We start from the raw sequence: 60948 nt of genomic DNA, 5'->3' as shown, positions 1-60948 counted from the left end.
CATACTTTCACCTAGAAACTCCATTCAAACTTTAAAATGTTCTCAGATTATTGGGCTATTCCTGTATGATTCAGCTTTTTCAGACCTTCTACCATTTTAATCTTATCTCTCTTTAAGTTTTCAGTTGCAAAATTGTGATTTTTCAGAGAATACATGCGTTGCTATGGTTGCTATGCAATTAACTCAGAGTGTGCGCTGGTCTGTTCTGAATTTTCTCTTCATGTCTGAACAACTTCTTGCTACTCGCTCAATTTCCACTCAACCCCCACAAATTATACATCAAAACGTAGGTATTTTTGTTGGCTTTCAGACAATGTTACTATCCTTATTGTGAGATTTACCGTTTTTTCGCAATTTGCCTCGAAGTGACACATGGTCTGGTTACTCCCCATTCAAAGTCTATGGGGAGGTTTTGAAATTCAGAGCTGAAATTCTGTAACGGGAGGCATTTTCAAATCGCCATATCTCCTTAACAAAGCAAAGTTAGGACATGAGGCTTGTGCCAATATATCTTCAGACACTCCTGACACTCACAGTGGAAGCAGTTTTTACAATTATCTTACCGTTGAGCAATGAATTACGTTTGTTTAAGGGGTGGAAATCTGTCCTCCTCTCAGTTTTCACACTCTGAAAATGAAGCCGTTTCTTCTCTCGTCATATCTCCGCGACGGAGGTACAAAGAGCTATGAAAATCGCAGACAAAGTACACCAAAGTCCGCTGATTCACCCAGTACAAGAATTATGCTGCTAGTTTTTGAGTTACACGACGTTTTGTAACTCCAAAAAACGGCGCTTTTCGCCGCTCACCGCGATCTATTTTCTGACTGCCCAAGTCTCTGTCTTTCAGTCGCCCGCCCCCTTTCCAGGTGGCGCAATCAGTAATGACACGGCTCTGCAGTTCAAAGGTCGTGGGTTCAATCCCACCTTGTTCAACATTCTTTTATTTCACTACAAATTTATACACTATCACAGACCTGTAATTTATTTTGCTAATTTATTACAATTCTGCAAAGTTATATGATTTTAGCAGCTTTTCTAATATGGACCTCAGATTCTTGTTAACGCTTCATGGCAGAATTACATACAAGTACACAGCCTGATGAAGCAGACAGACGCAGTACCTCTGGTTGGTGAATTTGAGCAGAACCAGGTTGTTCTTTCATTTCATTTCTTTATTTATTTCACACATGGTTCAACAGTGTTTCTTTTTCTACATACAGAACCTTCTGCCTCTTTTCAGCAGAAATTCTGCTCATTCACCTCTTTTCATCGCAACGTTCTGCTTCTTTCCCTCTTTTGTGCAGAAATTCTGCTGAGTCACCTCTTTTCTGCAAAATTTTCAGCCTTTTCACATCTTATCAGCACAATTCTCAGCAGCTTCTGCTGATTTCAGCAGAATTGTCAATCTGTCCTCCTCTCAGTTTTCAAACTCCGAAAATGAAGCCGTTTCTTCTCTCGTCATATCTCCGCGACGGAGGTACAAAGAGCTATGGAAATCGCAGTCAAAATACACCAAAGTCCGCTGATTCACCCAGTACAAGAATTATGCTGCTAGCCCTCCTAGTTTTTGAGTTACACGACGTTTTGTAACTCCAAAAAACGGCGCTTTTCACCGCTCACCGCGATCTATTTCAGATTGCTGATCTCTTTGTTTTTCAGCCGCCCGCCCCCTTGCCAGGTGGCGCAATCAGTAATGACTCGGCTCTGCAGCTCAAAGGTCGTGGGTTCAATCCCACCTTGGTCAACATTTTTTTTTTCACTACAAATTTATACACTATCACAGACCTGTAATTTATATTGCTAATTTTTTTCACTACAAATGAGTAGTGCAAAAACATACTATGTCTGCAACATCACAGTATATCTGTTATGTTATAGTATTACTACTAAATCACAGTACTTCTGCCAATTCAAGGAGGCTGACTGTTACTAAGTGCATCAGTGTACATAGGTCATCTGTTGTGTTGGAGTGCCCTCTTGTGGCACCTTTTGGGTAGTGCCTTAGTAAACGTGAACACTGCAAATAAGTGGTATCAGACTGGTTTGTAGTGGAGGAATTTGTTGCCAGTTTCTTTCATCTTTAATCCGTATTCATGTTGTAATGTAGTAGTACCACAATATGGCAGAAACACTATGTTTTGGCACAAATACTTTGATTTGGTATACTTTAGCTTCTTCACCCCTTTTCAGCAAAATTTTCATTTTTTCACCCCTTTTCAGCACAAATTCCAGCTTTTTTGGCTGTTTTCAGAAAAAAAAAAAACTCTTTTCAGCAGAAACTCTGCTGATTCATCTCTTTTCAGCGTAAGTTTCTGCTTCTTTGCCTCTTTTCTGCAGAAATTCTGCTGATTCACCTCTTTTCTGCAAAATTTTCAGCCTTTTCAAAAGGTTGAAAATTATTACCAAAAATATTATTACCAAACAGTATTATTACCAAATCATAGTATTTGTACCCAAACATATCTGTTCAACTTATTTAACTCTTCTCAACAGTCCAACACCTGTTCTTCACCCCGTTTCAGCAGAATTGAGTTTTTTCACCCCTTTTCAGCACAAATCCCAGCTTTTTCAGGTGTTTTCAACAGAAATCTCTTTTATTTCTGATTGCTGATGTCTTTGTTTTTCAGCCGCCCGCCCTCTTCGCAGGTGGCGCAATCAGTAATGACACGGCTCTGCAGCTCAAAGGGCGTGGGTTCAATCCCACCTTGGTCGACATTTTTTTTTCACTACAAATTTATACACTATCACAGACCTGTAATTTATATTGCTAATTTTTTTCACTACAAACGAGTAGTACAAAAACATACTATGTCTGCAACATCACAGTATATCTGTTATGTTATAGTATTTCTACTAAATCACAGTATTTCTGCCAATTCAAGGAGGCTGACTGTTACTAAGTGCATCAGTGTACATAGGTCATCTCTTGTGTTGGAGTGCCCTCTTGTGGCGCCTTTTGGGTAGTGCCTTAGTAAACGTGAACACTGCAAAGAACTGGTATCAGCCTGGTTTGTAGTGGAGGAATTTGTTGCCAGTTTCTTTCATCTTTAATCCGTATTCATGTTGTAATGTAGTAGTACCACAATATGGCAGAAACACTATGTTTTGGCACAAATACTTTGATTTGGTATACTTTAGCTTCTTCACCCCTTTTCAGCAAAATTTTCATTTTTTCACCCCTTTTCAGCACAAATTCCAGCTTTTTTGGCTGTTTTCAGAAAAAAAAAAACTCTTTTCAGCAGAAACTCTGCTGATTCATCTCTTTTCAGCGTAAGTTTCTGCTTCTTTGCCTCTTTTCTGCAGAAATTCTGCTGATTCACCTCTTTTCTGCAAAATTTTCAGCCTTTTCAAAAGGTTGAAAATTATTACCAAAAATATTATTACCAAACAGTATTATTACCAAATCATAGTATTTGTACCCAAACATATCTGTTCAACTTATTTAACTCTTCTCAACAGTCCAACACCTGTTCTTCACCCCGTTTCAGCAGAATTGAGTTTTTTCACCCCTTTTCAGCACAAATCCCAGCTTTTTCAGGTGTTTTCAACAGAAATCTCTTTTATTTCTGATTGCTGATGTCTTTGTTTTTCAGCCGCCCGCCCTCTTCGCAGGTGGCGCAATCAGTAATGACACGGCTCTGCAGCTCAAAGGGCGTGGGTTCAATCCCACCTTGGTCGACATTTTTTTTTCACTACAAATTTATACACTATCACAGACCTGTAATTTATATTGCTAATTTTTTTCACTACAAACGAGTAGTACAAAAACATACTATGTCTGCAACATCACAGTATATCTGTTATGTTATAGTATTTCTACTAAATCACAGTATTTCTGCCAATTCAAGGAGGCTGACTGTTACTAAGTGCATCAGTGTACATAGGTCATCTCTTGTGTTGGAGTGCCCTCTTGTGGCGCCTTTTGGGTAGTGCCTTAGTAAACGTGAACACTGCAAAGAACTGGTATCAGCCTGGTTTGTAGTGGAGGAATTTGTTGCCAGTTTCTTTCATCTTTAATCCGTATTCATGTTGTAATGTAGTAGTACCACAATATGGCAGAAACACTATGTTTTGGCACAAATACTTTGATTTGGTATACTTTAGCTTCTTCACCCCTTTTCAGAAGTTCTGCTGATTGAACTCTTTTCAGCAGAATTCTGCTCATTCACCTCTTTTCAGCAGAAGTTCTGCTGATTGAACTCTTTTCAGCAGAATTTTCAGAATTTTCACTTCTTTTCAGCCCAAATTCTGCAAAATGTTCAGCCTTTTCACCTCTTATTAGCGCAAATCTCAGCTGTTTTCAGAAAAAAACTCTTTTGAGCAGAAGTTCTGCTGATTCTTCTCTTTTCAGTGCAACTTTCTGCTTCTTTACCTCTTTTCAGCAGAAATTCTGCTGATTCACCTCTTTTCTGCAAAATTTTCAGCCTTTTCACCTCTTACCAGCACAATTCTCAGCAGCTTCTGCTCATTTCAGCAAAATTGTCCGTCTCTCCAACTCTTCTTTGTGAGAATGAGTTTGGGTCCGTGAGATGAGTAGCTGCCTTGACCTCTGGAGGCCCCGGTTCGGATCCTTCTCAGGGTGACATTTTTTTTTCACCACCATACAACTTTATGCAACTTTTCATCTTTTTCAGCTTTTCAGCAGACAGCTTCAGCGTTAAGGCATCCACACAGCATTTTCGCAGGAAATGCAAATTTTTTCTAGTTCTTTATCTTTATTCTTCTAGTTGCTCCGTTCTTTGCCGATTAACTACTCCCTCAGTTTTCAGCCGATTTTCACCGTTCAAACTTTAAAAAATTCTGCTCTTTCTGCTAATGTGTGCTATGACTTTTGGTGCTCATAACTTCTATACTTTTTGAGATATTGAATTTTTTATGCAATATTTTTGCCCATTGAAATGAATGGAACACATTATCAATGTGGTCACTTATTTCTGCTCGCTGGGCTGAGCTGTGTTTTAGCTCAGTGAGATGAGCAGCCGTTCTCAGACTGGGAGGCCCGGGTTCAAATCCCGCTTGTGGCAAAAAAAATTTCAGTTAACAGTTAAACTTTTTTAACTCAATTTCAACTTTTTCACCCCTTTTCAGCAAAATTTTAAGTTTTTTTCACCACTTTTCAGCACAAATCCCAGCTTTTTCAACTATTTTCAGCAAAAACATCTTTTCAGCCGAATTCTGAAAAGAGTTCAGCAGAAATTCTGCTGATTGAACTCTTTTCAGCAGAATTTGCACCTCTTTTCAGCCCAAATTCTGCTTATTCACCTCTTCTGCAAAATTTTCAGCCTTTTCACCTCTTATCAGCACAAATCTCAGCTGTTTTCAGAAAATACACTTTTGAGCAGAAATTCTGCTGATTCATCTCTTTTCAGCGCAACTTTCTGCTTCTTTACCTCTTTTTAGCAGAAATTCTGCTGATTCACCTCTTTTCTGCAAAATTATCAGCCTTTTCTCCTCTTATCAGCACAATTCTCTGCAGCTTCTTCTCATTTCAGCAGAATTGTCCGTCTCTCCACCTCTTCTTTTTGAGAATGACTTTGGGTCAGTGAGATGAGTAGCTGCCTTGAGCTCAGGAGGGCCAGGTTCGAATCCTGCTCAGGGCAATGTTTTCTTTTTTCACCACCATACAACTTTTTGCAACTGTACATCTTTTTCAGCTTTTCAGCAGACAGCTTCAGCGTTAAGGCATCCACACAGCATTTTCGCAGGAAATGCAAATTTTCTAGTTATTCTTCAAGTTGCTTCCGTACGTTTTTTGCCGCTTAACTACTCCCTCAGTTTTCAGCCGATTTTCTCAGTTCAAACTTTAAAAAACTTCTGCTCTTTCTGCTAATGTTTGCAATCACTTTTGGTGCTCATAACTTCTATACTTTTTGAGATATTGAATTTTTTTTTGCAATATTTTTTGCCCATTTTTGCACATTATCAGTGGGGTCACTAGTTTTCCTTGCCCGGTTGAGCCGTGTTTTAGCTCAGTGAGATGAGCAGCCGTTCTCAGACTGGGAGGCCCGGGTTCAAATCCCGCTTATGGCAACATTTCTTTCAGTTAACAGTTCTACTTTTTTAACTCTTTTCAACACAAATTTTAGCTTTTCCACCCCTTTTCAGCAAAATATTCATTTTTTTCTGCTGTTTTCAGAAAAAAAAGTCTTTTCAGCAGAAATTCTGCTCATTCACCTCTTTTCAGCGCAATGTTCTGCTTCTTTCCATCTTTTCTGCAGAAATTCTGCTCATTCAACTCTTTTCAGCAGAATATTCAAAATTTTCACCTCTTTTCAGCAGAAATTCTGCTTATTCACCTCTTCTGCAAAATTCTCAGCCTTTTTACCTCTTATCAGCACAAATCTCAGCTTTTTTCAGAAAAAAACTCTTTTGAGCAGAAATTCTGCTGATTCATCTCTTTTCAGCGCAAGTTTTTGCTTCTTTACCTCTTTTCAGCAGAAATTCTGCTGATTCACCTCTTTTCTGCAAAATTTTCAGCCTTTTCACCTCTTATCAGCACAATTCTCAGCAGCTTCTGCTCATTTCAGCAAAATTGTCAGTCTCTCCACCTGTTATTTGGAAGAATGAGTTTGGCTCAGTGAGATGAGTGGCTGCCTTGAGACCAGGAGGGCCAGGTTCGAATCCTGATCAGGGTGACATTTTTTTTTCACCACCATACAACTTTTTGCAACTTTTCATCTTTTTCAGCTTTTCAGCAGACAGCTTCAGCGTTAAGGCATCCACACAGCATTTTCGCAGGAAATGCAAATTTTTCTAGTTGTGTGGATGCTTTATGCATCCACACTATTGAGTTCCTGTTTCTCTTTATTCTTTATTATTATTATACTTTATTATTATTCTAGTTGCCACTTTTGCACTTTTTTTGGCACTTTTCTACTTCCACAATTTTCAGCCGATTTTCACCGTTCAAATTTTAAACTATTCTGCTATTTCTGCTAATGTGCGCTATGACTTTTGGTATTTTTCGCTATTATACTTTTTAAAATATTAAGCTTTTTTCCTTTAATTTGTCCCATTGAAATGAATGGGAAATTTCAAAAATTCTTCTAAAACTTGCTGGTTTTTGAAACTTAACTACTTCCTCATACTTTCACCTAGAAACTCCATTCAAACTATAAAATGTTCACAATTTATTGGGCTATTAATGTATGATTCAGCTTTTTCATATCTATTACCATTTTCATCTTATCCCTCTTTAAGTTTTGAGTTACAAAATTATGATTTTTCAGAAAATACATGCGTTGTTATGGTTGCTATGCACTTGGCTTTCAGTGAGCCACTGTAAGTTTTGCAGTCTTCTCTTCATGTCCGAACAACTTCTTGCTACTCGCTAAATATTCACTCAACCCACACAAATTATACATCAAAACGTAGGTATTTTTGCTGGCTTTCAGAAAATGACACTATCATTGTTGTGGGATTTATAGAATTTTGACAAATCTCGTTAGAGCAACACAAAGTCTCAAAAATCCCAATAGAAAGTCAATGGAGAGTTTGTTCAAAATCACCTCTTGATTTCTGTAATGAGAGACATTTTCGAATCGTCATATCTCCCGAACGAAGCGAAGTTAAGACATGAGGCTTGTGCCAATATATCTTCAGACACTCCTGACGCTCACAATTCAAGAATTTTTTTCTCACTTATTACCATTTGGCCATGAATTGGGTTTGTTTGAGGGTAGGAAATTTGTCCCTCGCTCAGATTTCTTCAGATTTCAAACTCTGGAAATGAGGCACTTTTTTCTCTCGTCATATCTTTTTTTTTGGATTTCCACAGAGATCTGAAAATTTCCATGACTGTTCACCAAAGCCTGCTGTCTCTTACGGTGAAAGAATGATATCAATACTCCAAATAGATTTAGAGTTAGAAAGCGTTGTTTGAGGGTGAGTCAAGGCAGTTTTCTCTTCGCCTCTACTCAGTTATGGTGCATTGCAAGTCAAATATCTTTAATAATTCATATTTTAATGATAAATTGTCAACACTGTAAGATTCCCCCATCTCTTCTGAACAAAACGGTGTAAGAATGATTGTTCTAGCCCCTACGGTTAGGAAATTATAGCCATTTGTTTGAGGGGAATCCTGACTATGAAAAATAGACAGCACAAATCCTGTCTCTGTGCTGCGTGTGTGTAAAAAGAGGTGCACCTGTTTTGGCGGGAAAAAGTACACAGCCTCTCTGATTGGTGGATTCAAATTTAGAAGCTCCCAGGCTGCTTGACTGACCTAGAAACTTGGTTTTCTCTCCCTGTCTGTGTGTGTGTGTGTGTGTGTGTGTGTGTGTGACACAGAGAGAGAGAGAGAGAGAGAGAGACTTTTTATGGGAGCATCTTATTGTATGATTTAAATTCGATATATATTGACTGGTTGACTGAATTTGATCCTGTGTGTCTCTCTGTGCTTGTGTGTTTCCATATGTGTTCATATTTGTGATTGTGTGACTGTTATACTTTTTTTTTTGGCTGATTTGTTTTCATTTAACAATTACATTTGAGGGACCCTTAGCATGTTCAGGATTTTTTCAGCTGTCCATTTTGCTTTTCCAATTTTTGTATTTAACTTATTACTATTGTGCTAAGTCATAGCATTTCTGCTGATTTACAGTATTTGTGCTAAATACAGCATTTCTGCTAAATCATACTATTTCTGCTATTTTATAGGATTTGTACTTAATATAATATTTCTGCTTAATTATAGTATTTCTGCCATTTTATAGTATTTGTGCTAAAACATAGTATTTCTACTAAATGCACTATTTCTGGGTAATCATTGTATTTCTATATATTTCTGCCAGGTCCCCAGGGATTCAGTCCTCTGTAAGGACTGTAATATTCAAACTTACCTATCAGGACCTGGACGGCTTTCCAGCCAGCCAATCATATCTGAGCCCTGGCACATTCAAATTTGCATATTGGGGCCTTCATGGCTTCTAAGACAACCAATCATATCTGAGCCCTGGCACATTCAAATTTGCATATTGGGTCATTCATGGCTTCTAAGCCAACCAATCATCTATATCATATATCTTTAATATTTCATATTTGTATTTTAAATGGTCAACATTTCAAGATTCCCCCATGTCTTCTGAACAAAACGGTCTAAGAATGACTGTTTTAGCCCCTACGGTTAGGAATTTATGGCTGTTTGTTTGAGGGGAGTCCTGACTATGAGAAATAGACTGCAGAAATCCTGTCTCTCTCTGTGCTGCATGTGTAAAAGCCTGCACTTGGTGCACCAGTTTTGGCGGGAAAAAGTACACAGCCTCTCTGATTGGTGGATTCAAATTTAGAAGCTCCCAGGCTGCTTGACTGACCTAGAAACTTGATTTTCTCTCCCTGTGTGTGTGTGTGTGTGTGTGTGACACAGAGAGAGAGAGAGAGAGAGAGAGAGAGAGAGCCTTTCTATGGGAGCATCTTATTGTATGATTTAAATTCAATATATTTAGACTGGTTGACTGAATTTGATCCTGTGTGTGTCCCTCTGTACATGTGTGTTTCCATATGTGTACATATTTGTGATTGTGTGACTGTTATACTTTTTTTTTTTCTGCTGATTTTTTTTCATTTAACAATTACAATTGAGGGACCCTTAGAATGTTCAGGATTTTTTCAGCTGTCCATTTTGCTTTTCCAATTTTTCTATTTAACTTATTACTATTGTGCTAAGTCATAGCATTTCTGCTGATTTACAGTATTTGTGCTAAATACAGCATTTGTGCTAAATCATGCTATTTCTGCTATTTTATAGAATTTGTACTTAATATAATATTTCCGCTTAATTATAGTATTTCTGCCATTTTATAGTATTTGTGCTAAAACATAGTATTTCTACTAAATGCACTATTTCTGGGTAATCATTGTATTTCTATATATTTCTGCCAGGTCCCCAGGGAGTCAGTCCTCTGTAAGGGCTGTAATATTCAAACTTACCTATCAGGACCTGGACGGCTTCCCAGCCAGCCAATCATATCTGAGCCCTGGCACATTCAAATTTGCATATTGGGGCCTTCATGGCTTCCATGCCAGCCAATCATATCTGAGCCCTGGCACATTCAAATTTGCATATTGGGGCATTCATGGCTTCTAAGCCAACCAATCATCTATGTCATATATCTTTAATATTTCATATTTGTATTTTAAATGGTCAACATTTCAAGATTCCCCCATGTCTTCTGAACAAAACGGTCTAAGAATGACTGTTCTAGCCCCTACGGTTAGGAAATTATAGCCATTTGTTTGAGGGGAGTCCTGACTATGAGAAATAGACTGCAGAAATCCTGTCTCTGTGCTGCGTGTGTGTAAAAACAGGTGCACCTGTTTTGGCGGGAAAAGGCACAGAGCCTCTCTGATTGGTGGATTCAAATTGAGAAGCTCCCAGGCTGCTTGAATGACCTACAAACGTGCTGTTCTCTCCCTGTGTGTGTGTGTGTGTGTGTGTGTGTGTGTGTGTGTGTGTGTGTGTATGTGACAAAGAGAGAGAGATAGAGAGGGCGAGAGAGAATTTCTATTGGAGCATCTTATTGTATGATTTTAATTTAATATATTTAGACTTGTTGACTGAATTTGATCCTGTGTGTCTCTCTGTGCTTGTGTGTTTCCATATGTGTACATATTTGTGATTGTGTGACTGTTATACTTTTTTTTGCTGATTCTTTTTTCATTTAACAATTACATTTGAGGGACCCTTAGCATGTTCAGCATTTGTTCAGCTGTCCATTTTGCTTTTCCAATTTTTCTATTTAAGTTATTACTATTGTGCTAAGTCATAGCATTGCTGCTGCTTTTCAGCATTTGTGCTAAATACAGCATTTCTGCTAAATCATACTATTTCTGCTATTTTATAAGACTTGTGCTAAATACTGCATTTCTGCTAAATCATACTATTTCTGCTTTTTTATGAGATTTGTGCTAAATATAGCTTCTCTGCTAAATCATACTATCTCTGCTATTTTATGAGATTTGTGCTAAATACAGCATTTCTGCTAAATCATACTATTTCTTCTATTTTATAAGATTTGTGTTAAATACTGCCTTTCTGCTAAATCATATTATTTCTGCTTTTTTATGAGATTTGTGCTAAATACAGCATTTCTGCTAAATCATACTTTTTCTGCTATTTTATGAGATTTGTGCTAAATACAGCATTTCTGCTAAATCATACTTTTTCTGCTATTTTATGTGATTTGTGCTAAATACAGCATTTCTGCTAAATCATACTATTTCTGCTATTTTATAAGGTTTGTGCTAAATAGAGCATTTCTGCTAAATCATAGTATTTCTACTATATTATATTTTTTCTTTCTAAATATAGCATTTCTGCTATAGAATAGTACTTCTGCTATGTTATAATATTTGTGCTAAACTGGAGTATTTTTGCTAAAACATAGTATTTATTTAAAATTACAATATTCATAGTAAATTACAGTATCTCTGGTAAATCACAGCATTTCTGCTATGTTGTACTGTTTTTCTAAATCATAGTATTTCTGTAATGTTTAAGAATGTTTGGCTAAATATATTCTGTCTGTTATCTTATACTATTTCTCCTAAATTCTTGTATTTTTGAGAAGTTATCGTGTTTCTGACAAGTTACAATGTTTCTGCTAAGTCTTGCTTTGCTGTTGTACTTCTGCCAAGTATTATTTTTCCTCTAAGATATTGCAGTTCTGCTAAGTTACTGCATTTTAGCAAAGTTCCTTTGCTTCTGCAAAGTTTTTACAATTTCTGCAACTTTCCAGCTTTTTCAGCTATTTTTAGCAGACAGCTTCAGCGTTCCAGCATCCACACTGCATTTTCGCAGGAAATGCAAATTTTTCTAGTTATTATTATTCTCCAGTTTCCGCCTGAAATTTTGCAGCGAAACTCGCCCCGCAGTTTTGAGACAAGCTTCATATATGTTACCTCATTTTGTGCGGCTGGATCTGGAATGGTGTGCTATGACTTTTGGTGTTTATGACTTTTATAGTTTTTTAAATATTAATATTTTAGTGAAAATTGTCCCGCGCTTCTCTGCCGAACAGTTTTGACAATAGGGTTATATATGTTAGATCATTTTGTGCGGCTGGAGCTGGACTAGTATGGTATGACTTTTGGTGTTCATGAGTTTTATAGTTTTTTAAATATTAATATTTTAGTGCAAATTTAGAAAGATTCTTCTTTTGGCGCCATAGAAACAGACTTCATTTGTGGTGTGTTGGCTCCATCTTTTGGTCCCACTGAAACAAATTTCAAACTTCATTTGTGGTGTGTTGGCTCTCTCTAGTGGTATGCCGGGAGTGGTACATCCTGTCTACCCTTATTTGGATACCGTAATGACGACAATATCAATGGCGCGCACAGCCTCGCTGCTTTCAGGAACCATTGGAAGTTTTAAGGTTGCGCGAACCATTGAATAGTTACGGTAACCGCAATGCTTGGTGGAAAACTCCATATCCCACAATTCATAGCACACCTCTGCCGAGTTAAACAGTGGCGGACATATCTTCGTTTTAAATGTCTTTTATTAGTGTTTCTAGGTCACAAAATAAATTTTTAAGATATTTTCAGGCGAGAATGTAGGTGTGTAAACTTCAAATATCTGCTCGTTTTATCAAGACATCCCATATTAGCAACATTTCTCTGACGATGTTGCTGCTAGCCGGCTAACTAGCTAGCGGCGCTAGCTAGCTACCCTTCGAGCACCCGGGCTTAGCTTACAGTGAGACTGCTGACGCTCGTTTCATCACCCGATTGCTCGCCAACAGTCTGTGTCTTAGCTGGACTTATTTTTCGTTTATATGGGCCGATGATGCTGGTCGATGTGGAAAAAATAACTGAGTTGTTTGGTCTTGGCTAACGCGGAGCTACAACCGAGGGCAGCTATCCACCGGTGTGTGTCAGAAAGAACATGCGGGGAACGAGACATACGAGGCGGCGAGGCGACCGCCGATCGACCGGTGGTAGCTAACGCGGAGGTCAATCGTGGATCAGGGAAACCTAAGGCAGGAGCGTGAGGTGAACTGAATTTCAGGTAAGAAGTTATGAACTGCACTCTATTTGGGTCAGATATAAACCGAGTTTAGGTGTAGTTTACTTTCGTTGTGCTGACTTTTTACAATCGTACTGCGTGCTAGCTAGCACGACGGGAGTTTCTATATAGCTGTGTGCGCGCTAAGTTACTGACGTTGAACTTTATTTTATTCATAAGGGTTAGTTCGTAGAGTTGCCGTACAAACGGAATCGTCCCGCATTCAGAGAAAATATTACGATTTATTCTGTCGTTACGAAGCCTCCCCTGTCATTCTCTCGCCTGTTGAAACTTCAATCGTGAAACTGATCAATGATAGGCTTTTCTCTCTTGTTTATCGCGCTAAACAACAGCAGCACGTTTAAGCTTGATCAGCTGTTGTTAGAATTCGTTTGATTTTGATTTCTAGTATCAGCTGATGTTTGCTGGAGCCACAGTTGTAAAAACGGCTGGTCCAAACCAGGAGATGTCCTTACTGAATCATCAGAGCTGAACTGGTGATGGAGAAACCCTTTAGGTGACATGAATGAGTTGAAGGGAAGTTATGAACTGTTTCTGAGAGACAAATAAACACCAAGCTCCTTTTTTGTGTAGCTGACAGCTGGTAACTGTGCAGGGGCGGATCTAGCAAAGCTTTTGCCAGGGGGCTAGGTAGGGCATCAACAGAGAAAGGTGGACACAAAGATATACTTTTCTTTCTTACTCTCATATAAAATATTTAGCTTTTATTAAATAGTTATCTGAATCTTACAACCAAAGTTTGTATAATAATACACAAGGTTGGCTGTAGACCATTGTTAATCATTCAGAACACTGTGCAAAAATAACAAAAAACAAAAAGTGAATGCGAAAGTGCATAAATATTTATTTTACGTGTTTGATGTGTGTGGCGGGGTGTGGTCTGCAGTGCCGCTGCAGGGGAGGTGGACCCACCTGAGCGGCATCTGCAATCACGCCTCTCGGGCGTAGTCTGTGCTCTCTCGGCTGTTTTTTGGGTGTGTGTCGGGCTGTGAGTTGAAAAGCTACAGCCGGCTGTGTGGGTAAACCAACCATGTGTGAAAAGTGGTCCATAACGTAATGCTTCAAAGCGTGTTCATGCAAACATTGTCGGGTCTGCCGTGGTACAATGGGACTTCTGCTCATGAACCTGTGTGCACAGCGTCTGCAAATCGGCGCTGTACAAAGTAACTACGGTGGCCCTGAAGTGCAAACCACAAAAACAAATCACAAAACGCAAAAACAAATTGAAAAGCGCAAAAACAAATCTCTTAACGCAAAAACAAATTGAAAAGCGCAAAAACAAATTCACTTAACACAAAAACAAATTCACTTAACGCAAAAACAAATTGAAAAGCGCAAAAACAAATCACAAAATGCACAACAAATTGAAAAGCGCGAAAACAAATTGAAAAGCGCAAAAACAAATTGAAAAGCGCAAAAACAAATCACTTAACGCAAAAACAAATTCACTTAACGCAAAAACAAATTGAAAAGCGCAAAAACAAATCACAAAACGCACAACAAATTGAAAAGCGCAAAAACAAAAACCAAACCGGAAGAGGTAGGTACCAATGCTGCAACAACAGGCATCACTGATTGGATGATGGATCCGGTAGCCTTTTGAACCGGAAGTTGTTCTGTTCGGAAGTTTGGTGACTGCTCTACCAACTTTTTTCCACAACTTGAACAAAACATGTTGGCTGTATCCCAATTCAGGGTCTGCAGCCTTAAAGTACGCAGCCTCAACGATCCTCAAGGGCCGCGTACTCAAAGACCGCTAAGGCCAGAAGTGCGAGGCTTGTGAAATGGGACGGTCTAGCCTCCGTCGCGCTGCCCAGGTTGCCTAGCAACCATAACACCAACCGCTGGAAACGTTTCATAGAGCTTTGACGGAAATGAAGGAGAACATATTTTGTTCGTGTGTTTGTTTCTACACGAGCTTTGTGTGATTTAATAAGTATCTGAGGCTGAGACCACAGGACTGTAAAATATGATTTCTGGCCTTCATATCTGTACTGAACAGTCATTTAAGATTAGCTAGTAAATAACAATTAGCTAATGTTGTTCATGAGACTAAAGTCAGTGTAAATATGATATGGCCAATATTATAGTTATTATATTAATCATAAGTTATTACAGCAGTGAGTTTGAACTCTCAAATCAAATCACTTCTGTTGTCACATCACATGTGCAGGTACACTGGTACAGCACATGTGAGTGAAATTCATGTGAGTGAACTCTGTGTCTAATACTGAGCTTCAGTAAAGATTCAAGTTGCAGTTATTTATATGTCCTATCACCTTAAATCTTCACTCAAAGACACTCAAGTATCTCTGACAGTGTATATATAGATGTATTAAATATAAGAGACAAATATTGTTCTTTTAATATGTTGGCATTACTAAATTTGGCTCAATGCTTACATATATGTGTAAAAAGAAAATGTACGAGCTGTGAAAACTGTTTCTGATAGAAGGAAGAGTAGACTGATATATCAAATATTCCTTTATTGGGTGAGAAAATCAGACCATGTCATAACTGCTTTAAGTCATACAGAATAGATATCAGAGCCTTAAACAGGCTGACTTCTGCTAAATGGGTCAAACTGGGCAGAAAGTATACAAACACATAACATCCTTATAGAATATGATGTAACACTATAGATCAACTTACCTCAGACTATATCATAACAATATGATGCAACAAACACAGCAGTAATCCAAAATACTCAAAGCTTCATAGAACTGAAACAAACATTTATTTTTAGCTCCATTCTGCTGCTGATACATACTTTAGGTTTCTGAATATTAAACTTGTTGCTGCCTTTCATAGTGTGTAACTTGAAGGCCCTGAGTACTTTCTCCCACACTGAAAACCCTGGAATGATCAAATTATCTGAACATTACCTAATAATGATTCAGGACAGATAATTAGTTTTTTTTTAATTTTTCTAGCAGTCCTTCACAAACAGGGAACAGTCTGTCTATTCTCTCCATCTGTCAGCTGCTGCTGGCTCTTCCTCCTCCTCTTCCTCACACACTGCTGAGTTTGTCCTGGTGGATCATCAGGGGTGCAAAGCCTCACAGATAATGTGCAGCAGTGGGTCCCTCAGTCTGTCCTCACTCTGGACACTTGCAGTTGTCACACATGGAAATCAAATGTGTGATAAGCTGCAGGATTCAAACACAAGTGTAACTTATAAATACATTTTCATACTTTTATTCCACAATCAGAGAGAAAGAAACAGAGAGAGAGTGCAGGACAGACAGACAGGTGACAGTCTCAGGTGTACACACTGCTACAAACAGTAGGATTTAGTATTTGTGTTATTAGGAGTGCTAAACAAGAAGAGTTCCCAGATGGTCCAGTGGACACATGTGTGACTCCTGTGATTAAAGCATCTTTCTTTCAGCTTAACGAGTGAACCGTCAGCTCGTTCAAACACACGTTAAAGTCCGTTTGGCTCGACACCACCGAACAGAGGCAGCAATATAACATAGCTAACATTAACAGTGCAGTGAATCCTGCTTGTGTCGTGATATTCAGGACTGCAAACCGAGCAGCATCACTGACTTTCAGCTTGTTGTGTTTGTGGATATATGACTGACTTTAATTATCCATAAAATCATCACATTCTCTGTAAGATTAAGGTCAACTATTGTATTATTATATTTTAAATGCTTTAAAACAAAGTAAACGCTGAAAGTACAAACATCGCTAATGGCAAATAACTTTGTCGACATGTGGCCAACAGTAATGTTTTAATGTTCCTCATTATTAAACATTTGCACATAAAAAAGTGACATCATATTCAGTACTTACGTTTAACAGTTTACTCTTCGGCCGCTATGCTTCTGCCGTCTGCGGCAAAATTATCCACAGTGACTGCCGCACTATGAATTGTGGGATATGTTGCGCCACGAAGTCTACACCGCCACAGCCTTAAAATTCATGGAAATGAAGCCGAATTTGAGGGCCGCGTTTCGAGCAGCCTTTGAATTGGGACAGCCTTCGGCGCGCCGCTGTGACGTAACCGGCCTTAAAATGCAGCCTTTAAGGCTGCAGACCCTGAATTGGGATACAGCCAACATGTTTTGTCCAAGTTGTGGAAAAAAGTTGGTAGAGCAGTCACCAAACTTCCGAACAGAACAACTTCCGGTTCAAAAGGCTACCGGATCCATCATCCAATCAGTGATGCCTGTTGTTGCAGCATTGGTACCTACCTCTTCCGGTTTGGTTTTTGTTTTTGCGCTTTTCAATTTGTTGTGCGTTTTGTGATTTGTTTTTGCGCTTTTCAATTTGTTTTTGCGTTAAGTGAATTTGTTTTTGCGTTAAGTAATTTGTTTTTGCGCTTTTCAATTTGTTTTTGCGTTAAGAGATTTGTTTTTGCGCTTTTCAATTTGTTTTTGCGCTTTTCAATTTGTTTTTGCATTTTGTGATTTGTTTTTGCGCTTTTCAATTTGTTTTTGCGTTAAGTGAATTTGTTTTTGCGTTAAGTGAATTAGTTTTTGCGTTAAGTGAATTTGTTTTTGCGCTTTTCAATTTGTTTTTGCGTTAAGAGATTTGTTTTTGCGCTTTTCAATTTGTTTTTACGCTTTTCAATTTGTTTTTGCGCTTTTCAATTTGTTGTGCGTTTTGTGATTTGTTTTTGTGGTTTGCACTTCAGGGCCACCGTAAGTAACTTCATCTTTACACAAAACTGTAAGCTGTCATCTGTGAAGCGTGAGCGGTGTTTGTTTTTACCATAGTTCATGGTGGAGAATGGCTGCTCTTCTGAGTTTTGCCCTAAGCAGCCGTATGAATGGCAAACTACACTGATTAGCAGCGGAATAGGCACACTTAAAATTTCTTCTGAAATTTTCGCTTTCTAGTTGTTTACTGTTACTTATGCTTATCTAGATTGTTGCTGTGGTTTCAAAACTGTGTTGCTCTCTTTTTGGTTGCTTTCTTTTTTCCCTAGAAGGTGATCAAGCAGATTTTTAGTTTCTTTTCTTTCTGTCCCTCTTCCCCTCTGTTTCTCTTTTTCTCTCCTTTTCTGGAGCTTCTTCCCAACTTCTCTTGTCTACATCTTTCCCTTCCTATCCCCCAGTCCTATCTATTCTGATTGTAATAACTTAAAAGGAAAAATATATTAAATAAATAAATAATAAAGATCAATCAGGTGGACCAGTATGGCAAAGCTGTAATGATCCACTTGGGGAAATAAATCTGTTGGGCATTTTTCTTGGCCTTCACATAATAATTCTGACAGCAGGACAGGCAAAAAAAAGAAAATAACCTGCTCCTGACAGTTTTAGTTTTTATTCCTGCAAATAGAGACTCAGTGCTGTTTAAGGGTTTCAGAGAAAAGTTTAAATATAAAATCAGAATTTAAATATTTGTTTATTCTACATAGAAATCGAACATGAGGTTAGCTAGTACAGTCTAGGTGTCCTGTTTTAGGATCAGATATAAGCTTATAGAATGGTTATAGAACAATAAAGTTGTTTTAAGATTGTTTACTGCCAACAGAAAATAACATCGGGGGAAAAAAGTTGCATCTAAGAAGCTATATATGTTTATGTATTTAGATCTTCAAGAAATTATGACTTTATTTTCTGGAGAATTAATTGGTCAGTAGGGGCTGATTTTATAGCTGTTTATCGCTAATCTGGAACCCAACCTGCTCCAGTGCAGTTTGGGTTCACAAGACAAAATTATAATGCCACTTTACCCTGGTAAGAAGTCAACCACCTTACTAGTAGAGAAAAACCATGGTTAACCCTGAAGTTACCTGGATAAGCCAAAATCCTGCTTTAGGATGGGTTAAGCAGGTATTGTCCACCGCTATTGGAGGAGTCCAGAGTTTCCTGCTCAGCCACATCACATCAGCCATGGTCTCACATAGCAGCTTGTCTGTCTCTTTCTGAACCAGTCAGTCGTGGCAGATGGCCCGACCCCTACCTGAGCCTGGTTCTACCAGAGCTTTCTTTCTTTTAAAAGGGAGTTTGCCTACCAACTGCTGCCAAAGTGCTTGCTCATAGGGGGTCATATGATTGTTGGGGTTTTCTCTGTATGTATTATTTTAGAGTCTACTTCGCGATATTAAGTGCCTTGAGGCGACTGTTGTTGTGATTTGTATAATTAAAATTGAATTGAAACCTGACTGAAACTCTTCAAATAAACCATTTCTCTGCAGATGAGTAGTTAGCTACAACTACTCTTCCAAGAATTCTCCCATTCACACCAAAGGGCAATTTAGAATCACCAATTAACCTAACCCCACTAACTGCATGTCTTTGGACTGTGGGAATTCCTGGACTGAACCCACTAAAACATGAGGAGAACATGCCAGCTCCATGTGGAAAGGACCTGGCCAGGTGGTGGAGTCAAACTCTGAACCTTTTTGTTGCGCTAACCACAGTTGCCTGTGCCAGAAAGCACATTTTCTACTATATGAAAAGTTTGTGTCCCATAAGTACTAACTAGCTTTTAATTACCTCATGTTCTCTGCACTAAGCAAGCTTGAAGAGGCTCAAACTGTTTGAACATTACTTTATGGCTTATGTAATTGCCCATTGCCACGGCAAAGACTGAAGATGGCATTGATATATAGTTGTTGTCCGAAGATTAGATTCACTCATCAGGGCCATGAATGTTTGCCAATAGTTTGCTTTTGTCTTTGAACTGTTCTTTTTCCAGGGAGGAATGATGTAGTATACATATTTAAAGATTTTTTTAAAAAGAAGAAGACGAAGTTGAATCATAATTAATTTATTTTGAATTTTATACAGGCTCAAATACATGCATTCATATAAATCTTTTAATAAGTGGTACTGATAGGCGAAAGCCTATTAACCACTTTATTTATCTCAGAATCAGGAAATTCATTGAAGAGTTAATGTTAGAAAGGAAGTCATTAATCTTGATTAAATTACTAAACCTTAGCTAGATCCAAACAAAACATATTAATATTAAAATGAGCATGAAGATGAGAGTGACATGTGTCAACCAGTGGAAAAGAAAATACAGTTGATCAGGACATTAAAAAAACAATGAGTTTTATTATTATTAAAGTTGCTTATAGTAGTGCAAGTACAAATTCCTTCTAAATTTTCAGAATCATGAATACAAATTTTAAGTGGTGAAACTTTAAAATTGTTCAAAGGTTGCCACAGCTGGCTGTGATTTTTACCCCTCATTTTCTGACTCCCTGTGACTATGTGCTGTTTGGCTGAAGATTAACCTCAACCGACTGCTGTTGACGTAAGAGTTTCTCTCCTTTCGCTACTTTAGCCATTGTCTCTGCTTTGCCTTTCATCTCCATCAGAGACTGAACCCGTTGCTTCCAGCCTTCTTTGCCCTCAGTTTTCTCTCCTTCAATAAGCATGTCGATGTACTCTGGAGTGGACAGAGGGTTTGGCTTCAGTGCTATCTCTTTAAGTCTGTTCAGACACTCTGCAGATTCCTCCATTAGTTTCACCACCTCAGCCTGTGAACTTCTATAATCTGCCTTCAGTTTATCAATCACTTTTTGAACAGTCATCTTCTCTCCTTTGGCTTCCTGATACTTTTCTTTCAGCTCTTTTATTGTTCTTTTTTCTTTAACATCTTTATAGCCCCATTTATACTTCTGATTAAAGTGTAAACTCCAGACACATTTTCCTGGGCACACTTTACAGTTTCCATCTGGTCCTATTGCTACACAGCCACGTTTATCTGCATCATTTGGTATGCCACAGGGGTAGTGACAGGTGACATGACACTGCTGGCAGTTGGTGATGTAGTTTCCAGAGCCAGAAATGTCCTCATGATAAGGCTTTTTGACAGTAACTTCAAATTCAAAGTTCTCATTTCTGCTGATCTCTGCCTCGTATTCTTTAAGTTTATCACTCGTCTCTTTTATCTCCTCAAGCTTGGCTAACCCAAGTTTCACCTGCTCCTGCAGATTCTCAACTGAATTCTCGAGCTGCTTTCTTTCTCTGAGGACTTCTTTTGTCAGTGTCAAGCTTTTGGTTTCTATTTTATTCAGAGTGGTAAAAAACTTTCTCATGCTTTTTGTCCCCATCTCCCAAAACATCTTATCAAAACCACCTTCATCATCATCATCATCATCATCACCCATTCTGTCTCCTTCAGCTGATTTGTTGTTTGCAAAAAGTGCTGAATTATTGAATTTGAAGTGAACCGGTAGTCCGTCTTTTGTTTTAGGACATGGGACTTCTGCAGCATTGATTGCCTCTAGAACTGGAGGTCGCTGACCGTCTGCAAATGTCACCAGAATCCTGATGTTCTCTGCCACATCTTTGCCAAAGATTGAGAGCACTGAATCAAACACATATTTCTGTGTTGCTGTGAGTCGTACTAACGAAGCCTGAGCTACAAAACACACAGCATCAATGTCAGTGACACCATGCTGAGCAGAGAAGAGATTGCGTAGCTGCTCTACGATCTCCCTGTCTCTTTCTATGCCTCTTGTATCTCCAAAGCCTGGAGTGTCCACAATGGTCAGAGAGAACTCAATTTCAAATCCCTCCTGGTGGTTGATTTTGTACACAGTGACTTCAGAGGTCTGACTCTCAGATTGTGATGTTGACTGATCCTCATCAACTAACTTAAAGCGATATGGATCCTCCCATTTAACACCTAAAATGTAATTGATCATCCCATTGATGAGAGTTGACTTCCCAGCACCGGTTGCTCCGAGAACCATTATGGTGCGATTAGGTTTACTGGACTCTTTCCCAAAACTGAAACTTTTACATCCATCTACATTGAAATCATTGTTTTTCAGTTTAATTATATAAATAGGGAGATGCCCTGTCTGTGTTTTTGATTGTTTACTATTTTTTTTAATAGCATCTGAAAGCTTTTTGGGCCCTTCTTCTCGTTTGAACACTTTAAACATTTCCATTATTGTTGTATGTCAGTTATTAAATTCACTACAAAGATGTAAATTTTTCTTTTTCTCAGGAACGAATATAGTGGCTTCGGCGCAGTCAGGTTCTTGTGTTGTTAAGATGTTCTTTCAGCCCCAGATCTGCAGATGAAAAATGTATCCAAAAATTAAAATACACAGAATTCAGCTCTAATTTTAATTAGAAAAGCATCAATTTCAATTCAATTCAATTCAATCTTTATTGGCAGACTTCATGTCCATAAAAACAAGACAGAAACACACACACAACCCCCCCCCCCCAAACACAAGGTATAAACCTTAAATATACATATGCACACACACATATACACACACACATACATATACACACATATATACACACACATATACATGCATATGTGCGAGCATGCACACATACATATATATACACACATACATACATACACACATATACATATGAACATATAAAGCATTAGTAAAAATATAAACCATAATATACATAAAACACAATTACTTAAAAGAAATCAATAAATACACAAACACTTCAACCAGTGCTTTCTCAGACTGGATGAGTAACGGGAACCACTCACTGTCGGATCTGTAAGTGCTAAAATTATGCTGTTACTCGACCATCCAGTCGTTCTCTAAAATTGAACATTAACTTTCTTAAAAGTGCTTTAAAAGTCCAAACACCCACAGCTACAAACATCACTTCACAAGCACTACCCCTTCTAGGTATCCTGCAAAGGATTCTCATCGCATCATTATATGCAACATGCAGCTTCTGCATGCTACTTTGTTTGTAGGATGACCACAAGGGGGCAGTATATAGCGGTGTGCAATATGCTTTAAACAAAGCCACTTTAACTGGAAGTGAACAAAAGCTGAATTTGCGAGCAATAGTATTTGCCTGCACATAGAGCTTACACCGTTGTCTGTATATGTCATCATCAACATTTATTTGCTCAGTGATAAAGTGACCGAGGTATTTCACCTTTTTATGAACTTCAAGAGTTTTTTGGGACAGTTTAAACAAAGGGAAATTTAGCTGTTTATCCTGCTCGGTTCTACATATCAAAACAGCACTTTTAACTGCATTGTACTTTATGTCATATTGCACACCATATTCAGTACAGACATTAAGAAGATCCTGTAACCCAGCACTGCTTGGACTAAAAACAACCAGGTCATCTGCATACATAAGATGATTTATCAATGTTTTACCTAATATACACCCAGTGTTACAGGCTCTCAGCTGTATGGACAAATCATCAACATATAGATTAAATAAAATAGGAGGCAAAATCCCACCTTGTCTAACGCCATTGCTGACACCAAAGGGGGCAGAAATACTACTTCCCCATTTAACCTGCATGCTCTGATGAGCGTACCAGTAAGAGAGAATTCTCACGATGTATTGAGGAACTCCCCGTCTCTTCAGTTTATCAAAAAGTTTTCTGTGGTTCACTCGATCAAAAGCCTTAGAGGCATCAATGAAACACATGAGGACAGATGAATTTTTAGCCCTATACAAACTGACTATTTCCTTGAGTGCATATATGCACATGTCAGTGCCGTGCTTTGGTTTGAAGCCAAACTGATTATCCAGAGAAGAGATGAACACACTAACTCTGTCAAACAAGATTCTTTCTAACACCTTAGATAAAATACTGGCTAGTGCAATCGGCCTGTAATTATCCAAACAGCTCACTTTTGCAGCTTTGTCTTTCATAACTGGTACCAATAAAATACACAGATTTGAGTCTGGTAATATGCCATGAATCATAAACCCAGTGAAACATAGTGCTAGAAGAGGAGCTAGCCTTAAACTAGCATGTTTTAAATGTTCTGCAGTGATGTGATCCAAACCAGAGGATTTATTATCAGACAACCTATGAATGGCTTCATATACTTCATGTGTCCTTACACTTATTGTGTCATTACTCACGTCAAAATTGTCCTCATATGGTTCACTTTTTATACAGTTAAACAACGCACTGTAATGCTGTCTCCATAATGCTGCAATGTTATCTGCCCCAGAAACACCTTCAACAGTTGATGGTAGAGATGATTTACAGTTATTAAGAGCTTTCACCTCTTTCCAAAAATCTGCCATATTATTACACAGCATTTTCCTGGCCAAAGAATCTGCTCTCAGCATTTACTCATTTTTAGTTATAAAGCGAACAGCGTACTTATATCTCGCATTCGCACATTTTTTTCTGTTCAAATTCTGGGCCTTGTTTAGGTCTTCCAGCCATGGCCCAACATTTATAAGCTGTGCGAGCTTCATCATGGTACATGGATACATGTTCTTTCCAGCCAGGTCTGATGTTAGGTGTCTTATGCTTATATTGTTTATCAAGCAGTGTGCCACTTTCATACAGAGCAGTCACTATATCATCATACATGGAGCAGAGTAAATGTTTATGCACAGCATTCTTACAGTTGACATCCTTGCACAAAATAGCTTCTTTGGGCAAAGAAATGTTGTTCAGATGTATATCGGTATTACTATGATAAGCAAAGAAATCATCTTCACTACAGGCTGACCAGTCTAATTTTGCACTGTTAGCAATATTAGCAATATTATTTCCAGTTGTTGCTGGCATTTGTTCCACATTCACAATAAAACCAAAAGGTATATGGTCTGACACAGTTACCTCATACCTAATAGTTATGTTTGCTAAAGCTGCATGTCCATCAGCTGTACAGATACAGTGGTCCAGCCATGATGTACTATGCCAGGCTTCACTTATGTATGTATAGCTATCTGCAGGCAGTAGCACTTTGGTAGACAGGATAAGATTGTTCACTTCACAAAAGTGGGTTAAGTGGTTAGCAAACCGAGAACTGCTGTCTGTGAGATCAGCATTAAAATCACCCAAAACATATATACTGTAAATATCGTTGTCTTGAATAAACGCATTAATAAAAGCCAGCCTACTGAGGTATTCTTGCTCATTTTGACAAGATTCATAGGGAGTATAAATATTAAGAATGATAAAACTACTATTGTTCTGTGTATATTGTATACCAATACACCAGTCTACATCCAGTCTAATGGGCTTTATCACAGAGTCTATTTTTTTGTCCCAGAGCACAGCAACCCCTCCAGGTATTCTGCCTCTGACTATAGCTGTGCTGAGATCAGTTGTTGATTCCCCCACTCCCAAAAAACTTGCATTTAGACAGTTAAGTTTTCCCAGGTCCTGTTTGGACAACCATGTCTCCTGCAAGCATAAAATGTCACATTCTGCAAGCAGACTGTCCACAACAATCCGTCGAGCTTTATCCCCTGCACTCTGTCCCAAACGTAGACCACAACAGTTGTAAGATAATACCCGAATAGACATATTCATGTTGATACGTTGGTGCCGGAAGGCGCAGTTATCTCCCCTGCTGGATCCCTTGAGCTTGGCACCACCGTACCAGGCTTACGAGGTTCATAAAAACGCCGGACCAGAGCCCCTTCAGGCCAAAGTTCAGGATTGTACATTTCACCCACATCATTACATTCAGCAGTAACCTTGAAAGAGCCGAACCTGCTACGTTTACTAGCAATTTTTTTGACAGGTCACATCTCTTTTGAGTTTCTCTCTCAAATACAGCGCAAGAGTTTCTGCATCTACATCCAGAGCAAATTTAGTGGCAAACACGCTCACCAATTTAGTTTTCACAGTTCTGATTGTACTCACAGCACCAGTGCCGATAATCGATACAGGTCCAGGCCTCTTATTATGTCCAGTGGTAGCAGCATGCATTCCTGAACCCGAATTAACCTTCTCCAGCTTGTGACGAGGCTTGCCATTTTTCACAACTTTACTCCATTGCGGGGAACATGTAGAAAGCACTGTCTCAACTGGGTCCTCCGTTGTTGCTGTAGTTTCCATATTACGACCTGAGGCTGTCGTCGGAGCCTGATCTTGACCACATAGCAACATCTCCGGACAGAACGCTGACACTGTGCTTGTCCCAGTCCTTGAAGCAGCCAAAGCTCCGGCTCCCTGCCTTCCGCGCGGGCCGCCTTTACTTCGACTCCCCCACCGCTCCTCTGCGTGTTTCCCCAGGGGAAAGTTGGAAGCGGTCTCCGACCCCTGAGCATTCAGAGTAACAGGCTCAGCCGGCACCTCAGACCGACACTCAAGAGCAGTCACACGTTGGTCGACCTCCACAGCATTGGTCATGACTTGCTCGCAGACATCCGCCTGTAGTTTAACTACATGTTTTAAAGCACCCACTTCAGCACACAGCTGGTCCATTCGCCGTAGTAGACAACACACATCCATGCTGGAGTATGTAACAGGCGGCAAATCATCCAGGTGATGAGATACAAATCTTGGGATATTCTCCCCACACTCATTCAGCACTTTAAGACAGAGTTTAATATTGTTGGCGTCTTTATGCTGTCCTTTATATCCAACGCACCGCTGTGAGGTAGTAGGGCAGAGCTCAAACAAAACTTTCTTGGAGGCTTCAGTCCCCTCGGATTCAAATGTGTTCGTGGCCAACAACACAATTTCATCCTGACTTAAAGTTTTGATTTTTACAGCAAGGAAATTAAGTAGTTCATCCTCTACAATTACCCTTCCATCAGTTGTTTTATATATCTCTGGTTTTATTCGTGACCGTTTAAAAGTCGGAGCTACGTCTGCACCACCACCTGCTACATCCGCCATCTTCCAATGCACAATAGTATTTGGCATTGGAAGATGGCTAAATTTAGCTAAATTATAGATTTTCTGCGGCTTTTTAGTATTTCTGCTAAATCATACTATTTCTGCTATTTTATAAGATTTGTGCTAAATATAGTATTTCTGATTAATTATAGTTTTTCTACCAAATCATAATACTTTATTTCTGCTTTTTAGAGGATTTGTGCGAAAACATAGTATTTCTACTAAATGTAGTATTTCTGGGTAAAAATAGTATTTCTATAGATTTCTGCCAGGTCCCCAGGCAGCCAATCCTCTGTGAGGACTGTAATATTCAAATTTACATATCAGGGCCTGCACGGCTTCCCAACCAGCCAATCATATCTTAGGGCTGAGACATCCAAATTTCCATATTGCATATTGATGGATTTCCAAACAGACCTGAAAATTTCCATGACTGTTCACCAAAGCCTGCTGTCTCTTACGGTGAAAGAATGATATCGATACTCCAAATAGATTTAGAGTTAGAAAGCGTTGTTTGAGGGCAAGTCAAGGCAATTTTCGCTTCGCCTCTACTCAGTTATGGTGCATTAGAAGTCAAATATCTTCAATAATTCATATTTTAATGATAAATTGTCAACACTTTAAGATTCCCCCATCTCTTCTGAACAAAACGGTGTAAGAATGACTGTTCTAGCCCCTACGGTTATGAAATTATAGCCATTTGTTTGAGGGGAATCCTCACTATGAGAAATACACTGCACAAATCCTGTCTCTGTGCTGCGTGTGTGTAAAAACAGGTGCACCTGTTTTGGCGGGAAAAAGTACACAGCCTCTCTGATTGGTGGATTCAAATTTAGCAGCTCCAGGCTGTTTGGCTGCTGCTGCTGCTAGTGTGTGTGTGTGTGTGTGTGTGTGTGTGTGTGTGTGTGTGTGTGTGTGACAAAGAGAGAGAGAGGGAGAGAGAGCCTTTTGATGGGAGCATCTTATTGTATGATTTAAATTCAATATATTTAGAGTGGTTGACTGAATTTGATCCTGTGCATGTGTCTCTCTGTGCATGTGTGTTTCCATATGTGTCCATATTTGTGATTGTGTGACTGTTATACTTTGTTTTGCCGATTTTTTTTGATTGAACAAGAATATTTGAGGGACCCTTATCATGTTCAGCATTTTTTCAGCTGTCCATTTTGCTTTTCCAATTTTTATATTTAAGTTATTACTTTTGTGCTAAATACAGCATTTCTGCTAAATCATACTATTTTTGCTATTTTATAAGATTTGTGCAAAATATAGTATTTGTGCTAAAACATAGGATTTCTGATTAATTATAGTTTTTCTAACAAATCTAACCACATTCAGGTTTTCTTCAGCTTTCCATTTTGTATTTCCAATATTTCTATGTAAGTTGTTACTATTGTGCTAAATCATAGATTTTCTGCTGCTTTTCGGTAGTTCTGCTATTTTATAAGATTTGTGCTAAATATAGTATTTCTGCTAAAACATAGTATTTCTACCAAATATAGTATTTCTGATTAATTATAGTTTTTCTACCAAATCATAGTACAGTGTTTCTGCTTTTTTATAGGATTTGTGCTTAATATAGTATTTCTGCTTAATGATGGTATTTCTGCTATTTTATAGTATTTCTGCTAAAACATACTACATTTAGTAGAAATATTATTTCTGGGTAATCATAGTATTTCTATATATTTCTGCCAGGTCCCCAGGGAGTCAAACCTCTGTGAGGACTGTAATATTCAAATTTTCATATCAGGGCCTGCACGGCTTCCCAACCAGCCAATCATATCTGAGGGCTGAGACATTCAAATTTGCATATTTGGACCTTCATGGCTTCTAAGCCAACCAATCATCTATGTCATATATCTCTAATATTTCATATTTTTATTTTAAATGGTCAACATTTCAAGATTCCCCCATCTCTTCTGAAATAAATGGTCTACGATTGACCATTCTAGCCCCTAAGGTTAGGAAATTATGGCCGTTTGTTTGAGGGGAATCCTCAATATGAGAAATAGGCATATTGTCTATTTCTCTGTTCCTGTGTGTGTGTAAAAGCCTGCACTTGGTGCACCAGTTTTGGCGGGAAAACGTACACAGCCTCTTTGATTGGTGGATTCAAATTGAGCAGCTCCAGGCTGTTTGACATATCTAGAAACATGCTGCCAAGACTGTTAAGAGTCCCTGTTCACTTGCTGCTGATGCTACTGTGTGAGCGTGTGTGTGTGTGTGTGTGTGCGTGCGAGACAGAGAGAGAGAGAGAAAGCCTTTTTATGGGAGCATCTCATTCTCAGATTCAAATTCAATATATTTAGGCTGGTTGACTGAATTGGATCTTGTTTTTGTGTCTCTCTGTGCATGTGTGTTGACATATGTGTCCATATTTGTGATTGTGTGGCTGTTATAATTTCTTTTGCCAATATTTTTCATTTAACAAGTAGATTTGAGGGACTCTCAGAATGTTCACCATTTTTTCAGCTGTCCATTTTGCTTTTCCAATTTTTCTATTTAAGTTATTACTATTGTGCTAAATTGGATCCTCTAGTTTTTACCTGATATGAAATGTTCATGAAAGAGAAGAATTAAACAGACATAAAAACAGAAAAACAGCTGAGGTTAGCTGCATAGTAAAAAAAAGTAAAAAAGTCAGAGCTCTACTGAGCCAACAATCCCTTTAACGTTAACTAGTAATGACTTCATGAACTTCTTCACTTCACAATAAAATTTTTAGCATTAGAGAAAAAATTACCAATAATCATCCTACAGATGTCATATCATCTACAGCTACTTTTAGTACCATCGATGTTAAGTTAGACTCTTTTTCTCCAATTGATCTTTCTGAGTTAACTTCAATAATTAATTCCTCCAAACCATCAACGTGTCTTTTAGACCCCATTCCTACAAAACTGCTCAAAGAAGTCCTGCCATTAATTAATTCTTCAATCTTAAATATGATCAACCTTTCTCTAATAATCGGCTATGTACCACAGGCCTTCAAGGTGGCTGTAGTTAAACCTTTACTTAAAAAGCCATCTCTAGACCCAGCTGTCTTAGCTAATTATAGGCCAATCTCCAACCTTCCTTTCATATCAAAAATCCTTGAAAGAGTAGTTGTCAAACAGCTAACAGATCATCTGCAGAGGAATGGCTTATTTGAAGAGTTTCAGTCAGGTTTCAGAGCTCATCACAGCACAGAAACCGCTTTAGTGAAGGTTACAAATGATCTTCTTATGGCCTCTGACAGTGGACTCATCTCTGTGCTTGTCCTGCTAGACCTTAGTGCTGCGTTTGATACTGTTGATCATAATATCCTATTAGAGCGATTAGAACATGCTGTAGGTATTACAGGTACTGCACTGCAGTGGTTTGTATCATATCTATCTAATAGACTCCAATTTGTTCATATAAATGGAGAGTCCTCTTCACACACTAAGGTCAATTATGGTGTTCCACAGGGTTCAGTGCTAGGACCAATTCTGTTTACATTATACATGCTTCCCTTAGGCAGCATCATTAGAAGACATAGCATAAATTTTCACTGCTATGCAGATGACACGCAGCTCTATCTATCCATGAAGCCAGATAACACACACCAATTAGTTAAACTGCAGGAATGTCTTAAAGACATAAAGACCTGGATGGCCGCTAACTTTCTGCTTCTTAATTCAGATCAAACTGAGGTTATTGTACTAGGCCCTGAAAATCTTAGAAATATGGTATCTAAGCAGATTCTTACTCTGGATGGCATTACCTTGGCCTCCAGTAATGCTGTGAGGAACCTTGGAGTCATTTTTGACCAGGACATGTCCTTCAGCGCACATATTAAACAAATATGTAAGACTGCTTTCTTCCATTTGCGCAACATCTCTAAAATTAGAAATATCCTGTCTCAGAGTGACGCTGAAAAACTAGTTCATGCATTCATTACTTCCAGGCTGGACTACTGTAATTCATTATTATCAGGATGTCCTAAAAACTCGCTGAAAAGTCTTCAGCTAATCCAAAATGCTGCAGCAAGAGTCCTGACAGGGACTAGAAAGAGAGAGCATATTTCTCCGGTTTTGGCTTCCCTTCATTGGCTTCCTGTTAAATCCAGAATTGAATTCAAAATCCTGCTCCTCACATACAAGGTCTTAAATAATCAGGCCCCATCTTATCTTAATGACCTTGTAGTACCATATCACCCTATTAGAGCACTTCGCTCTCGCTCTGCAGGCTTACTTGCTGTTCCTAGAGTAATTAAAAGTAGAATGGGAGGGAGAGCCTTCAGTTTTCAGGCCCCTCTTCTGTGGAACCAGCTTCCAGTTTGGATTCGGGAGACAGACACTATCTCTACTTTCAAGATTAGGCTTAAAACTTTCCTTTTTGCTAAAGCATATAGTTAGGGCTGGACCAGGTGACCCTGAATCCTCCCTTAGTTATGCTGCAATAGACGTAGGCTGCCGGGGATTCCCATGATGCATTGAGTTTTTCCTTTCCAATCACTTTTCTCACTCACTATGTGTTAATAGGCCTCTCTGCATCGAATCATATCTGTTATTAATCTCTGTCTCTCTTCCACAGCATGTCTTTCATCCTGTTTTCCTTCTTTCACCCCAACCGGTCGCAGCAGATGGCCGCCCCTCCCTGAGCTTGGTTCTGCCGGAGGTTTCTTCCTGTTAAAAGGGAGTTTTTCCTTCCCACTGTCGCCAAAGTGCTTGCTCATAGGGGGTCATATGACTGTTGGGTTTTTCTCTGTATTTATTATTGTGCAATCTACTGTACAATATAAAGCGCCTTGAGGCGACTTTTGTTGTGATTTGGCGCTATATAAATAAAATTGAATTGAATTGAATTGAATTGAATAGTAGCACAAAAAGCAACATGAAAACAAGTAATTAACAGCCAGTTCATTGTTCAAAAACAACCAATGGGCTGACGGCCCTGAAACAAGAAAATGTAAACCAAGCCGGTGGCCACTGATTGTTTTTCTTCACATTTACAAGTATTATTTTTATACTTTAACCATTACAAACATTGTTCGATATAGAAGAAATCCATTTTTATATTAATAAATCTTTCACTTTTGAAATAAAGCTTGAGAGATGATAATCTAAAAAGCCTCCTCACCTGTTCTCAGTCACGTGCTTTTAGAAGTGCTGAGATTAATTGGCTTGGATTCAAACTGGTCTTAACCATAACCCCTCCTAAAATACAAAAAACAGAGGTAATAATAGTAGTGTCTTAAATTTACAGCTGTCATTTCACACATCAGAGTTTATACATAACAAACACTAAATTTTCATGACACCACATTTTTTGTTAAGGCTTTAAAGATAGAAAATGAATTAAAACCCACCTTCTAAGCTGTTAGGCTCCTTGCCATTAGCCACAGAGTTGATATGATTTGTTGGCTTACATTCAAATCAGTCTTTTAAAAACTCCTAAAATATAAAAAGAAAACGGCCAAAAAAAACTACATGTATATATATATTATGATGCAACAATTCCTCTAAACTGCTTTAATGTGGCTCAACTAACTTTGTAAGGATAATTAATAAATTACAAAAATAAATCCCTTTAAAATTAAGCTGTCAATAGACACCCGGGAGGATGGGGTAAGAAGAATCAAATTTGGTCAGTCACAAAATATCTTGTTTGAATTTATTTAATAGCCGTGTGTGTGTGTGTGTGTGTGTGTGTGTGTGTGTGTGTGTGTGTGTGTGCGTGCGTGCGGGCGTGCGTGTGTGTGTGTGTGTGCGTGTGTGTGTGTGATGATCTAAAGCAGCCAGCAGTAAGTCAAAATACTTTTCAATCGGAGAAGCAAATCAAAACTGCAAACAATCATTATGGTATTCTCTATCTTGCAAAACTAAAAGTTGCTATTTCTGTCCAACTTCATGCTTGGAGTTTAATTTATTTAAGTCTAAAAGTGTAATGGCTTAAACACAGAATGTACACACTCTAATATTTTCTTTCATCTGTGTTTGTGTAGATTTAACATTCATTCCTGCAACATAGAAACACTAATAAATGTCAACATCTTTTTGATTTCAGGAATATAACGAATTATAAAGTTTAACAAGAAACTAGGAAAGCTTAGTTTCACTGAAAGCAACAGATGAATACAATGAAAAAACACATTAGTATTTAACTACTTACGGCAACTTCTCTGATCAGAAAGACAGCGCAAGTTCTGCTCTACTGTACTCTGTGGTTCCTTTTATCTGTCACGTCCCCACTCCCCAATTTTATCTGCTCTGATGTTACTTTTTTTTCTCCTCACTCGTGTCATTTTCAAAACGAAAGCAGAAAAAAAAATTTATGGCACAAGGGTGGAACTAGGCAGGGAATAAGCAGATAACACCAAGAATGTCTATATGTAATGTAGATATAGATGTAATATGTAAACTTGAAAGTGAAAGAATTTTCTACAGTCACATTTAGGGCTATCATTAACCCTGTAAGACCGAACCCATCAAAAAATAGCCAGATAATTCTGATTTTTTGGAACTGGGATGTTTATTAACCCTTATAACAAAATCCACAAAAATTGTTTTGCTATATCATGTTATGTATGATATATTTTTATTATATAATTATTAAATATTTTTTGTATTGTATTGAATACATTGGGCTTTTGTGGCAACTTTTTGTTAACAACAATGTTATTTTTAGACAAAAAAAAGTTTTGTCCATAACATTTTGAAATGATGGCAAATATTGATCATGTTGATGAGATAGAGGTCTATCAAACTCATATATCAAATATAATACAAAGGACATTAAAGGGTTAACCTCAAAGCAAAAGAATGTGAAAACATTATTGTACTTTCTTCTTCCTCTCACAATAGTATCTGAAAATGTAAGCCTCTTACATAAGGGCATCTTACCTCTAACCTAAAAAAAAGTTGAACTTTGACAAGAATCTGAGTGATTCCCAGAAATAGTGAACTTTAAAATGAAAGAAAAAGATCTGTTTTTCACAATCACATTTATGGCTATCATTAAGCTCAAAGTCAAAGTTTTCCACAATGTTATCAGTTGTTGGTAAGATGGTTATCAGAGCAGACACTCGATCTGTGGAAGACACTTTGATATTTTTAATTTTGACATGTCGCAAGCACATTGAATTAAAACAGACTGATCAGTAATAACATTCAAAGTCTCACAGGTCATATTTTAAAGCAGTTTCTTTCTCTGGCAATTTTATATATTTTTCTTTCAGAGATGTAAAATGTGGCTAGTAGTAATATGAGTGCTCTATTAGCCACTATCGTTGTGACACTCTTCTTTATTTGTCCCCGACTAGATAGCATCATGTCGTTCAACTGCTGGTTTATATGTTTTAAATTCCTGCGAGCACAAAAGCCCCCAGTCGTATAGGTTATTTGTTGTTGCGCCCTTCTTTTGTGTCTCAACTAGTCAGTATCGTTGTTATGCCCCCTTTTTTCAGGAGCGCAAAAGGCCGCAGGCGCATAATTGTATGTGCCCCAACTAGCCAGCAACGGAAAAGCCCTCGGGCGCACGATTTAACCGTTGCGCAGACGGACACGTAGAACGTGTTTTACAGGGAAAAGGTGTGTTTTTTATCTCTTTTAAAATATACTGATAGGCAACCATCAGAGCACAGGTGCTACACCTTAAATATGATGCATTGAGAGAAGAAAATCAGGTTTAAAAAAACAAACAAAAAAGAAAAAAGAGAAGAAAACAGAAGAAAATCTGGATTTCATAGTGTTACCAGAGTGCACTGGAGAGACACTTCACTTTTTTAAAAATAAAACATTCAAAGTTAAAGTTTTTTGAAATGTTATTGTCACTTGAAGTGTATTTCATGGAAAGATCCAATTAAAGACAAAATGGATGGTAAAAGCCAAAGGGAGAATGCACCCATGGCACCCAAATGTTTTTTGGGTCATCTAAGAAAAGTGCACTAATTTATATATAAAGTCTTTTTTTTGTTTTTTTGTGTATGTGTGTGTTTTCTTTTTTAACAAACTACATGAAAATCACACTGTGCACAGTGCTGAGATGTTTTAATGTGCTCTATGGTAAAATGTGACAAAAAAACTAAAACACAGTTCAGTTAAGTTCAGTTCCTCTTGGATTTACCAAAATGAAAGGGACTCAGCTCTGAACATGCAAGAAAAGACTCAAGCAAGAGTTCAAGGACAGAGCCAAAATTTAGCACTGTACTCATTTATATACATTTCTTTTCCCGAGAAAACACTATTGATAGCAGTGTGTTGCAACCCTGATACAAAACCCTGTTACCATACATATAAAACAAACATTACAAACATGTTAAGAATATAGAAATATTATTATGCTAAGGTTTCTGTGGTCTTGGATTTTTTTATTAGGCTCGATTAAGAGTAATGTATCCAGGTTATCTTATCTACTCTGATCTGACTTGCTGTAACAGGGTTGCACACAACAATTAACACATCGCATAAAAACTGTATCTCTGACGCCTGAGCTGGATGAATATACTTTTCTGATTGTTTTTTATTTGTTTTTCTTAAATACATGTTTAAGATGAAAAATCATGTTCATACTAGGCAACTTTAAAGAAACTGAATCACTGAAAATTAGTGACTTCACTGGAGTAACACAAACCACCTGCAACTCAACACCTCAAAGACTAAGGAACTGGTTGTGGACTTCGGGAGGTCCAGAGAAGGTCCAGTGCCGGTTCAGATAGAGGGGGAGGAGGTGGAGGTGGTCAACAAGTACAAGTACCTCGGGCTGTGGGTGGACAATAAACTGGACTGGTCATGCAACACAGAGCACCTGTATAAAAAAGCCCAAAGCCGACTGTACTTCCTCAGGAGGCTGAGGTCTTTTAACATCTGCAGGAAGCTCCTGAGGATGTTTTACCAGTCAGTGGTTGCTGGAGTACTGTTCTATGCTGTAGTGTGCTGGGGGAGCAGCACAGCAAAGAAGGACCCATCCAGGCTGGAGAAACTGATCAGGAAGGCTAGCTCTGTGGTCGGCATGAAGCTGGACACTCTGGTGTCAGTGGCAGAGAAAAGGACACTAAAAAAGCTGCTGGACATTATGGACAATGCTGGGCATCCTCTGCACACGGCCATAAACAACCAGAAGAGTCTGTTCAGTGACAGGTTGCTTCTCCCCAAGATAAGAACAAACAGACTTAAAAACTCCTTTGTCCCACACGCCATCAGACTGTTTAACTCCTCTCTGGAGGGGAGAGGGAGGGGAAACAGGAGGACAAAGGAGGGGGGAACAACTAAGCTGTAGTGCCTCTTCACTTCACTGTGCAATACCTTTTGTGCAATACTTTTGTTAAATAGTCAACGGTGCAATACACTTTAATACTTGAAATGCGCAATTCACTTGTATTTTTATTTTTTATTCTTATTTATTCTATTTATCCCCTTCGTATTTTTTATCTATATATGTCTCTATATTTATATGTGTATATATATATATAATATTCTCCTCACGCTCTGTAACTTCTGTCGGTGTTGTGCTTTTTTTGGAAACCGAATTTCCCAGAGGAACCCACCCGAGGGATTAATAAAGTTCTATCTTATCTTACCCAGTGAAACTTCATTCATCATTTTAAACAATAGAAATACTGATGACATATCAAAATGAAATAAATTTAAAGCTCCCACAATAAGTTATCCACGATGAAAGATAACGTGGGAGTTTGAGGTTAATGATAGCCATAAATGTGATTGTGAAAAACAGGTTCACATTCTGGGAATCACTCAGATTCCTGTCACAGTTCAACTTATTGAGGTTAGAGGTAAGATCCCCTTATGCAAGAAGCTTATATTTTCAGACACCATTATCAGAGGAAGAAGAAACTACAATAATGTTTTTCACATTCTTTAAGGTCTCTCATATATGAAATGCATACTCATATAAAAAAGTGGTTAACTGCAAAAGTGGTTAAATTGACTGAACCAGCAGGCAGGGAAAACTGTGTGTTTGTGTGTACGGGTTCTTTCTATCTTGGTGGCCCTCGTTGGGACCAAAATCCAGGTCCGGTGTCTCACCATGCAGTTATGCAGTCATTTTATTTAAAAAATGGCGGAAATCGGGATTTCTTCTGTATGGGAAAATTCATGACTGTTCATAAGAGTTTAATTTAATCAGACCGCATTTTACGGATCTTCGTGATTCATTATTTTATTTAAATATCTGAATTTTCGGAATGGTGATGCAAGAGGGACACAGAGCCTGCTAGTTTTTAACACAAATAGAAATAATAATAAGTGTTGTGACACTTCTAAAACCCTGACTATGCCGAGAGCCCTGCTGCAGTGACGCCTTCCTTTCAAACTGATGGTTTATTGTTTTTAATTCCCAGGAACAGTAAAGCCCCGCAGGCGCAAAGGTTAATCGTTGAGAGCGCAGTTACAGCGGCGCCCCTGCGACCTAGCAAGCCGTGCCGCGGTGCCCTTCTTTATTTTTCCCCCCTATGTAGACGGCACCTTTTGTTTCAACCGAAGGCTTTATTGTTTGAAATAACCCAGGAATGGAAAAGTTAATTGTTGAGAGCGTAACCATCGCAGCACACCTTTATTGTTCAAACTAGCAACTATCGTGACACTCTTCTTTATTTGTCCCCGACTAGGCCGCAGGCGCATAATTGTATGTGCCCCAACTAGCCAGCAACGGAAAAGCCCTCGGGCGCACGATTTAACCGTTGCACAGACGGACACGTAGAACGTGTTTTACAGGGAAAAGGTGTGTGTTTTTTTATCTCTTTTAAAATATACTGATAGGCAACCTCTGACACAAAAAGTATCGTAGTACTGCGTGTCTAATGTTAGAGAAATCATCCCTGTATTTTATTTCATATAGTAACATAGTGCGTACCTATATTATGCTTTGAAAAAGTGATACATGTAATGTGATTATCAAAGAACATGATTTTTTTAAAACTTTTATTCTTATGCTTTAAAAAGTATTTCAGACTATCATAAAACACTAATTGTATGTTATAATGTTTTTCTTATACCGTGTGTAATTTTATTAGACACCTTGTTCATTGTATGAATGTGTAATTTATTGGTAACGTATTGCGCCGATAAACACAGATGACTAAGAGTAATGTTTAATGGTAAAAAGGAAACAAGTGTTGTGCTGCTAAACTTTGAGGTTCTAAGTCACCAACTTTTAAATAAGAAAATGCCAAGAGGAGACTAGCAGCCCGAATCTGTATGTAAAACATGGAAACTCCATAGCAGTACTATTTGGTCGTACATAGTTGCACTTATTCTTTGTTATGGTACTTTACTGCTCCAATGAAACAATAAGATCTCATTTTAAAGTACATTTCTGGACATCCTGTGATCTCATTTGCCATATTCTCTTAATATCTTAGAGCTATTTCCAGGGGCAAGGACGTTGATGTTAGATTCTGTTTTAAGTCAGGTTGTGATCTTAAAGTCACTCTCACTGCACTGATTTTAGAGTAATGTGCAACAGTTGTAATGTCAATTAGAATTCCAAACTGCCCTTTTCTCCAGTGAGGTTTATGGTGAATTTTAAGTTGTTCTTTTGTGTGATTGCACACTGCCCATCACAGGACCCCTTAGTAAGCTGTACAGCAGAAGTTTCGATTCACTTTTATCTATACATCACCAAATTCCAACAACAGTCACTTGGTAGTGAGACTTAGTCATGCAAATAGGGGAAAGAAAGTAATTTTTGAATTTAGAAAAAATAAAATGACTCGATTAACATTTATGGTTTTATTTATTATTACACCTTTTTTCAGTGCTCTTACATCTATGACAAAGTGTGTATGGACTGTATGGGGGACCGTACCTTAACTGTTAAGCTCACCTTTTTTTTAACACATGATGTCTGTGTGCATTACTTACATAATATCAGTATCGCAAGGAGTTTATGACTTATCTGTTTTTCCTCTAAGAAAAGACAGAAAACTTCACAATATGTGAAGTTAAGGCACAGCTTCTCCACATGTGTGCCTCTTTTTCAGTCAGGGTGCATCAGGGAGCATCAACGTTAGCTCATTTACTCAAGTACAATCAGCAAGTGTACTTTAACATTTGAGATTCCGATCAAGATGTTGTGAACTATTTTATTGCCCCCCCCGTATTATGCACCAAATTTATGCAAATCAGTTGTAATCTATTTGATCAAATCTAGGGGGAAGCAACTCCTTTTTAGCTTCTGTGATACTTATACTTCTGACACCTTAAACTACATGTTAGTGTCCTTAAAGTTAACATGTCTCATGTTACCATCTTGTATTTCTAAAACACAGCCTCGGCGTATGCCCTGTAGACTCTCCGATGGAAACACCAATGATCTTGATATTCACAAATTTCATCAGGCCATCTTTCATCAGTCAGTAGGTAAAGCCAGCCGAAAACTAGCTTTACCCACTGACTGACTCTTGGTGGCACTGTCACTTGGTGTTCGCTCTCTCTGCGGTAGAGTATCACTTCCTGTTCCTGCACAAACACAGTGGTGTTTTTGAGTAGCTTATCTGCTTAGCAATTTAATTAAAAACTTTTAAATACATTCTTTTTTCATAGTATAATCTTCACGTGGGTCATGCGAAGCACACTCTCTGTGTACTCACTACCTAATTTATAGCCAAAGTATTCACTCACTGTGTCTTTACTGTTTCGCTAGCTTAGCTTAGCTCGTAGCCAACTCGTTAGCACCATGGCTACTTCGCCTGTCCCTCCTGCACTTTCCTGCTCATTGTGTCAGATGTTTAGTTACTCCTCGGCCTCCTTTAGCAGTAATGATACTTGTAACAAAAGTAGCATATTTGCAGCTCTGGAGGCCAGGATTACTGAATTGGAGACTCGGCTTCGCACCCTTCATTCACCCGTAGCTAGCCAGGCCCCTGTAGCTGGTGCAACCGAAGATAGCGTAGGCCCCGCTAGCTGTTCCGCGGCAGACCCCAAGCAGCTGGGGAAAGAGGGCGGCTGGGTGATGGTGAGGAGGAAGCATAGTCTTAAACAGAAGCCCCAGGTACACCACCAACCTGTTCATGTGTCTAACCGTTTTTCCCCACTCGGCGACACACCTGCCGGGGGTCAAACTCTGGTAATTGGTGATTCTGTTCTCAGACATGTGAAGCTAGAGACACCGGCAACCATAGTCAATTGTCTTCCAGGGGCCAGAGCAGGCGACATTGAAGGAAATTTAAAACTGCTGGCTAAGGGTAAACGTAAATTCAGTAAAATCATAATTCACGTTGGCAGTAATGACACCCGGTTACGCCAATCGGAGGTCACTAAAATCAATATTGAATCGGTGTGTAACTTTGCCAAAACAATGTCGGACTCTGTAGTTTTCTCTGGTCCCCTCCCCAATCAGACCAGGAGTGACATGTTTAGCCGCATGTTCTCCTTAAATTGCTGGCTGTCTGAGTGGTGTCCCAGAAACGATGTGGGCTTCATAGATAATTGGCAAACCTTCTGGAGGAAACCTGGTCTTGTTAGGAGAGACGGCATCCATCCCACTTTGGATGAAGCAGTTCTAATTTCTAAAAGTATGGACAAATTTATTAAACCCCCCAAAATATGACTATCCAGAGTTGGGACCAGGAAGCAGAGTTGCAGTCTTACACGCCTCTCTGCAGCTTCTCTCCTCCTGTTACCCCCCCAAACCCCATCTCCATTGAGACTGTGTCAGCTCCCAAAAAGACAAAAAACAAACTAAAAACCAGCAACAAACAACTTAAACATAAAAAAATCACAAAGAAAGAACAATACAGTATCCACATCTGAACCAAAGAGTAAAACAGTGAAATGTGGATTATTAAATATTAGGTCTCTCTCCTCCAAGTCTCTGTTAGTACATGACTGAATAATTGATCAACAAACCGATTTACTCTGCCTTACAGAAACCTGGTTGCAGCAGGATGATTATGTTAGTTTAAATGAATCAACACCCCAGAGTCATTCTAACTACCAGAAATCTCGAAGCACAGGCCGAGGGGGCGGTGTGGCAGCAATTTTTCACACCAGCCTATTAATCAACGAAAGACCAAGACAGACTTTTAATTAATTTGAAAGCCTGATGCTTAGCCTTATCCACCCCAGCTGTAAAACTCAGAAACCAGTCTTACTTGTTATCATCTATCGTCCACCTGGGCCTTACACAGAGTCTCTCTCTGATTTCTCAGACTTTTTATCTGATTTAGTGCTCAGCTCAGATAAAATAATTATTGTGGGTGATTTTAACATCCATGTAGATGCTAAAAATGACAGCCTCAACATGGCATTTAATCTGTTATTAGACTCAATTAGCTTCTCCCAAAATGTAAAAGAACCCACCCACCACTTTAATCACACTCTAGACCTTGTTTTAACATATGGCATAGAAACTGAACATTTAACAGTGTTTCCTGAAAACCCTCTCCTGTCTGATCATTTCCTGATAACATTTACATTTACAATAATTGATTACACATTCAGTGGGGAGTAGACTTCATCACAGTAGATGTCTTTCTGAAAGCACTGTAACTAAGTTTAAGAATATAATCCACCCACTGTTATCATCTTCAATGCCCTGTACCAACACAGAGCAGAGCAGCTATCTGAACGCTACTCCAACAGAGGTCGATTATCTTGTTAATAATATTACCTCCTCACTACGTACGACTCTGGACACTGTAGCTCCTGTGAAAACTAAGGTCTCAAATCAGAAGTACCTGACTCTGTGGTATAATTCTCAAACACGTAGCCTAAAGGAGATAACTCGTAAGCTGGAGAGGAAATGGCGTGTCACAAATTTAGAGGATCATCATTTAGCCTGGAGAAATAGTTTGCTGCTTTATAAGAAAGCCCTCCGCAAAGCCAGAACATCTTACTATTCATCACTGATTGAAGAAAATAAGAACAACCCCAGGTTTCTCTTCAGCACTGTAGCCAGGCTGACAAAAAGTCAGAGCTCTGTTGAGCCAACCATCCCTTTAACGTTAACTAGTAATGACTTCATGAACTTCTTCACAAATAAAATTTTAATCATTAGAGAAAAAAATTACCAATAATCATCCCACAGATGTAATATTATCTACAGCTACTTTCAGTACCATTGATATTCATTTAGAATCGTTTTCTCCAATTTATCTTTCTGAGTTAACTTCAATAATTTCTTCCTGCAAACCATCAACGTGTCTTTTAGACCCCATTCCCACAAAACTGCTCAAAGAAGTCCTGTCATTAATTAATGCTTCAATCTTAAATATGATCAACCTATCTCTAATAATCGGCTATGTACCACAGGCCTTCAAGGTGGCTGTAGTTAAACCTTTACTCAAAAAGCATCTCTAGACCCAACTGTCTTAGCTAATTATAGACCAATCTCCAACCTTCCTTTCATATCAAACATCCTTGAAAGAGTAGTTGACAAACAGCTAACAGATCATCTGCAGAGGAATGGCTTATTTGAAGAGTTTCAGTCAGGTTTCAGAGCTCATCACAGCACAGAAACAGCTTTAGTGAAGGTTAAAAATTATCTTCTTATGGCCTCTGACAGTGGACTCATCTCTGTGCTCGTCCTGCTAGACCTCAGTGCTGCGTTCAATACTGTTGACCATAGTATCCTATTAGCACGATTAGAGCACGCTGTAGGTATTACAGGTACTGCACTGCAGTGGTTTGTATCATATCTATCTAATAGACTCCAATTTGTGCATGTAAATGGAGAGTCCTCTTCACACACTAAGGTCAATTATGGAGTTCCACAGGGTTCAGTGCTAGGACCAATTCTGTTTACATTATACATGCTTCCCTTAGGCAGTATCATTAGAAGACATAGCATAAATTTTCACTGCTATGCAGATGACACCCAGCTCTATCTATCCATGAAGCCAGGTAACACACACCAATTAGTTAAACTGCAGGAATGTCTTAAAGACATAAAGACCTGGATGGCCGCTAACTTTCTGCTTCTTACAGTTTTTCTCGATTGCTAAAACACATTTCTTGAAACTACGCCTCATATCCGCACAACAGTAAACACAAATCCATAACATCTCACTCAATTCCCCAAACATCCTATTTCCAGGTCAAAATGAAGCTCTACACCCAAAACTATTCACTCCTGCTGAAAAACCGAACTTTGCCCTCAGACATCAAACACAAGCCCTCAAAAACACACACACTACAACAGAGTTTTGCACACTGGTACAATTAATTCAAAACAATAGTTCCAAAACAATTACGTTGCTTATGGTTCTCCCCTTCAAAACCCTTGTCACATGATAAACACAAAAGACGCAACCAATGTATGTACAGTGGCACATTGTCATTCATGTACTATACAGTACAACACACACCAGAAACATTATCCCACCACAGCATCTTGTCTTTGGTCTGGGTCAGGCCAGAGAATCTCATCCACATCACAGGCTATATTGGCCCCAGCCAGGCAGCGGGGGTAAAATCCTCTTGCATGCCTGATCCACCCCTGGCATGCATCTACTGATATGTCTAGGCAGGCCTCTTCCATGGCCTGAAGGAGGTGAACACGGACATAAGGTTCTCGGTCATACACTTTCCACCGCCATGCCGAAAATAACTCCTCTATCGGGTTTAGAAAGGGGGAGTATGCAGGCAGAAAGATATTAGAAAACCTTGGGTTATTGGTAAACCAGTCACGAACCAGAGCAGCGCGATGGAAGCTGACGTTATCCCACACAACAACGTAGTGAGGCTGCTCTGGCTGTGCTGGTTCCCTGTAGTCCAGCTGGAACATATGTTGTCTTAAACCATCAAGAAAAGCAAGGAGAAGCATAGTGTTATAGGGTCCTAGTACGGCATGGCGGTGGAGTACCCCTCGTTGGCTGAAGGCTGCGCACATAGTGACATTCCCCCCACGCTGACCAGGGACATTTACAATAGCCCGATGGCCAATTATGTTCCTCCCCCTTTTCCTTCTTTTGGTCAGGTTAAAACCTGCCTCATCCACAAAGATCATTTCATGGGGAACAGGCCGTCCTTCAATCTCAAAGATTCTCTGCAAAACACATAACACAGTAGCGTCAATCGGTACCCTGAACCAAAGTTCAAGAGTGCTGAAATGGCAGCATAAACTGCCATGCTGTGATGGTACACAATACCTTATACAGTATCAAAACTCATACCTGAACATATTCCACACGTTGGTTTTTCACTCTGTCAGAGTTTCGTTCGAAAGGGACTCGGTATGCCTGTTTCATCCGGAATTGATTCTTTCGGAGGATGCGGTCAATTGTGAAGAGGCTGATGGCATTTATGCCTCGAAAAAGATGATCATCCTCAATCACTCTCCTTTGAATCTCTTGCAGGCGGATTACATTATTTGCAATTACCATGTTTACAAGTTCCCTCTCTTGCTCCTCCGACAAAAGCCTTAACCTGCCTCCACCAGGTGGTCGTCTCTGTGTCCTACAAAAATAGAAGCACTCATTACTGTAACTGTCACACATTCATTTTACAGGAAAATAATGGAAACATACTGAAACTCAAGACACATAAATTCAGTAACTTACAGTTTTTCTCGATTGCTTAAACACTTTTCTTGAAACTATGACTCGTATTCTCAAAACAGTAAACACAAATCCATAACGTCTCACCCAATTTCCCAAACACTGTATTTTCAGGTCAAAATTAAGCTCTACACTCAAAACCATTCACTCTTGCTGAGAAAACAAACTTTGCCCACAGACATCACACACAAGGCCTCAAAAACACACACACTACAACATAGTCTTACACATTGGTGCAATAAATTTAAAACAATATTTCAAAAACTGGCAAGTTATGTTGCTTGTGGTTCTTCCCCTCAAAAACCTTTTCACATCATGAACACAAAAGATCCAATGTACATACAGTGGCACATTTTTATTCATGTACCATACAGTACAACACACATCAAAAACATTATTCCACCTCAGCATCCTGTCTGTGGTCTGGGTCAGGCCCGGGAATCTCATCCACATCACAGGCTATATTGGCCCTGGCCAGGCAGCGGGGGTAAAATCCTCTTGCATGCCTGATCCACCCCTGGCATGCATCTACTGATATGTATAGGCAGGCTTCTTCCACGACCCGGAGGAGGTGAACACGGACATAAGGTTCTCGGTCATACACTTTCTACCGCCACGCCGAAAATAACTCCTCTATTGGGTTTAGAAAGGGAGAGTATGCAGGCAGAAAGATGTTAGAAAACCTTGGGGTATTGGTAAACCAGTCATGAACCAGAGCAGTGTGATGGAAGCTGACATTACACCAAACAACAGCATAGTGAGGCTGCTCTGGCTGTGCTGGTTCACTGTAGTCCCGCTGGAACATATGTTGTCTTAGACCATCAAGAAAAGCAAGGAGAAGCATAGTGTTATAGGGTCCTAGAATGGCATGGCGGTGGAGTACCCCTCGTTGGCTGATGGCTGCGCACAGAGTGACATTCCCTCCACGCTGACCAGGGACATTTACAATAGCCCAATGGCCAATTATGTTCCTCCACCTCCTCCTTGGTGTCCTAGACCTCCTTTTCCTCCTCAACCTCTTCCTTTGCATCTCTTTGAATCCATTGTTTCAAACCTGAATGAGTTTCTGATTGATGTGTGATAAATTTTGACTCGTAGTGTTTCCACTTGGTTAATTGTGTGCTAATTGAGCTCAAGCTGTGCTGACTTAAGTTAACATTATTGAATGCAAGTGCTTTCTAAATGGCCACATGGTGTAAGCACTGAAAAATGTAGGGATTTGTGTGTAGAGTTTTGCAGTAACAGTTCACCACATCTGACTCATGTGTTAAAGCAGGGGAATAGTGTTTATAGTTCAGGGAAACGGGTGTGGTTTTTGAAAAATAGCATTATGGTTTTGAAATTTTAGTTCAAAAGATTGGTTATAGTGTTTAAGCAATCGAGAAAAACTGTAAACGTTACTGTACAAAGCAGTCTTACTGCAAGTACACCTACCTGTTTTCCTCCCTGAAGGTTCTGATGATGGAGGCAACAGTGAAGCGACTCAAATTTGGTTGTACTCGTTGCCCAGCCTCCCTCATAGTCATCCCATGGACAAGGACATGGTCAACTAAAGTGGCTCGAATTTCATCCGAGACTGACTGTCTTCGTGCCCTTGCTCTTCCCCTTCCTTGTCGCCGTCGTTCTCCACCTCCACCTCCTTCACCACCTCCTCCTCCTCTTCCACCACGTCCTCCTCCTTCACCACGTCCTCTTTCTCCACCACGTCCTCCTCTTTCACCACGTCCTCCTCCTTCACCACGTCCTCTTTCTCCACCTCCTCCTCCTCTTCCACCACGTCCTCCTCCTTCACCACGTCCTCTTTCTCCACCACGTCCTCCTCTTTCACCACGTCCTCTTTCTCCACCACGTCCTCCTCTTTCACCATGTCCTCTTTCTCCACCACGTCCTCCTCCTTCACCACGTCCTCTTTCTCCACCACGTCCTCCTCCTTCACCACGTCCTCTTTCTCCACCACGTCCTCTTCCTTTGCATCTCTTTGGATCCATTGTTTCAAACCTGAATGAGCTGACTTTGGCCCTTTTATCTATCCATCGCAGGTTCTGATTGGTGTGTGCTAAATTTTGACTCCTAGTGTTTCCACCTGGTTAATTGTGTGCTAATTGGGCTCAAGCTATGCTGACTTACGTTAACATTATTGCATGCTAGTGCTTTCTACATGACTACATGGTGTAAGCACTGTAAAATGTAGGGATTTGTGTGTAGAGTTTTGCAGTACCAGTTCACCAAATTTGAGTCATGTGTCAAAGCAGGGAATAGTGTTTATAGTTCAGGGAAATGGGTGAGCTTTTTGACCAATAGCGTTTATGGTTTTGAAATTTTAGTTTAGAGGCCTGGTTATAGTGTTTAAGCAATCGAGAAAAACTGTAATTCAGATCAAACTGAGGTTATTGTACTCGGCCCTGAAAATCTTAGAAATATGGTATCTAACCAGATTCTAACTCTGGATGGCATTACCTTGGCCTCCAGTAATGCTGTGAGGAACCTTGGAGTCATTTTTGACCAGGACATGTCCTTCAATGCACATATTAAACAAATATGTAAGACTGCTTTCTTCCATTTGCACAACATCTCTAAAGTTAGAAATATCCTGTCTCAGAGTGACACTGAAAAACTAGTTCATGCATTTATTACTTCCAGGCTGGACTACTGTAATTCATTATTATCAGGATGTCCTAAAAACTCACTGAAAAGCCTCAGTTAATCCAAAATGCTGCAGCAAGAGTACTGACAGGGACTAGAAAGAGAGAGCATGTTTCTCCTCTTTTGGCTTCCCTTCATTGGCTTCCTGTTAAATCCAGAATTGAATTCAAAATCCTGCTGCTCACATACAAGGTCTTAAATAATCAGGCCCCATCTTATCTTAATGACCTTGTAGTACCATATCACCCTATTAGAGCACTTTGCTCTCGCTCTGCAGGCCTACTTGCTGTTCCTAGAGTATTTAAATGTAGAATGGGAGGGAGAGCCTTCAGTTTTCAGGCCCCTCTTCTGTGGAACCAGCTTCCAGTTTGGATTCAGGAGACAGACACTATCTCTACTTTCAAGATTAGGCTTAAAACTTTCATTTTTGCTAAAGCCTATAGTAGGGCTGCACAATTTTGCATAAAATGAGAATCACGATTTTTTTGCTTAGAATTGAGATCACGATTCTCTCACGATTTTCTTTTCTAGTATAAATATTTATTGCGCTTATTAACTGCACATCAACTTCGTAACAGTTGAGACTGAACATAAAAACAATAAATAAACATAAAAACAACAAATGTCTCACATTTTGTCGTTGCTGCTTGAAATTCCGTCTCCACCGTTGCTCGACACTGCGTGTATAGAGCAGGAAGTGCAACAATAGAAAAATAGTTGCGGGACGGCACTGTGTAGCGTTTGTCTAGGGTGTTGATCATTTTCCTAAATCCCTCGTTTTGCAGTGTTGATGGGAGCCATATCTTTGGTCAGGTGATAAGTGATAGCCTCCGTAATTTCTTTGTGCCTGCGGGAGTTCGACGGGTATAGGGAAGCTGTCACGGTTCTGGGTCCGTCGGACCCAGTATTTTGAGTTTATGATGTTTTGGTTTACTTTTGCATCATGGATTATTCTTTATGTTCTCTGGTACTGTGTTTCAGTTATCTTGGTGTTTTGGTGATGGTGATGATGATTATTGTTATTAGAGTTCCATGTTTCTGTTTATTTATATTTAGGATTTGTGTTCTCATGTTTGTGTGAGTTCAGGTTCCATGTGTCATTCTGTCTGTCTCTCAGTGTCAAGTCTGCGTGCTTGTTTGGTAATTCATGTTTCCTGTTTTATTGTGAAAGTCTTTGTCTTATGTTAGTGTGTGAAGCTTGGTTCCCCAGTCTCGTCAGCCCTGATCTCTCCCAGCTGTGTCTCCCTTCTGTTGCCCATTCCCTCATTACTACCCTGTGTATTTAAGCCCTGTGTTTTCCTCAACCCAGCGTCGCGTCGTACCATCAGATCATGCCTGTGTGTTCCCGGTTCTCCATGTTCAGTGTTCACTTCATGTTTTGTTTTTGTACCAGCAATAAAGCTGAGGTTTTTGAGTTTAAAGTTAGTGTCTGAGTCCTGCGCTTGGATCCTCCTCTCCGCCTGCCCGCACACAGAGCCCTGACAGAACGACGCGACCAGTATGGATCCAGCGGACTCACATTTTGCCTCCAAGGGAGAGAATCTCGCACACCTATGGGATTACTGTTGGAGGATAGCCCACGCAGCGAGCCCCGAGAAGAGGCTGTTGGAGGTAGTATTTTTTGATAATTTTTTGTCGTCCACTGCCTCGACTATCAGTTTTCTGAATATAAATGGACTCAAACACATAATAACAGCTCTAAGAGCGAGGCTAAATTTCGAACTGTTTGGCATGGGCGGCCCAGGGAAAGAGGATTCAGTTGTTCTCCTGGAGGCCCTCGCAACTTGGTGCTCTCAACAACAGCAGCATTTTTTGCCAAGGTTTATCGCCAAATCGTTTGATCCGTCCTTAAAGAAGAAATGCAACCCTCACCATCATCACCCAACCACACTTACATTCTCTCCTGTAGTACGGACTGGTGTAGCTTTCATTTCCACACCTTCAGCTCAGCTAGCTGATCAGCAGTCACCTGTAGCTCAGTGTCCAGTGTTCCCTGCTCAGCAGTCACCTGTAGCTCAGTGTCCAGTGCTCCCTGCTCAGCAGTCACCTGTAGCTCAGTGTCCAGTGTTCCCTGCTCAGCAGTCACCTGTAGCTCAGTGTCCAGTGTTCCCTGCTCAGCAGTCACCTGTAGCCCAGTGTCCAGTGTTCCCTGCTCAGCAGTCACCTGTAGCCCAGTGTCCAGTGTTCCCTGCTCAGCAGTCACCTGTAGCCCAGTGTCCAGTGTTCCCTGCTCAGCAGTCACCTGTAGCCCAGTGTCCAGTGTTCCCTGCTCAGCAGTCACCTGTAGCCCAGTGTCCAGTGTTCCCTGCTCAGCAGTCACCTGTAGCCCAGTGTCCAGTGTTCCCTGCTCAGCAGTCACCTGTAGCCCAGTGTCCAGTGTTCCCTGCTCAGCAGTCACCTGTAGCCCAGTGTCCAGTGTTCCCTGCTCAGCAGTCACCTGTAGCCCAGTGTCCAGTGTTCCCTGCTCAGCAGTCACCTGTAGCCCAGTGTCCAGTGTTCCCTGCTCAGCAGTCACCTGTAGCCCAGTGTCCAGTGTTCCCTGCTCAGCAGTCACCTGTAGCCCGGTGTCCAGTGTTCCCTGCTCAGCAGTCACCTGTAGCCCGGTGTCCAGTGTTCCCTGCTCAGCAGTCACCTGTAGCCCGGTGTCCAGTGTTCCCTGCTCAGCAGTCACCTGTAGCTCAGTGTCCAGTGTTCCCTGCTCAGCAGCCACCGGTTGCTCGGTCTCCACCTCCACCAATGTTTTCATCTCAAATTCAGTCACCCGTAGCTCGGTCTCCACCTCCACCACATTCAGCTCCGCTACCCATAGCTCAGTCATTTCCACAATCAGACTTACTACAAACTTTGTTACAGTCCATAACCCAGTCAGTAGCGCAGTTAGTAAAGGAATCATTAGCTTTGTCAACTGCTCGGTCAGCCACTCATCTTCACCCTCAGCCAGGGGTCCCAATTGCCTCTGGCCCTGCATCTGCTCCAGCTGGAGGGCCCGAGGAGCCCGTCCAGCCTCATGTCTCAACAGCTGGAGGGTCCGAGGAGTCCGTCCAGCCTCAAGTGTCGTCGGCTGGGGGTTCGGGAGAACCCAGCCAGCCTCAAGTGTCGTCGGCTGGGGGTTCGGGAGAACCCAGCCAGCCTCAAGTGTCGTCGGCTGGGGGTTCGGGAGAACCCAGCCAGCCTCAAGTGTCGTCGGCTGGGGGTTCGGGAGAACCCAGCCAGCCTCAAGTGTCGTCGGCTGGGGGTTCGGGAGAACCCAGCCAGCCTCAAGTGTCGTCGGCTGGGGGTTCGGGAGAACCCAGCCAGCATCCTGCCTCGTCGGCTGGGGGTTCGGGAGAACCCAGACAGCATCCTGCCTCGTCGGCTGGAGGGCCTGAGGAGCCCAGCCAGCCTCAAGTGTTGTCAGCTGGGAGTTCGGGAGAACCCAGCCAGCCTCAAATGTCGTCAGCTGGAGGGCCGGAGTCGCCCGTCCAGCCTTATGCCACGTCTGCTGGTGGGTCCGAGGAGCCCACCCAGCACCACACCTCTTTAGCTGAGGGTCCTGGAGGACCCAGACAGCACATCCTCCCGTCTGCTGGCGGTCCGGGGAGGGCTGTTCAGCCGTCACCCACATCATCATCATCGCCGCCTGCAGCATCCGCAGCTTCATCCACGCCTGCAGCAGCCGCAGCTTCATCCACGCCTGCAGCAGCCGCAGCTTCATCCACGCCTGCAGCAGCCGCAGCTTCATCCACGCCTGCAGCAGCCGCAGCTTCATCCACGCCTGCAGCAGCCGCAGCTTCATCCACGCCTGCAGCAGCCGCAGCTTCATCCACGCCTGCAGCAGCCGCAGCTTCATCCACGCCTGCAGCAGCCGCAGCTTCATCCACGCCTGCAGCAGCCGCAGCTTCATCCACGCCTGCAGCAGCCGCAGCTTCATCCACGCCTGCAGCAGCCGCAGCTTCATCCACGCCTGCAGCAGCCGCAGCTTCATCCACGCCTGCAGCAGCCGCAGCTTCATCCACGCCTGCAGCAGCCGCAGCTTCATCCACGCCTGCAGCAGCCGCAGCTTCATCCACGCCTGCAGCAGCCGCAGCTTCATCCACGCCTGCAGCAGCCGCAGCTTCATCCACGCCTGCAGCAGCCGCAGCTTCATCCACGCCTGCAGCAGCCTCGCTGCCCTCTGGTTCCGCAGCAGCCTCGCTGCCCTCTGGTTCCGCAGCAGCCTCGCTGCCCTCTGGTTCCGCAGCAGCCTCGCTGCCCTCTGGTTCCGCAGCCGCCTCGCTGCCCTCTGGTTCCGCAGCCGCCTCGCTGCCCTCTGGTTCCGCAGCCGCCTCGCTGCCCTCTGGTTCCGCAGCCGCCTCGCTGCCCTCTGGTTCCGCAGCCGCCTCGCTGCCCTCTGGTTCCGCAGCCGCCTCGCTGCCCTCTGGTTCCGCAGCCGCCTCGCTGCCCTCTGGTTCCGCAGCCGCCTCGCTGCCCTCTGGTTCCGCAGCCGCCTCGCTGCCCTCTGGTTCCGCAGCCGCCTCGCTGCCCTCTGGTTCCGCAGCCGCCTCGCTGCCCTCTGGTTCCGCAGCCGTCCCGCCTTCGTCCACGCCTGGCCCGGCTTCTGCTCTGCCATCGTCTGGCCCTGCGGTTGCCGCACCGTCATGGGACCCGGTCCGTCCTGTTCTGCCTCCGCTCTGCCGGCCGTTTTCCAGGCCTCTAAGTTGGCATCATGGCCGTCGAGGACGGCCTCCAGAAAGAGTTCGTCGCCGCCGCTGGCATCGCGGCCGACCTCCGGATCTGCTCAGTGGCCGCCCCTGCCTTCCACGTGGCCGGCCCCCAGAACTGTTTGCCCGTCGCCGCCGTTGCCGTGTGCACGGTCGGCCACCAGATCTGTTTGCCCGTCGCCGCCGTTTCCGTGTGCACGGTCGGCCACCAGAACTGTTTGCCCGTCGCCGCCGTTGCTGTGTGCACGGTCGGCCCCCTGAACTGTTTGCCCGTTGCCGTGTGCGTGGCCGGCCCCCTGACCTGTTTTGGTTCCTGTATGGCCGACCTCCGGGTCGACCCCCTGAACTGTCTTGGTCCTTGTGTTGTCGACCTCCGGGTCGACCTCCTGACTTTACTGTGGACTCATGAATAGCCTTGTTTTGTGTTGACCTGTGTTCTTGTGTTTTTTGGTCTGTTCGTGGACTCTTGAGCTTTAGTTTGGTTTCCTTTCTTGATGTGTTTTCCTGTGTTCTGGACTCTTCTGCTCCTTGGTTTTTTGTTTCGGACCCTCCGTCCTTGACCCCCCTCCACCCGCCCTGGTCTGGTGCTCTGTGCTTTTTGTTTAGGGCTGTCGGGAGCCAGCCCTTGGAGGGGGGGTACTGTCACGGTTCTGGGTCCGTCGGACCCAGTATTTTGAGTTTATGATGTTTTGGTTTACTTTTGCATCATGGATTATTCTTTATGTTCTCTGGTACTGTGTTTCAGTTATCTTGGTGTGATGGTGATGGTGATGATGATTATTGTTATTAGAGTTCCATGTTTCTGTTTATTTATATTTAGGATTTGTGTTCTCATGTTTGTGTGAGTTCAGGTTCCATGTGTCATTCTGTCTGTCTCTCAGTGTCAAGTCTGCGTGCTTGTTTGGTAATTCATGTTTCCTGTTTTATTGTGAAAGTCTTTGTCTTATGTTAGTGTGTGAAGCTTGGTTCCCCAGTCTCGTCAGCCCTGATCTCTCCCAGCTGTGTCTCCCTTCTGTTGCCCATTCCCTCATTACTACCCTGTGTATTTAAGCCCTGTGTTTTCCTCAACCCAGCGTCGCGTCGTACCATCAGATCATGCCTGTGTGTTCCCGGTTCTCCATGTTCAGTGTTCACTTCATGTTTTGTTTTTGTACCAGCAATAAAGCTGAGGTTTTTGAGTTTAAAGTTAGTGTCTGAGTCCTGCGCTTGGATCCTCCTCTCCGCCTGCCCGCACACAGAGCCCTGACAGAAGCGCTGTATAAGGTTCCCGTTATTGATGTTTGGGTGGTTGACCGGGACGGATTTTCTCCTGTCACTTTCTCGTCATCCCTGACGTGCTCTCCGTTGTTTTTTCCCTGCCAATTTTAGCAGCCAGCTTCTGTATCACGTGGTATAAGGCTCCGCCCTTGTCATTTGTTGAGCAGGAAGAGTGAGCGCTTGTTTTCATGCAGATTACGTCCCGGATCAAAATGCGGTACAGTCGTCGTCGTCCTTTTTTTTTTTTTTTTTTTTTAAATCGTTGTCATTTGGAAATGAGATCGCACATAAGTATGAATCGAGATCGCGATTTTCTAACGATTAATCGTGCAGCCCTAGCATATAGTTAGGGCTGGACCAGGTGACCCTGAATCCTCCCTTAGTTGTGCTGCAATAGACATAGGCTGCCGGGGGATTCCCATGATGCATTGAGTTTTTCCTTTTCAGTCACCTTTCTCACTCAGTATGTGTTAATAGACCTCTCTGCACTGAATCATACCTGTTATTAATCTGTCTCTCTTCCACAGCATGTCTTTATCCTGTCTTCCTTCTCTCTCCCCAAATGGTTGCAGCAGATGGCCCCGCCCCTCCCTGAGCCTGGTTCTGGCAGAGGTTTCTTCCTGTTAAAAGGGAGTTTTTCCTTCCCACTGTCGCCAAAGTGCTTGCTCATAGGGGGTCATATGATTGTTGGGTTTTTCTCTGTATCTATTATTGTACGATCTACTGTACAATATAAAGCGCCTTGAGGCGACTATTGTTGTGATTTGGCACTATATAAATAAAATTGAATTGAATGTCTTAAGTTTTGTTGTTTTCATGTTTTACATAAAAAAACTTCAAATTTTTATATTTTAAAATGAAAGCAAAGTGACATGGAAAGATATTTTTCTTTAATGATGTTGCTGCAACAATCTCAAATACTAATTCTTCTGGGATTTTTATTGTCAAACTATGCGATTTTCCAAATGTGTGTGAAGTAAAATGACCTTTCTCTAAAGATGCAAACGTTGTGACCAAGACTCATTCAGGATTAACAAAACAAACTGTTTCGATAGCAGAAACAGTCTGTCTTATAGTTCTCACACGTTACCGTTAGTTTTACAAATACGTTCTTCTTCATGTCGGTTTACGTGGTTTTTATGAAACTGACTTTCACTAATACAACTTGCATCTCACTACCAAGTGACTGTTGTTGGAATTTGGTGATGTATAGATAAAAGTGAATCGAAACTTCTGCTGTACAGCTTACTAAGGGGTCCTGTGATGGGCAGTGTGCAATCACACAAAAGAACAACTTAAAATTCACCATAAACCTCACTGGAGAAAAGGGCAGTTTGGAATTCTAATTGACATTACAACTGTTGCACATTACTCTAAAATCAGTGCAGTGAGAGTGACTTTAAGATCACAACCTGACTTAAAACAGAATCTAACATCAACGTCCTTGCCCCTGGAAATAGCTCTAAGATATTAAGAGAATATGGCAAATGAGATCACAGGATGTCCAGAAATGTACTTTAAAATGAGATCTTATTGTTTCATTGGAGCAGTAAAGTACCATAACAAAGAATAAGTGCAACTATGTACGACCAAATAGTACTGCTATGGAGTTTCCATGTTTTACATACAGATTCGGGCTGCTAGTCTCCTCTTGGCATTTTCTTATTTAAACGTTGGTGACTTAGAACCTCAAAGTTTAGCAGCACAACACTTGTTTCCTTTTTACCATTAAACATTACTCTTAGTCATCTGTGTTTATCGGCGCAATACGTTACCAATAAATTACACATTCATACAATGAACAAGGTGTCTAATAAAATTACACACGGTATAAGAAAAACATTATAACATACAATTAGTGTTTTATGATAGTCTGAAATACTTTTTAAAGCATAAGAATAAAAGTTTTAAAAAAATCATGTTCTTTGATAATCACATTACATGTATCACTTTTTCAAAGCATAATATAGGTACGCACTATGTTACTATATGAAATAAAATACAGGGATGATTTCTCTAACATTAGACACGCAGTACTACGATACTTTTTGTGTCAGAGGTTGCCTATCAGTATATTTTAAAAGAGATAAAAAAACACACACCTTTTCCCTGTAAAACACGTTCTACGTGTCCGTCTGTGCAACGGTTAAATCGTGCGCCCGAGGGCTTTTCCGTTGCTGGCTAGTTGGGGCACATACAATTATGCGCCTGCGGCCTAGTCGGGGACAAATAAAGAAGAGTGTCACGATAGTTGCTAGTTTGAACAATAAAGGTGTGCTGCGATGGTTACGCTCTCAACAATTAACTTTTCCATTCCTGGGTTATTTCAAACAATAAAGCCTTCGGTTGAAACAAAAGGTGCCGTCTACATAGGGGGGAAAAATAAAGAAGGGCACCGCGGCACGGCTTGCTAGGTCGCAGGGGCGCCGCTGTAACTGCGCTCTCAACGATTAACCTTTGCGCCTGCGGGGCTTTACTGTTCCTGGGAATTAAAAACAATAAACCATCAGTTTGAAAGGAAGGCGTCACTGCAGCAGGGCTCTCGGCATAGTCAGGGTTTTAGAAGTGTCACAACACTTATTATTATTTCTATTTGTGTTAAAAACTAGCAGGCTCTGTGTCCCTCTTGCATCACCATTCCGAAAATTCAGATATTTAAATAAAATAATGAATCGCGAAGATCCGTAAAATGCGGTCTGATTAAATTAAACTCTTATGAACAGTCATGAATTTTCCCATACAGAAGAAATCCCGATTTCCGCCATTTTTTAAATAAAATGACTGCATAACTGCATGGTGAGACACCGGACCTGGATTTTGGTCCCAACGAGGGCCACCAAGATAGAAAGAACCCGTACACACAAACACACAGTTTTCCCTGCCTGCTGGTTCAGTCAATTTAACCACTTTTGCAGTTAACCACTTTTTTATATGAGTATGCATTTCATATATGAGAGACCTTAAAGAATGTGAAAAACATTATTGTAGTTTCTTCTTCCTCTGATAATGGTGTCTGAAAATATAAGCTTCTTGCATAAGGGGATCTTACCTCTAACCTCAATAAGTTGAACTGTGACAGGAATCTGAGTGATTCCCAGAATGTGAACCTGTTTTTCACAATCACATTTATGGCTATCATTAACCTCAAACTCCCACGTTATCTTTCATCGTGGATAACTTATTGTGGGAGCTTTAAATTTATTTCATTTTGATATGTCATCAGTATTTCTATTGTTTAAAATGATGAATGAAGTTTCACTGGGTAAGATAAGATAGAACTTTATTAATCCCTCGGGTGGGTTCCTCTGGGAAATTCGGTTTCCAAAAAAAGCACAACACCGACAGAAGTTACAGAGCGTGAGGAGAATATTATATATATATATACACATATAAATATAGAGACATATATAGATAAAAAATACGAAGGGGATAAATAGAATAAATAAGAATAAAAAATAAAAATACAAGTGAATTGCGCATTTCAAGTATTAAAGTGTATTGCACCGTTGACTATTTAACAAAAGTATTGCACAAAAGGTATTGCACAGTGAAGTGAAGAGGCACTACAGCTTAGTTGTTCCCCCCTCCTTTGTCCTCCTGTTTCCCCTCCCTCTCCCCTCCAGAGAGGAGTTAAACAGTCTGATGGCGTGTGGGACAAAGGAGTTTTTAAGTCTGTTTGTTCTTATCTTGGGGAGAAGCAACCTGTCACTGAACAGACTCTTCTGGTTGTTTATGGCCGTGTGCAGAGGATGCCCAGCATTGTCCATAATGTCCAGCAGCTTTTTTAGTGTCCTTTTCTCTGCCACTGACACCAGAGTGTCCAGCTTCATGCCGACCACAGAGCTAGCCTTCCTGATCAGTTTCTCCAGCCTGGATGAGTCCTTCTTTGCTGTGCTGCTCCCCCAGCACACTACAGCATAGAACAGTACTCCAGCAACCACTGACTGGTAAAACATCCTCAGGAGCTTCCTGCAGATGTTAAAAGACCTCAGCCTCCTGAGGAAGTACAGTCGGCTTTGGGCTTTTTTATACAGGTGCTCTGTGTTGCATGACCAGTCCAGTTTATTGTCCACCCACAGCCCGAGGTACTTGTACTTGTTGACCACCTCCACCTCCTCCCCCTCTATCTGAACCGGCACTGGACCTTCTCTGGACCTCCCGAAGTCCACAACCAGTTCCTTAGTCTTTGAGGTGTTGAGTTGCAGGTGGTTTGTGTTACTCCAGTGAAGTCACTAATTTTCAGTGATTCAGTTTCTTTAAAGTTGCCTAGTATGAACATGATTTTTCATCTTAAACATGTATTTAAGAAAAACAAATAAAAAACAATCAGAAAAGTATATTCATCCAGCTCAGGCGTCAGAGATACAGTTTTTATGCGATGTGTTAATTGTTGTGTGCAACCCTGTTACAGCAAGTCAGATCAGAGTAGATAAGATAACCTGGATACATTACTCTTAATCGAGCCTAATAAAAAAATCCAAGACCACAGAAACCTTAGCATAATAATATTTCTATATTCTTAACATGTTTGTAATGTTTGTTTTATATGTATGGTAACAGGGTTTTGTATCAGGGTTGCAACACACTGCTATCAATAGTGTTTTCTCGGGAAAAGAAATGTATATAAATGAGTACAGTGCTAAATTTTGGCTCTGTCCTTGAACTCTTGCTTGAGTCTTTTCTTGCATGTTCAGAGCTGAGTCCCTTTCATTTTGGTAAATCCAAGAGGAACTGAACTTAACTGAACTGTGTTTTAGTTTTTTTGTCACATTTTACCATAGAGCACATTAAAACATCTCAGCACTGTGCACAGTGTGATTTTCATGTAGTTTGTTAAAAAAGAAAACACACACATACACAAAAAAACAAAAAAAAGACTTTATATATAAATTAGTGCACTTTTCTTAGATGACCCAAAAAACATTTGGGTGCCATGGGTGCATTCTCCCTTTGGCTTTTACCATCCATTTTGTCTTTAATTGGATCTTTCCATGAAATACACTTCAAGTGACAATAACATTTCAAAAAACTTTAACTTTGAATGTTTTATTTTTAAAAAAGTGAAGTGTCTCTCCAGTGCACTCTGGTAACACTATGAAATCCAGATTTTCTTCTGTTTTCTTCTCTTTTTTCTTTTTTGTTTGTTTTTTTAAACCTGATTTTCTTCTCTCAATGCATCATATTTAAGGTGTAGCACCTGTGCTCTGATGGTTGCCTATCAGTATATTTTAAAAGAGATAAAAAACACACCTTTTCCCTGTAAAACACGTTCTACGTGTCCGTCTGCGCAACGGTTAAATCGTGCGCCCGAGGGCTTTTCCGTTGCTGGCTAGTTGGGGCACATACAATTATGCGCCTGCGGCCTTTTGCGCTCCTGAAAAAAGGGGGCATAACAACGATACTGACTAGTTGAGACACAAAAGAAGGGCGCAACAACAAATAACCTATACGACTGGGGGCTTTTGTGCTCGCAGGAATTTAAAACATATAAACCAGCAGTTGAACGACATGATGCTATCTAGTCGGGGACAAATAAAGAAGAGTGTCACAACGATAGTGGCTAATAGAGCACTCATATTACTACTAGCCACATTTTACATCTCTGAAAGAAAAATATATAAAATTGCCAGAGAAAGAAACTGCTTTAAAATATGACCTGTGAGACTTTGAATGTTATTACTGATCAGTCTGTTTTAATTCAATGTGCTTGCGACATGTCAAAATTAAAAATATCAAAGTGTCTTCCACAGATCGAGTGTCTGCTCTGATAACCATCTTACCAACAACTGATAACATTGTGGAAAACTTTGACTTTGAGCTTAATGATAGCCATAAATGTGATTGTGAAAAACAGATCTTTTTCTTTCATTTTAAAGTTCACTATTTCTGGGAATCACTCAGATTCTTGTCAAAGTTCAACTTTTTTTTAGGTTAGAGGTAAGATGCCCTTATGTAAGAGGCTTACATTTTCAGATACTATTGTGAGAGGAAGAAGAAAGTACAATAATGTTTTCACATTCTTTTGCTTTGAGGTTAACCCTTTAATGTCCTTTGTATTATATTTGATATATGAGTTTGATAGACCTCTATCTCATCAACATGATCAATATTTGCCATCATTTCAAAATGTTATGGACAAAACTTTTTTTTGTCTAAAAATAACATTGTTGTTAACAAAAAGTTGCCACAAAAGCCCAATGTATTCAATACAATACAAAAAATATTTAATAATTATATAATAAAAATATATCATACATAACATGATATAGCAAAACAATTTTTGTGGATTTTGTTATAAGGGTTAATAAACATCCCAGTTCCAAAAAATCAGAATTATCTGGCTATTTTTTGATGGGTTCGGTCTTACAGGGTTAATGATAGCCCTAAATGTGACTGTAGAAAATTCTTTCACTTTCAAGTTTACATATTACATCTATATCTACATTACATATAGACATTCTTGGTGTTATCTGCTTATTCCCTGCCTAGTTCCACCCTTGTGCCATAAATTTTTTTTCTGCTTTTGTTTTGAAAATGACACGAGTGAGGAGAAAAAAAAGTAACATCAGAGCAGATAAAATTGGGGAGTGGGGACGTGACAGATAAAAGGAACCACAGAGTACAGTAGAGCAGAACTTGCGCTGTCTTTCTGATCAGAGAAGTTGCCGTAAGTAGTTAAATACTAATGTGTTTTTTCATTGTATTCATCTGTTGCTTTCAGTGAAACTAAGCTTTCCTAGTTTCTTGTTAAACTTTATAATTCGTTATATTCCTGAAATCAAAAAGATGTTGACATTTATTAGTGTTTCTATGTTGCAGGAATGAATGTTAAATCTACACAAACACAGATGAAAGAAAATATTAGAGTGTGTACATTCTGTGTTTAAGCCATTACACTTTTAGACTTAAATAAATTAAACTCCAAGCATGAAGTTGGACAGAAATAGCAACTTTTAGTTTTGCAAGATAGAGAATACCATAATGATTGTTTGCAGTTTTGATTTGCTTCTCCGATTGAAAAGTATTTTGACTTACTGCTGGCTGCTTTAGATCATCACACACACACACACGCACACACACACACACACACACACACACGCACGCACGCACACACACACACACACACACACGGCTATTAAATAAATTCAAACAAGATATTTTGTGACTGACCAAATTTGATTCTTCTTACCCCATCCTCCCGGGTGTCTATTGACAGCTTAATTTTAAAGGGATTTATTTTTGTAATTTATTAATTATCCTTACAAAGTTAGTTGAGCCACATTAAAGCAGTTTAGAGGAATTGTTGCATCATAATATATATATACATGTAGTTTTTTTTTGGCCGTTTTCTTTTTATATTTTAGGAGTTTTTAAAAAAGTGAAGTGTCTCTCCAGTGCACTCTGGTAACACTATGAAATCCAGATTTTCTTCTGTTTTCTTCTCTTTTTTCTTTTTTGTTTGTTTTTTTAAACCTGATTTTCTTCTCTCAATGCATCACATTTAAGGTGTAGCACCTGTGCTCTGATGGCATGCAATAAAGGCTACACTTCTGAGGAGACCAGGCCGTAGAGTTTCTATATAATCAAAACCAGAAACTGAGATTTTAAAGGACTTAATATTGTACAGTCTACGTCATTTGCAACAGCAACTGTATATATAAAAATATGAAAGATAAGTTTCTTGCCTACTCAGTGCGTCTAGTTCTGCTTTTGTCCCTAAAATAAACAATTGTAGTTTCCTTTGAGTCACTTATCAACTGACTTGACCTTTGCATCATTAAACCTAAATCTGAAAGTGGAACAACAGCTTATATTTCAACAGTGATGTTTATAGCTACCAGTGTTGGGCAAGTTACTTTGAAAAAGTAATTAATTACAGTTACTAGTTACTTCTTCAAAAAAGTAACTGAATTAGTGAGTTACAATATTCTAAAAGTAATTAATTACTTGAAAAGTAACTATTGCGTTACTTAAAAAAAAAAAGTTTAACCCTCTGGGGTCCAGGCTATAATTGGCCATTTTTAACTACTTTTGATTTTCCCTCCACATTTCACCTTTAAAACTATTTACTTTGCCTTGTTTGGTATCATCCTTTTCAGCACAACCTCACGTGTCTGAATTTACAGTTATGTTTTCATTTTGACATACTGTATTAACACAATTGATCTAAAATCAGACAAAAAAACATAAAATCAGAGTAGAAAAAGTGATATTTTTTACTGTAACAACCACAAACATGTTTAATGAATCATATTTCATAACTTTAAATGCAAATATAAATTGTCAATTTTAAAATCATACGCACAAGTTTTGCAAACAACAAAGTT

At 40.2% G+C, this 60948-nt stretch overlaps 1 protein-coding gene across 1 annotated transcript; it reads right to left on the bottom strand.

Moving 5' to 3' along the window:
* Window positions 1-20201: 20201 nt before the first annotated feature.
* LOC134640695 (uncharacterized) lies at window positions 20202-26068 on the bottom strand. Its single transcript, XM_063492597.1, has 3 exons — window positions 25580-26068; window positions 23193-23361; window positions 20202-21751 (listed from the first exon to the last, which is right to left on the bottom strand). The coding sequence occupies exons 1-3, from the start codon at window positions 26066-26068 to the stop codon at window positions 20202-20204; spliced, it is 2208 nt and encodes a 735-aa protein (XP_063348667.1).
* Between the last annotated feature and the right edge of the window lie 34880 nt (window positions 26069-60948).

The sequence above is a fragment of the Pelmatolapia mariae genome, linkage group LG14 (assembly GCF_036321145.2).
Source record: "Pelmatolapia mariae isolate MD_Pm_ZW linkage group LG14, Pm_UMD_F_2, whole genome shotgun sequence".
Classification (NCBI taxonomy): Eukaryota; Metazoa; Chordata; class Actinopteri; order Cichliformes; family Cichlidae; genus Pelmatolapia; species Pelmatolapia mariae.
This window is presented reverse-complemented; position numbering and strand designations above follow the sequence as displayed.

Excerpts from the sequence above, each read along its gene's own strand:
- LOC134640695 (XM_063492597.1), bottom strand. The coding sequence starts at position 26,068 with ATGACCAATGCTGTGGAGGTCGACCAACGTGTGACTGCTCTTGAGTGT. Across the intron at positions 23,362-25,579 it reads CGATTATCGGCACTGGTGCT|GCTTTTGATCGAGTGAACCA; the intron begins GTGAGTACAATC and ends GATGCCTCTAAG. Across the intron at positions 21,752-23,192 it reads CAGCAATGGCGTTAGACAAG|ATGGATGTAAAAGTTTCAGT; the intron begins GTGGGATTTTGC and ends ATTTCAATGTAG.